This window comes from Coffea eugenioides, chromosome 11 (assembly GCF_003713205.1).
Source record: "Coffea eugenioides isolate CCC68of chromosome 11, Ceug_1.0, whole genome shotgun sequence".
NCBI lineage: Eukaryota > Viridiplantae > Streptophyta > Magnoliopsida > Gentianales > Rubiaceae > Coffea > Coffea eugenioides.
The window spans coordinates 4,639,878-4,699,268 of NC_040045.1; the positions used below are offsets into that span (position 1 = coordinate 4,639,878).

The 59,391-nt window shown below is 37.8% G+C and overlaps 3 protein-coding genes across 5 annotated transcripts; 2 read left to right on the forward strand and 1 right to left on the reverse strand.

The window, feature by feature from the left end:
* Nucleotides 1–4,020: 4,020 nt before the first annotated feature.
* LOC113754108 (homoserine kinase) lies at nucleotides 4,021–5,613 on the forward strand. Its single transcript, XM_027298449.1, has one exon. The coding sequence runs from the start codon at nucleotides 4,149–4,151 to the stop codon at nucleotides 5,304–5,306; it is 1,158 nt and encodes a 385-aa protein (XP_027154250.1). The 5' UTR covers nucleotides 4,021–4,148; the 3' UTR covers nucleotides 5,307–5,613.
* A 6,974-nt stretch (nucleotides 5,614–12,587) lies between these two features.
* On the forward strand, nucleotides 12,588–18,332 carry LOC113751134 (glutamate receptor 3.2-like). 3 transcript variants are annotated; one of them, XM_027295011.1, is made up of 7 exons: nucleotides 12,588–12,711; nucleotides 13,667–13,861; nucleotides 14,300–15,639; nucleotides 15,788–16,065; nucleotides 16,450–16,481; nucleotides 16,568–16,962; nucleotides 17,565–18,332. In XM_027295011.1, exons 2-7 carry the CDS (start codon nucleotides 13,750–13,752, stop codon nucleotides 17,973–17,975), a joined length of 2,568 nt encoding a protein of 855 aa, XP_027150812.1. In that variant the 5' UTR covers nucleotides 12,588–12,711; nucleotides 13,667–13,749; the 3' UTR covers nucleotides 17,976–18,332. The 3 variants fall into 3 exon arrangements, with proteins under 3 accessions (XP_027150812.1, XP_027150809.1, XP_027150810.1); XM_027295008.1 differs by having other exon boundaries at nucleotides 12,637–12,711; nucleotides 13,524–13,861; XM_027295009.1 differs by having other exon boundaries at nucleotides 12,637–12,711; nucleotides 13,558–13,861.
* A 16,772-nt stretch (nucleotides 18,333–35,104) lies between these two features.
* LOC113753949 (probable histone acetyltransferase HAC-like 1) lies at nucleotides 35,105–37,498 on the reverse strand. Its single transcript, XM_027298226.1, has 4 exons — nucleotides 37,193–37,498; nucleotides 36,243–36,371; nucleotides 35,309–35,509; nucleotides 35,105–35,213 (listed from the first exon to the last, which is right to left on the reverse strand). The coding sequence occupies exons 1-4, from the start codon at nucleotides 37,262–37,264 to the stop codon at nucleotides 35,136–35,138; spliced, it is 480 nt and encodes a 159-aa protein (XP_027154027.1). The 5' UTR covers nucleotides 37,265–37,498; the 3' UTR covers nucleotides 35,105–35,135.
* Nucleotides 37,499–59,391: the final 21,893 nt, after the last annotated feature.

The window sequence follows — 59,391 nt, forward strand, 5'->3', positions numbered from 1 at the left end:
AACCACTTAATTCTTGATTTATGGAAGATAGATTACACTCATGAGCTCTTGGATTCTCATGGGCAGCTTTAAATTGTTAGAAAATTGGTGAGTGGGCTCTATGAAATCCCACAATGACTTTGATGATCTGATTTGATAAGATTGGATGTTAATTGTGTTAATTAAGTGTTAATTTAGTAGAGTTAAGTGATAAAAGTGAAAAGGAAGTCAAATGAGGGGTTGCATGTGACGGTGCCGATTCTGCCCTGCCATTTTCGTGCATTTTAGTGTACTTTCTTGAAGTTCAATTGACTTGTTTCTGATGCAAATATGTAATATAGGTTGTGTATAAAGTTTCCTCAAGATTTTACGTGATTTGGGTGAGTGCATGTTGAGATTTAGAAAATTTGCCAAGACTGGAAAATGATTCCCGTCACTACCAGACAGTCATCTTGTTTCGGCTATAATTCATCGCTCTGATGTCCGAATCGAGTGCCGTTTGTGGCACTGGAAACTAGACATTCCCAGCTTTCATTTGGTATAAAATGCATGTTCTGGTTCCTCTCGAGTGAGCCAAACCATTCGTTTAAAATTTGCTGTCCTGTTTCGTTTGTCACTGGGAGGCAGATTATGAATTGCGATTTGATGCCCACGTATGAACTGGTTATGGACAGATTTTAAAAATGATTTCTTCTGAGAAAATATAGCCTTATGAGTCTATTTTCTAACACCACAAACCACGCTCAATTCCGAGTTGAATTGAGTGATTTATGATCGAAATTCAAAACTGACTTTGTGAACGAAAACAGTGTTTTGGACAGATTTGAAACTAACTATGGTTTGGGACTTGTTATCCGAAGCTTCTTAGTGTAAATCATCTATCGAATATACCTTGAACATATTTTGGACATTACCTATTGGAATGAACCATGTTTGAGATGTTCCTTGACCAAATGTTTGGAAATGGTAAAACGGAAGTTCAAAGGCAGCTTAGCCTTAGAATTTCTTGTGATTTCAACGATTTTGTTAACCCACTTTCTGTGCTTATTTTTCCATGAAATTTGGTAGAGGAACAACCCTTATATGGTGGTATTATACTGCTAATTTTGGTGTTATTCCGAGGCCGTTTCATGGTTCAACTAAATTTCCAAAGTTTATGACTTGATGTTGGAAAACCCTCGTTTAGCCAGGAAATTTGGGTAACTTTGAGTTACCATATCTTCGTGCTCGAAACTTCAATTCTCATTCTGCTTATTTTGTTTTAAACCTTGTTTGTAACTCTAATTGAGTTCCAAATTTCAAAAGCTTGTTTCACAATGGGTGAATTTTTCCGAATTTTCAAAGTTGGCCAAAAACCAACCCCGAAAACTGTCTTCATGTTCAAAACAGCAATTTTGAGCCAAATTTTGGATATCTTCCGTTTGGAATCATGAAAAATTGTCTTCTAAGAACTTTTAGTACTTTCTAAGAGGTTTCCAACGGTACCAAGTTTTCCAATTCTGGACTTATAGAGAATGAGATACGATTTTTCAAAGTATGGGTAACAAATCTGAAATTTCCGAACTTAAAGGAAATTGAGGGTTGCGAATTCTCTATTTTCCTTCGCTATTGCTAAACCGTTTTACACTTGATTTCAAAATCAAAATCAGATTTCACTTGTGTTTTAAAACCCCATTTTTGAGTCTCGATTTACGAGCAATTAAGGCTCATTTTCGTGAAATTTTTTTAGATTGTACAAGTGTGCAATTTTCCTCAATAATTAGGGGTTTTAAGCGATAGTGTGTAATAGACAATTACTATTTGCTTAGGTGCTCAAGGAGACCTTCAAGAGGATCTCGAGGGGAACACTTAAAGGCTCGTTTATGCACTTACTCCCTTGTTTCGATTGGTGAGTGTCAAGTGCATGAATTTATTGCTAAGTGATTAACTGTTTCTTATCCGTTATACGAATTTGAACTTTGTGAGACGAATGTGTACTTTACCGCACTCATTCTCCTTCAAATGAAATTATATTCGTATTTGGCTATGTGAATTCATATTCGACTTGTATTTAGTAATGTGGATGTGATTCGTATATGTGATTCGTATTTGTGATTCCTATTTGGAATCGTCGATTTGAGCGTTGCTCATCGACTTATATTCGTATTCGTATTCGTATTCGGGGGACGCCCAAACTCGTTGGCTAATTTTGCGAATCGAGCCAGCATGAGTTTGTCGATAAACTTAGCAAACCATGAGATATTCGTAGAGCATGATCTATTGGAGAGATCTTGCTCGGCATTAGTCGCGCAGTATTGCCATGATATACTCGAGTATTATCAAAAACTTTGATGAGCGGGCCTGGTAAGGGGGTGTAACGGTGACGGGATTCGAAGTAAAGTGGTGTATCTACGGATTTGATACTTATGTGGTTGACGGAGTGTCAACATGAGATGTGATCAAGATTTCGACTCGACTACGTGGAATTTAGCTCTTGAGAGCTACAGTATCCCTGAATTGTTTCTGTTTATTTTTTTTTTCTATTCGAAATGTGAATTATTCGAACTTATAGCTTTACTTACTATGTAATTTGTGGCTACTTGGATTACATGTTTGCATGTGTGTTTCATGGCCTCACTGAGTATTGGCTCATCCCATTAGTTTGTTTTCCTTAACAGGAACCCGATTGGAGGGAGTTAAAATGCCGACTTGAGGCACTTTTGTATTAATATTGTAATTGTAATCGACTAGACATTTTGGAGGTTGTATATTTTGGAGAAAGTGATTGTAAATTTGAAATTGTGATGTAAGACTGGATCTTTATGTATGGAAATGATTTCGTACCTTTATTCCGACTTTCATTGTTAGTATTAGACTAGATTTGAATTGGATTTATCTCGAGTCCTGGCGAGAGTTGGACAGGCGTCCCGCGGATACCCTTGGGAGAAGTGGGGGCGTCACAAACTCTCACTTACACTCCCTTCGTACTACCACCCAATCTATTCATCTCCCCAATTATTATGTTTACTTATTATTTATGACTTCCTTGTTTTTTGTTGGCTTTAATTAGTACTAGTGATTGAGGTACACTTGTTGTGTGTGCACTTTGCGAAACATACATGCTCTAAAAAACATGAACAACGTGTAAACATGAAAAGAGAAAAAAGCATAAAAGTTTGTAAAAGGAAAACAAATAAATAGGATTATTCAAGTAAAATAAAATCATGATTATTTATCAATGGTGAATGAAGAAGTGCTGTAACAGACTCATTGTAGTTTTATAATGTTTCAAATACCATTAGATAAATATGGGGTTTAGATAAATATGGAGAAATTAAATCAGAGCAACTTCTTTCTCATGAACGTGGTAAAAGGAACATGCGATTTTAAATTTTTAATTGTAACTATATCATATGACCATTTATTTTACCCTTAATAATAAGGATAAAATTGACAATTCAAAAAATGACATTTTTATTAACTCCAAATTCTACTCTGACTTTATATATAGAAAAATGGTTAGTAAACATCTGTATTATATCCATATAATACATGTTCATATGTATCATTTTAAACAAACTTTTATATTTTGTACATTTAAAAAATACTCATACTTTTCAATTAATTGTGTTTCAAACGTAATGAACTTTTAGCATATTATACTTCATGAATTATACTTTAATTTTTTAAAAATATTTTAAAATTTGAATAAGGATAATAATATACTTTTTAAGTTATATATAAAATAAAGACGATACATATCATAACAACTATAAATTTATACATATTTAAGTAATAATATGATAAAATTTTAATAAATTTAACGTCTCATATATAAGAGTGAGTTTAAAATTGATATAAATGTAGCATAATCTTTAAAAATTAAAGTAAATTTATTCATAGTTTTAGTTCGTAATTTTCAAATATGTTTCGAGCTATTGACTTACGAATTTAATTTATGTGCATAATTTTTCTGAATACATACCTTTTTTTTTTTTTTTGCCCACTTTTACGCGAACTTTTGATCGTATACATATAATAAATATGACCTGTTGTCAGCAAAGAAAATTCCCTGCTTTCCGTCCTCCCTCCTGAATCACCAACGGCGGCCGGCGGCGGCGGCGACTTTTTCTCCTCTCCGAACCAAGCTATCGTTGCTTCTTTTCTATATTTAAAGTTTAAACCCGCACATGGCTTCTTCTTCTTCCCTGTGTTGTCGTTTTCTTTGTCAGCCCAACACCAACTCCTCCTCTTCAAATCTCTCTCCTTCCTTCACTCCAAAGCCGCCTTCTGCATCTCTGTCTTTCAGCAGATGTTCGACCAGAGCTCTTCCGTCCTCTAACTCCGCTACCTCTCTCATCGTTGATGAGCCCGACCCTGTTTTCTCCTCCGTCAAATCATTCGCCCCCGCCACCGTCGCTAACCTCGGCCCCGGCTTCGACTTTCTCGGCTGTGCTGTCGACGGCGTTGGTGACTTCGTCACCCTCCGCGTAGACTCCGATGTCCGTCCCGGCCACGTTTCTATTTCCGACATCTCGGGCTCCCCAGGTGCCAGCAAGCTCACCAAAAATCCTCTCTTTAATTGCGCCGGCATCGCTGCCATTGCTGTCATGAAGATGCTCCGTGTTCGCTCTGTTGGACTCTCTCTCTCCCTCGACAAGGGCTTGCCTCTAGGTAGTGGCCTCGGCTCCAGCGCCGCCAGTGCTGCTGCAGCTGCAGTTGCCGTAAACGAGTTGTTCGGAGCCCCATTATCGGTTTCGGACCTCGTGTTGGCCGGGCTGGAATCTGAGTCCAAGGTATCTGGTTACCACGCGGATAATGTGGCCCCGGCGATCATGGGGGGCTTCGTCTTGATTCGCAGCTACGATCCCCTGGAACTCATCCAGCTCAAGTTCCCGGGAAATGCCGAATTGTTTTTTGTGCTGGTGAACCCGGAATTTGAAGCTCCCACGAAGAAGATGAGGGCGGCATTGCCACCGGAGATAACCATGTCTCACCACATCTGGAATTCCAGTCAGGCTGGCGCACTGGTAGCGTCAGTCTTGCAGGGAGACTTGAGGGGTTTAGGGAAGGCTTTGTCATCCGATAAAATAGTGGAGCCGAGGAGGGCACCCCTGATACCGGGAATGGAATCTGTCAAGGCCGCAGCACTTGAGGCAGGAGCATTTGGCTGCACCATCAGTGGAGCTGGTCCCACTGCTGTTGCGGTGACAGATAACGAGGAAAAAGGCAGAGAGATTGGAGAGAGAATGGTGGAAGCATTTATGAAGGCAGGTGATTTGAAGGCTGTGGCAATGGTAAAGAGGCTTGACCGTGTGGGCGCTAGGCTTGTTCACAGCACGCCATGACACCATTGACTTTGATGAATTCTTCTGGTCTGACCAAAAAATTGGCAGGCTGGTGGAAAGGAAAGTAATGTATCCGGAGGCTCCGGTGTTCTTCCTTTGAACTGCTAATAGCGTATTTTCAGCTATTTTCAGATATCATTTACTCTTGACTCTTAGTGTTGTTGTGCCCTAGAATAAGTATGAGAAAGAAATTAGTGTCTTTTTGGCTCTCCTTTAGTTGTTGCATGCTATTGAATGTCTTATTGATATGTTTCCAATAGTATTTCCTAGTGTTTGATCATGATTCATTGTAGTGCATTATATTTTTCATCTCCGTCTTTTAAATTTTTAGTTTGATCATGAATGGCTTATTTTAGTTTGTTCTACTTTGTTTGATTTCCCAGTTGGGAAAGGGAAGGTATAATAGTAGATAACCTGTCAAGAATTTGGATAGTGTTGTTGTGCATATCAGAAAGTTTGATTCTTTGCTAATCTGTTATCCTTCATGAACACAATGAAGCAAATTCCTCGATCCAAAAATGCTTCTTTGCTAAACTATCATGTTTATAGAGAAGTGTTTTCAATTGTCCTTGTAGAAATGAAGCAAAAATCCCACACTCTTTATGAATTGTGAAACAGCCACCACCCAGACAAAAATTTTCTTAATTAAAACTGAACAATGTGCTGGTTTTTAGATAATGGAGAAAATTTTAAATTTGTGATGGTCCATGTTATAGTTTTTCCCAGTGGTAAAACATCACAACTTCTATACTATTCCACCCATCGTTTTTGCTGTTAAAATCAAGAGTAGCAGCTGCTGTTGTTATTGCTTGTGATTTTCCTGACTACCTGGAAAGGACTATCAAAAATTTTCTGAAAGACATTGGGGTTCCTAGTATTTTCCTAGTGCTTCGTTTAGCTGAGATTTTCTGGCTTTCTTTGATGTTTGAACTTTTTGTAGTTGCCATTAGTAATTTTGTTTGTGTGTGTGTATTTTTTTTTGGTTGTCTTCAGTGTAAGAAAGAGGATTTTTTTGGGTGTTCCTGAAATGAGCAATTTGTTACTATTTTTTGTTATTGAATTTTAAGAATAGTCTTGAAATTAATTTTCTTTGGAACTGGTTTGCGTGATTACCTGCAATCTATTGCTTCACATGGATATGGTTATGTTTACACTATAAAGATCTCTGGATGCTGATTGAAACACAGCAAGATTGCAAATTAGGTAGGTTTGCTGTTTTCTTCTAACTAAATTTAATCGAGCTGACGTTGGATAAAAAATTTTACGAGCATAGTTTCAGCAGAGACATCGTACTTGATGGTCTAATTTTTGTTTTGAGTACTACTGCTGTCTTCTCTTGCTTTTATTGAGTGGCGGTTCCTATGAGATGGAAATTGCCCCAGATTTTGAAAACCATTATGAAGCTAGGGCCTAGCTTCTTGAAAGTGCTAAGTGTGTTCTTTTGAAGGAAGTCAAGATCATTTAACTCTTCATCTGCTTCAAACCACTTGATCAATTGTGCTGTAGTATCTCCGTTGAATTACAATGGACACAAGGGGTTTTTGCAAGATCCTTGTAATATTCTTACTTTCTTTCTTTCTTTTGCTGACCATTACAAAATCTGAATAATGTATTTATTTATAAACTGCATAATCGTAAAAATGGTAGTAACTATGTCAGCAATCTTCTGGTATATGCTGGTTTCTACCGAATGATTAACAAGATTTCACTTTAAAACTTCTGTTATTCTTCTATAGTAATAGTCCGGAAATAATTTTTTGATTTTGCTTGTCTTCTGGCTATACTCTTAGCCGATGCTGTCCTCCATCCAGACCTTTTCCCATTGGATGGGTGCTCACTAAATGTAGAGGAGATGAATGTCCTCCGAGGTGGCCAATGGCATGTCCTTATGGATGCCTTAGACTCGTAGATGGGATTCATTTAGACATAGATCAACATTGTTTGGTTGGCTTTCATTTTATCTTTAGATCGGTATACAAGTTTGTGGTGGCATCTTCTGTCATTTGCTTACCAAAGGTCACTTGTATCATTGGGATTGAGTGAGGAGAATAACAAACACCCAGTTTGATCAAGCACTGGAACAAAATATTTCGGTAAGCAGGCATGTATTTGTCTCAGCTGCTAGAATCCAGATAGCCAGGTAACAGTCAAGAAGCCAGAGCCATACATACCTAGCTGCATGTACTTTGGCTTTCATTTGAACATCTTATCCATTATCTCTTTTTCTTCACTCTCGAGCTTAGAATTCTTTTCTCTTAGGTATCCAGGTATACACTCCACCCTGGAGAAGCTACTATTCTTCCAAATTTTGTTCTCTCAAGTTTATAGATTGCATTTTTCCTCGTGCAGTTGTTTATAAAATGTTCATATCTCATAGCACGAGGATAAATCAGGACTTTACTAATTCCAAGAACTAGAGGATATCTAACTTTGTATGTTCATACGAAAGTGTGTGCAATTTTTCTTACAGAAACAAAGCAAAAGTCACACCCTCTATACCATAATGTTGGCAGTCTTCATGTTCGTGTGAGGTCTCTTTTAAGTGATTTGCAAGATCTATGGCATTTTACATTCAAGCGTTGACGATCCTGTATAATGGTAACCGGATATTTTGTAATTTTGCTCGTCTTCTGGATTTGCTCTCTGCAGATGCCCTCTTGCTGGCCACATTTTTCAAGGGTTTGGATAGAAGCTTGCTAAATGTGCTAGGGATGTACTGCCTCCAAAGTAGCCGAAGGCATATCCTTATGGAACCGTGCTTTCAACTCGCTCACATGATTCACTTAGATTGATATTATTCTGTCTATTCTGGTTTCATGTGTAGATCATGTAAAAGTTTGTGGTGCCATCTATTTAGCATCTTATCAACCAAACGGTCACTTATCAGTCTGATAAAGATTAAAGGAGAACAACAAAAGACTAGTTTGATCAACCAGTGGTGTCTAGAACCAATTATTTTGGTGAGCAATCTCTGGGATTGGGGTCGTGAGAGCTAGAAAGCCAGATGCACCTAGCTGCTTGTATATTGGCCTTCACAACATTCTTATCTATCATCTCTTTTACTTTACTCTCTGGCTTAGAATTCCTTTTTTTTTTTTTCTGTACTATCCAGATAGACTGGGCATGCTCTAGCCTGATGTTGATACTCCATACAAGTTAGAAGACAAAAAACATATCAGTGGTGAGATTGTGCCATCCGATGGTGGTGAAGTGCCACAGAAGAACAGTAGTAATTGGATGAGAATGTTAACGGAGTTGTTGCACTAACCATGATATTAAACAATGTAGCAGTATTCCTTCCCTCATTGGATGCATTGGTTTTTACTACTTTGTAGGCGATTAGAATGGCCAGATCAAATTGGGAGTATGGCGTTGGTTCAAAAAGGGGATAAAGATGAGGTCGTTGTGAAGACCAAATTCGCAGGGCGAGAATTTAGCTTGCAAACAAGAAGCAATAGAGGCTGAGCTTATCCTTAGTTTACCTTCGATGCTTAAGTTAGTAAGATAGTTAAGGAATAAAAGTGGTAGAGAGAGTGTTTGTGTGGGGGTATGGCTGTTACCTTAAACAAAAGGGAATTTCGGTTGTATTTTTCGTTTTGGAGAATCCATTTTAATTGTACTTGAAAAGTGGATTTGACATGATTACTTTGCGGCTATCTGTAATTATATGTCGCCTTTCTAACTTATTAAGTCAGGATGTTAATAAACAGGTCAAATTAGTCATACTGCGAGAATTGATCCGATTTTTGAACTCCTTGGAATCCGAGAGAGTGTATGTGTGGGGGTATGGCTGTTACCTTAAACAAAAGGGAATTTCAGTTGTATTTTTAGTTTTGGAGAATCTATTTTAATTGTACTTGAAAAGTGGATTTGACATGATTACTTTGCGGCTATCTGTAATTATATGTCGCCTTTCTAACTTATTAAGTCAGGATGTTAATAAACAGGTCAAATTAGTCATACTGCGAGAATTGATCCGATTTTTGAACTCCTTGGAATCCAAGAGAGTGTATGTGTGGGGGTATGGCTGTTACCTTAAACAAAAGGGAATTTCGGTTGTATTTTTAGTTTTGGAGAATCCATTTTAATTGTACTTGAAAAGTGGATTTGACATTATTACCTTGCAGTTATCTGCAATTCTATGTCATCTTTCCAACTTATTAAGTTAGGATGCTAATATACAGGTCAAATTAGTCATACTACGAGAATTGATCCGATTTTTGAACTCCTTGGAATCCGAGAGAGTGTATGTGTAGGGGTATTGTTGTTACCTCAAACAAAAGGGAATTGTGGTTATATTTTTAGTTTGGAGAATCCATTTTAATTGTACCTAAAAAACTGGATTTGACATGATTACCTTGCGGCTATCTGCAATTCTATGTCGCTTCTCTAACTTATTAAGTATGCTAATATACAGGTCAAATTAGTAATACTACGAGAATTGATCCGATTTTTGAACTCCCTGGAATTCCAAAGGGTGTATGTTTGGATGTATTGTTTTTACCTCAAACAAAAGGGAATTGCGGTTGTATTTTTAGTTTATAGAATCCATTTTAATTGTATCTGAAACAATGGATTTGACGTGATTACCTTGTGGCTATCTGTAATTTTATGTCGCTTTTCTAACTTATTAAGTCATGATGCTAATATATAGGTCAAATTAGTCATACTATGAGAATTGATCTGATTTTTGAACTCAGAATCCGAAAGAGTGTGTGTGTGGGGATATTGTTGTTACCTCAAACAAAAGGGAATTGCGATTGTATTTTTAGTTTGGAGAATCCATTTTAATTGTATTTGAAAAAATGGATTTGACATGACTATAATGAGGCTATCGGCAATTCTATGTCACCTTCCTAACGTATTAAGTCAGGATACTAATATACGAGCCAAATTAGTCATATTATAAGAATTGATTCGATTTTTGAACTCTTTGAAATCCAGCTCAAAATCGGTTGTTTTACTTTTTCTAATTAAAAGAAACTCAACAAAGTAACTCACAAAAGGTGATAATTATTACAAAATATTAAGGCGTTGCAAGCTTGACTAATTGACGAGATTTTTTTGCCTGTCATTGAGGTTGGTGAACTTGGTACTCAATGCATATAACAAGGAGTCTAATGGAATAGCAAAAGTGTTTATGTATGTCATGCATCCAACAATGATAATGTATGTATTATCAATATATATAAAATTTACTCATCTCTTAGTGCAATACTAAGGCATCTCTTAATGCAATAGTAACAGTTTACATATTCGTGCACTTGCGAGTGACCTCCACGAAGAGATATAAAAGATGTGAAATGTTGGTGGCTGTTAATTTGTTGCACATCAAACAATCAGCGTGTGAAGTGGGAAAGTGCTGAAATGTCTTTTCTCATCTGTGGGTAATGGGTTGATGCTAAAGACGATACAAAACTCCTGCTGTTGTCCAAATTTTCTACATATAATCAAAGTATTCACATTCTCTTCGATAATCATATAAAATTTGAAAAGTGTGGTTCGTGACATGTTGACAAGAATATTTATGATGTTAAAGTTTGTTTTTTTTGTAATATTTTGTTTATAAATTTATTGATTTTTTGTTATTGATCATGTTTGACAATGAATATGTAACTAAAAGGAGTAATTTGGATCTTGTATTAAGTGAAAAATATAAAAGGGATAATTTCAGAAACCTCCCTTGAGGTTTCTGACAATTTCACTCAGCTCTCCACTAGTTTATAAAATTACATTTACCTCCTTTACCATAATAAAATACCTATAATGCCCTCCACTTGGTAGACAATTTTAAATTTAAAACAATAACAAAACCCAAAAAAGAAATCTATTTTTCTATTTCTTGTCTATTTTCGCTCCTCTCTTTTCTAGTTATTATAATCTCTTTTTATTATCTTCAATTTTGTGGATATTAGTAAATTGAAATTACAAAATCAACAAAGAGAGCATATTATGTATCAAATTAGAAGGAAATGAAGAGACTCGCAATGATAGAGAAATAAATAATGAAATTGATGATTGAAATAGGAAGAAGAACTAAAGATGTGGAATTTATCATATTTTGTTGGTTTTCAAGAAAAACTTTCATAAAATGTCAATAATTGCATAAGGATTTCTTTCATTGAATTAGAAATTTTTTATTATAATTTTATTGTGAAGGCAGAATTTATTCTCTACTTTTGAGATATTAATATTTTTAAAACCATAGGAGGGTTGTAATGGCGGTTCTAGATTATATTAACTTGTATTGAAAAGGTATTTGAGCATTGCTATTTAATTTTTGGGGTATGAAATTGGTTGTTAATGTAGTTTTGTGTGTGTGTGCGTGTGTGTGTTTTTTTCTTTTTTATCGTGACAAGTATTGATACTGTATATGTAATTTGGGATCTTTTGGACAGTTACTTGGTTTTAGTACTTATGCTTGGATGGTTGTTAGGAATTAGACTTGTTGATTTGTGCAAAGTATGGAAAAAAAATGATTGAGTATACTATATATTTATTTCTTAGTTTTGTACAAAAGGACAATTTAGGACTTTTGTAAGAAAATCTATCTTATTGGACTTATATCGTTACTAAACAGTAAAAGTAGTGGAGGTATATGTAATTTTTAAAACTTGAGGAGAGTTCTTTGTCATTATTAAAAACCTCAGGGGAGGTTTGTGAAATTATCCCACCATACAATGATAGTATATTGTTTTTTTGATGATACATGTGATTTGATATCTAATGATAAGCAGCAAATTTTAGTATTTTTTTTTAATATACAGGTTGGTATTCAATTAATTAAATAATGTAGTATATGAGGGGCAATGATGAAATCATATTATTTTTTCTCTCTTAATATCACTTTTTTATTATTGATTAGATCTAAATATTACAAAATAATTAATCTTAAGGGAAGTTAGTGTAATTTTTGAAATCTAGAGGGAGCCAGTGAAATGGTTATAAACCTCAGGGGAGGTTTCTACAATTATCCCTTAATTCTTTTCATTACAATAGTAAGGAAGATTTCACTTTTTGCCTCGTGAGATTTCCAGCTTTTGCTTTTCTGCCCTTACCAAATGGATTTGTTTATTTTTTTTTTCAACCTCGGAAGGAACCAATTAATGTTTAACAATGTGAGTGGTTTAGGAATATATGCCATCTTTCTTGTTTCTTCATTTTTAATCAAAGAACAAAGAATATGACAATTCAAGAAAGAAAGGCCACCATTTACCGCTTGTAGTATTAGTACAAGTATGATCTGATAAAATCGTCCCTAAAACCAATGAATAACCAAAACTCGCAGCAGCCCTTACAAGAATCACACATCGTCACTTCAAGACGGACACAGTAATCCATGTCTCAGTTGGGTTTTTCAGTAAAGGGTTCAACACTAAGCTAGTCAAGTACTGGGAACTATCAGGTAAGCATTTCTGAAGCATATGATATGATCCTTTTCCTAATCTTCTCTATGCAGTCATTTAAACTAGCATTCTCCACCAATCAATCAGTTTGTGTTGTGTGTTGATGCATTTTCACGGCTCTTATTTATTCATACATGCATTGATTGCAATGGTAATGGTAATGGTATCAACTAATACTGACGAGAACATTCATGCTGGTTAAGGAGTAAGTAATCCAAGTATGAAACCAAATTATGTAATCTAATTAATTTACTACCGCTATGCATGCAGTCCATTTGTTGTGCAGTGATGTGCTTTGTCAAGAGAGAGCAAAAGAGAGGAGCAAATAGAGGATGAAGAAGAATAAAGAAAATGGAAGGGCTGCTCTGTGAGGGCATTTAGAGTGGCATAAGCTTGGAACGCTCTAACCCTTAAGCAATTATAGTTGAAGCCTAAACCTATATTTAGTTTTGAAATGGAGACAACTGCGAAGAATGGTTAATTGTGGGTTGGGAGTTCTTCCAGATTAGATATAAAGTGATTTCTTTTTCTCCCTTTTTTTTTCTTTTTAAAATTGTCTTCCTGTCTTGAACATATGATCTTGTGGCTTCACAACTTCTGTGATCCTAGGTTAAAAATATTTTTGTTCTTCCTTCTGTTGTATGTAGTACTACAAAAAAGATATATGATGACTCTTGCTTTTTTCTTGTTCTTTTTGTTTCCACTTATTATCTGATCTTTTTAATGGGGATTTTTGTTTACATTAGTACCTGGTCATGCTCTTAAAGTTTCGCATTTTCTTATTGTTTTGACGAGGATTTTGTGTGCTCAGTCATTTCCTGTCTATCTTACTGATGATTCGGCAGCAAGATGCCGAGCGCTGATGACCGATTTTAGCAAACCATAATCATCTGATCAGCATGAGTTTGACCTGGCTTTATCCTGTATCCATTCTCTTTCTTGCCGGATTTTCAGAGGAAATACAACAATCTGGTGTCATCAATATTGGTTCAATCCTTTCGTTTGCGACTATAAATGGGAGAGTAGCAAAAATTGCCATGACTGCTGCTGTTGAAGATGTAAATTCTGACTCTAGTGTTCTTGGAGGTAGAAAACTGGTTCTCTCCATGCATGATTCAAACTACAGTGGATTTCTTGACATCATGGGAGGTAATGCATGCTTGATACCTTAAGATTTACCTCCTTTATGCTTTAAGGGGATGGGCGTTTCCATTCTTGTACTCTGGATGATGAATTGCAGATTAATTCTGGATTTGGAGTTGGGATTTGATGATTATCTCAATCCAAATGTAAAACATGTTAATTGCCTGATGTTTTTCCCAGAAATTATACATATCTTGCTGGTTACCTACCTTTATAGAGGAGAACTTAAACAGAATTTTCTTTAGATAAAGGACTAGTTTACACGATTTGCTTTTCACATCCTTTTGACTTCCGGAAGGGAAATCTCTGTTTTACAATGTTCTGAGTTAAACCTCTTACTTCTTTCATAGTTCTTGTTGCATTTCTCATCCTAGGATTCTGAAATTATGTCCTTTGTCAACTAGTGATACGTTAATTTTTTTTGTCATAATTTCTTTGGCACAGCATTGCAGTACATGGAAACTGATACAGTAGCTATTATTGGTCCACAAACTTCTGTTATGGCTCACGTCATCGCACATTTCACTAATGAACTCCATGTTCCTCTCTTGTCATTCACGGCATTGGACCCCTCTATAACCCCTCTCCAGTATCCTTATTTTATCCAGACAGCACCTACCGATCTATACCAGATAGCTGCTATAGCGGATATGATTAGTTACTTTGGTTACAGAGAGGTAATTGCCATTTTTACTGATGATGATAAGAACCGAAATGGTATTACCATCTTAGGTGATATACTTGCCGAAAGGCGTGCTAAAATTTCTTATAAAGCCACAATTCCACCTGAGCCAGCACCAATTCGTGATCACGTTATGGAGGAATTGCTTAATATTAGAATGATGGAACCTCGTGTTATTGTTGTCAACACATATACAAAAACAGGTTTTGTGGTTTTTGATATAGCCCAGAATCTTGGTATGATGGACAAGGGTTACGTGTGGATCGCTACTAATTGGCTTTCAGCAGCAATGGATGCTACTCAAATTTTACCAGACACTGCCAACTCAATCCAAGGTGTGCTAACACTTCGTCTTCATATACCAGACTCCAAAAGGAAAAGAGCCTTTGCCTCTCGTTGGAACAAGTTGAGTAATGGCTCCATCGGTTTGAACACTTATGGTCTTTACGCTTATGATACAGTTTGGATGATTGCTAATGCAGTTAAATTATTCCTAGCTCATGGTAGCACCATATCATTCTCAAATTATTCAAGTTTGAATGTTCTTGGTGGAAGGGTTCTGAATCTTAGTGCATTAAGCATTTTTGATGGTGGGCAGATGTTGCTCAGCAACATAGTGCAGACCAATATGAGAGGTCTAACAGGCCCTATTGAGTTTAATCCAGACAGGTCTATGAAGCGTCCTGCCTATGATATCCTCAATGTAATTGGGAATGGATTTAGGCAGATAGGATACTGGTCAAACTATTCAGGACTTTCTGTTGATCCCCCTGAGACTCTTTACTCTAGACAAGCAAACAGATCAAGTTCAAACCAGAAGTTATATGGTGTATTATGGCCAGGAAAAACAGAAGTTAAGCCACGTGGCTGGGTTTTCCCGAACAATGGAAAACGATTAAGAATTGGAGTTCCAAACAGAGTTAGTTACAAAGATTTCGTTTCATTAGATAATCATACTGGACTGATACATGGATATTGTATAGATGTGTTTCTTGCAGCCATAAAGTTACTTCCATATGCAGTACCCCATGAGTTCATTTTGTTTGGAGATGGCCTTAAGAACCCAAGCTATACAGAGCTTGTGAGAATGATAACATCTAACGTGAGTATCAATTAGTTTTAATCCCAGTAGTGGATATGCAATATGAGATTCTGTTCGTCAGAGTTTTTTTTTTCTTTTTTTCATTGAGTGCTCATCGGATTTTTTTTTTTTTAATTTCATCTCTAGTTATACAATACTCTTCCTCTAGGTCTTTGATGCTGCTGTTGGGGACATTGCAATTGTGGCCAACCGCACAAAAATCGTTGACTTCACCCAGCCATACATAGAGTCAGGTTTAGTTGTGGTGGTTCCAGTGAGAAAATTGCATTCTAGTGCTTGGGCCTTTTTGAGGCCATTTACCCCGTCAATGTGGGGGGTCACTGCAGCTTTTTTCCTTCTTGTTGGAGTTGTGGTGTGGATACTGGAGCACAGGGTAAACAATGAATTCCGTGGTCCACTGAAGAAACAGCTGGTGACACTTCTTTGGTGAGTAAATGGATTATGGTCTCCAAATCATGTACAGATGTACTTCATTTTGGAGGTACAATTATCACTTTGACAGAACCTTGGTTTGCACCTCAGCATGACTGCCAAAATGATTTTAAGTTTTTGCTGGTCTTCGCAATGCCAAACTCTGCCTATGCTGATATCACAGTTCTATTTTGGATGGAGAAATCCTATGACACAAGGAATCAATAGGCACTTATTTATGGTGCCATGTTGAATTTTTTTCCCCTTTTTTTCCTTTTGATATGTTACTCTATCACATATTTAACTAATATCAAAGACTAGATAAGCTAATTATCTACATTTCAGTTAGTGGCAATTGAAAGGGAAAAAGATTCTCATCCACTTGCTTCTGTTTTGCAGGTTTAGCTTTTCAACTATGTTTTTTGCCCAGAGTAAGTATAGATGAAAATTATGAAACTTTTTAACTGTTGCTTGGCTACTCAAACTGCTCATATGGATTTCGTGATCTTACTTCCAGGGGAAAATACAATGAGCACACTTGGGCGGATTGTCCTAATTATTTGGCTTTTTGTGGTTTTGATAATCAATTCGAGCTATACCGCAAGCTTGACATCAATCCTCACAGTGCAGCAGCTAAGCTCATCCATCAATGGAATTGAATCCTTGATAACCAGCAATGATCCTATAGGGTTCCAGGTAGGATCTTTTGCTGAAAATTATTTACGTGAAGAACTTGATATTGCTAAATCTAGGCTTGTTCCTCTCGGCTCACCAGAAGCATATGCTGATGCTCTTGAAAGAAGAATAGTTGCTGCCATAGTTGATGAACAGCCATATATTGATCTGTTCCTTTCGAAGTACTGCAAGTTCCGAGTTGTTGGTCAACCATTCACAAGAAGTGGGTGGGGATTTGTGAGTGCCTTTAACTTTGGCTAAATCAAGTACTCAACATCTTGTGACTTGTGAAAGATGATAACAAGATTATATCAGTGTTTATGCTGTCATAATTTACTGGAAAAGAGACAACCAAATCCACATATATAAGCAGAAGGAGTTTCTGGTCACTCACTAAAGAACTTGTTTATTTCAGACAAGGAATTAGGTTTCAACTAGTATTAAGTACTTGGGCTATTTGTGAATTTGGTAGGATTAAAGCATAAAGCAGATGCAGCTCTTTTCATTTTGCATGTGGTGTTGAAGCAAGAAACTTGTCATTTGTTACTACTAGGCCTTTTTTTTTTTTTTCTGTATTTGGCATCCTTTTCATGGAAAGTGCAATTCAGATAAGGGCTAAGGGATCTCTAATTCTCATTTTTCCTTTCATTTGTAGTAAATGTCAGGTTAAGATTTGAAATTGCAAGATTACTCACACAAACTGCATCATATTTCAAGAAATTCTGGTCTCCCACATGCCAGTATTGCAACTTTGGTTGATCACATTTACTGTAATCCTTACATCTTGTTATTCAAGTGCAAATTCATTAGCCCTGTTTCTCTTCTTCTCAACTCGTCAGGCATTTCCCAGAGACTCTCCCTTAGCCATTGACATGTCAACTGCAATTCTTTCATTGTCGGAGAATGGTGAACTCCAAAAGATTGATGACAAGTGGCTGAATAAAAGTATGTGTGGTCCTCAGCCTCAGAGCTCTCAATCAGACCAACTTAACTTAGAGAGTTTTTGGGGTCTTTTCCTCGTGTGTGGAGTTGCATTTCTTATCGCTCTGCTTGTATACTTTTGGCTAATGTTCTGCAAGTTCAAGCAACATTGCCCTGAAACATCTGAATCCTCTAGATTTGGTAGTTCATATTCTGCACACTTCCAAAGATTTCTCTCCTTTGTTGATGAGAAGGAAGAGGTCACAAGCAATAGATTGAAAAGAAAGCGGACGGGAAACAGTACTGTTTGCCAAGGGAAAGAAACTTGACCAAAGTAATGAGGAGCTGAAAGGAGTTGCTTACAAGAGGAGTGCTGAAGTGCCGGCATGTGCATTTTCCGTAAGCTCACTCTCTTGTAATTAACTTTTGTTGAATGTCATCTCTATAAGGAAAACTAGATGTTTGGACACTATAGGTTGTGAAATGAAATTGAAACAGTGATAGCTGAAACTTTCTTTGCTTCTAATTTGTTAGAGAATAGCATATGGTAGTATGAGCTCGGTGATTGTGCGACATTTGGTTCAAATCTTCACGGCTTGAGGCCGTCTGAGTTGAAGTGTCATGTCTAGCTTTAGTATTACCAACATTCTTGACATTTCAGAATCCATTTGCAGAAATTGTGCCTCCTAAACAATACTTATCCAAAATACTTATATTTGATTGCTTCATTATGTGTAGAGTATGAATAGATCTGAATCCCACCAGTACCATTCACTGGTTTAAATGATTAATAGTTGGATGCACAACTTATCTAAGTCAGTCAAACCATATTAAGAGCAGGGGTTTGAATATCAAAAACTAATTTCTATAGCTTTAACTAAGAAAAACATCTGAAATGTGTAGTTTATATGTATCTCAATCAATCAGAGAGGAATTCAGGCAATTTAGAGCAAAATCAAGAAGCAAATTCGCATTTTTCTTTTTTTTTTTTTCTTCACAATCGAGACATCTGAAGAGCAATGCTTACAGCTCACCCACTTACTGGTGATGATCCTTGGGCCAATAAAACTAATTTCAACTGGTAATATAGCCACATTCAGTTGCATAAGCTAAGCTAGTAAACAAAATTTAACTACAAGGAGTATCCATGAGCCTTTGATGCATCATATCTTACATGGTAGTCGGCCTAAACAGCGAACATATTTTATGTTCCTAACGTGGTCACACCTGCGCATGCACGTTCAGTCATTTACTCCTTTGCAACTCTAAAGAAAAAATAAATTGCCTATGAAGAATTTACTTTACCTCCAATTCCAAAGGGTTGTAAACAGAAGCCACAGGCAACAGCCGTAGGCTTTAGCGTCTTCCAACCTTTATATTAAAGAAACACAAAAAGAAAGAAGCAACAAAGCCCATCTACAGACATTTAAAGATCAAAGTTCACCCAGAAAATAGGGTTAGGGAAGAGATGAAACAAAAGAGTGGAGAAAAAGATACTCCAATCTCCCAACACAATTTTCAGAGAGGTATGTATGAAAGAATTATATGCCCAGTCGACCTCCTATAAGTTCTTTCGCCTTGGGAGCTTTGTCCAGTTAATTTATCAACAACCCACAGAATAAGCTCTTTAAGATGCGTAATTAATCTACCTTGCTCTTAGAAGTATTTCTTCAAAGTATCCATCCATTATGTATAACTTGCTCATCCAGCATTACCAGCAACCTCTGCAGCACGCTGTCTCATCATTTCCATCACAGCAGCTCTGTGTCGGGAATCAGACTGCTGTTGTAGCCTTCTCAAGTGCTCCTTCAAATCTCTGCATCATTACCCAGGCATGTGTAAACATACAGCTAAACCACGGAGAGATTTTTCTCTTAATGGCAACCAGAATGAAATCCTTAACAATGGGGGAACATTTGAAAACAAACCTGCAACGGGGGGCGTGCAGTTGATGGAGATACCACATTCTCTTACAGAGAAGACAGCCTCCAGAGGTACGTGTTTTGCACTGTATTCCATGGCGGAAAAGACCCTTAACCTTGCGGCAATTCAGGTATTGACATTATGGAGAACAGCATTGAGAAGCATGCACCAGAAGGTCAAGCATTTTACGAAGCTGCAAAAACCAGTAGCCCAATCATATTAGACTCACCAAACAGCTTAAGATGATAATATTTTTTGTAATCAAGTGACCACCACCTATATACGACAAGCTCTTGTGGAACCAAGCATCCTTATTGTAGCTTAATAAATTAATAAAAAATTTGGACAAATAATTTACAAAGCACATGGGCGGTTGTAGTGATCAATGACTATATTCACCATTTTATTCATTCAGGCAACTCCCAGTAGGGCTGTAAACAAACCGAGCCCCTTAATGAACAGTTCAGACTCAATTCATTAAAGACTAATTTGATTTTGAACGAGTTTGAACTCGAATTCGAACAAGCTTTTGAATTGATTAAAGTATCAATTCGAATTCAAGCTTGCATATATTCAGCTTGTTAAGGTTCGATTAGGCTCGAATACTTTCTTACATTTTATATTTATTTATTAACATTTCCTATAAGATTATACATTTACTATTCTTTTCTATAGATATTATATACGTATTATTGATAAAATTAAAAATTAAAAAATTAAAATAAAGTTTTGAGCTCTCCAATCGAACTTGAGCCCATCGAATATTAAATCGAATCGAACTCAAGCTTGACTTTCAAGCTTGTAGAGAGTTTGAGAATTGAACTTCGATTCAATTCCTTTACAGCCCTAACTGCCAGTCCATCTAAACAAAAAGGTAAAAATAATGAAGGTGAGGAGGCAAGGATGCCTTTTGCATGACAGGTCTTCAAGTTGATGCGTGACATGGTCTTGAATCTCTTGATTGTTTAGTCAATAAAAAATACCTTTCCAGTGCATCTGTGAAATTGATGCACAGCTTTAGACAACATCTAGTTCCCTAAATAGGGAGAAAACAAAATAACATGGACAGCAGCCCTCAGGCCTTATAGGTTCCTCATTTATTAATGCAGCAGAATTTGTGGCATGTCACAAATGCAGGACAAATTTTAACAGAAAATAGGCACCATAGCATGTAAAATATACAGTACAAGTCTACCAGCCACAAATCCTATTAACTGATTGATAAGCATCAGCACATATTATGCATATCCTATGACAATCAAAAGATGCCTTTAAAAAGTTTTTCAAAGACACTTCCAATTAAGCAAAACATATGTCATGCTAAGCCATTCTAAATACTGAACAGAAAGAAATTCTTAAAGCATTTACAACTCATCATAAGCACACTGTCACATTCAAAAGAACCAAAGAAACAAGACCTTAAAATTCCCTAACCTATTTAAAAAAGCTTATTGAGCTAGAAGATGCTCTGACAAACTTAATCAGACTTGCATACTCGCAGCATGAAATGCTCGTGAGCTTATAATTTTGCTAAATGATAACACCTACAATTCAGAGACACAGTCACAGCACAGACAAATAAAGCAAAAGTATTAATACAAACAACACATGCATGGCAGTGACTCGTAACTTTTCTGAAATGGATATTTAACATTGTTCAATCACTTTGCATTGATTAACAAAAATCCTCTGCACTGATTTCTCAAAATCCAAGCTTTATGCTTGCCAGACTGTCAGGTGTGACATATTTCAATGCCCACCATACACCAGAAGAAAAAAAAACTCAAGACTGAAAGTAACCAAAAAAGAAGTCAATTTTCAAAGAACTATAAACATCCCTCAACCAGGAGGCTGAAAAATGAATCAAAAGAATGTAAATATCAAGTGCTGAAAATCTTGAATTAGGAAAAGGAACAAATACCTGTAAGACTCGCATTTGTCTTGCTCCTTTGTTTTGTGCGTCACATTCAGCCATGGAGGGATGATTGGTCAACTTATGAGGATGATCAATCCCACCATCTTTTTGGTAACATGAATTGCATACATCATATTCTGGGCAAGTTTCGCAGCGCCAGCCTTGACCAGCTTCAATATCCAGATAGCATATATTGCATGTCGTCACGAATGCTGGGGCAGTTGGATTGTTAAGATGGTAAAGAACCATCATGGATGAATATTTAGCATGGCGGAGGGTATCATACTGATAATGATTTCCTTGACAGAGACTCAGACATGCCTGCCTGGTGTCAAAGAACTCACTCTCAAGGATTTCATCTTTATCTTTGGTATCTACTGGTACATCATTGATTTCAACCTGAAAATTTTATCAATCTCTTCCATGTTAGGACTGCTAAAGGAAAAATGAAATAATAGTATGGCAACAGGATGTCCTTACTATGTAGCACCTCATTGAAGAACTTACTCGATAAAGAGCATGCTTGTCTTTCTGGTTGATAGGATGTCTCTCTCTGTCTTCAAGTTTTTGCTCAGCTTCATAACACCTGTATTATCAATGCTATGTTCAGTATAAACCAGTTCATAGACTAATTAAGACAAAAGATCACAATATACCTGCCATCAATTAGACATTGTTAAAATGACTTGTAACCCAAAAATAGCACTTTTATACAGGCTGATTCAGATTAATCTCCAGAGTAAAAACTTACCATGAAAGTTTGACTATAATCACAAACAGATATGTAGTTTTTCAATTTGATAGGATTTTCTGTCTCTCTTCTTCAACTATACCCCTAACTCATTGCAGAAATTGTTGCCCAGGGGAAAAAGGAAAGCTTTAATTACAACCACTGAACAAAAAGAAAAACTGAATTGTTCTGTCATATCTTTTGTTCTAGACTCTGTACAACATTTATAAAAATGGAATTTGACTTTTGTCAATTCCATGAAATCTGTAATTTCCTAAAAATTAAGAGCTAATTTATTCTATCCTAAAATACATTAGGAGTAAATTATTCTATCCTAAAATAGAGCAGAAATCATGGGATATACATAGAAAAAGATATTCTAGATTTTCAACACTCCCCCTCAAGATGGTGAATAGATATTTTCCATTCCCATCTTGCATGTAATGTCTTCAAAGTTGGAAGTTGGCAGTCCCTTAGTTAAGACATCTGCCAATTGATTATTTGATGCTACATATGGAGTGCAAATCATGCCACTGTCCAGCTTTTCTTTAATAAAATGTCTATCAACTTCGATGTGCTTTGTGCAATCATGTTGCACTGGATTGTGTGCAATGTTGATGGCAGACTTGTTGTCGCAATAGAGTTTCATAGGTCCTTCACTCTTGATTTTAAGATCATCAAGTATTATTTTGAGCCATAGCAATTCACAAACTCCATGAGCCATAGCTCTAAACTCTGCTTCAGCACTTGATCTTGCAACAACCGATTGCTTCTTACTCCTCCATGTCACTAGGTTCCCACCAAGAAATGTACAATATCCTGAAGTTGATCTACGATCTACAACAGAACCTGCATAATCAGCATCAGTATATGCCTCTATGAGCAATCCTTCATTTTTCTTGAACAAAATTCCTCTACCCAGTGTCCCTTTGAGGTAGGATAGAATTCTATTGACAGCCTGCAAGTGTTTCTCTCTTGGATCATGCATAAATTGGCTTACTACACTTACAGCAAATGCTATGTCCGGCCTTGTATGGGACAAGTATATCAGTTTCCCAACCAACCGCTGATATCTTCCCTTATCTACTGCATTATCATCCTTCTCATCATTCAATCTCAAGTTAGGCTCAGTGGGTGTGCTTGCTGCCTTGCATCCAAGATTGCCTGTTTCTTTAAGCAAGTCTAAGACATACTTTTGTTGGGAAACAAAGATGCCTTTACTTGAGTATGCCACCTCAATGCCTAAAAAATACTTCAGCCTCCCTAGTTCTTTAATTTCAAACTCCTTTGCTAAGCACTTTTTGAGTGTTTCTCTTTCAATTGGATCATTTCCGGTGATGATGATGTCATCTACATATACAAGTAGAGCTGTAACACCTCCTTTTGAATGTTTTATGAACAAAGTATGATCTCCTTGACTTTGTTTGTATTGCATTGCTAGCATCACTTTAGTAAATCTTCCGAACCAAGCCCTTGGCGATTGTTTTAATCCATATAAAGCTTTCTTTAACCTGCACACTTTCTTTTCAAAAAACATTTTATTGAAACCCGGTAGGGGTTCCATGTACACCTCTTCTTCTAAATCCCCATGTAAGAATGCATTCTTAACATCAAATTGCTGTAAACACCAACCAAAGTTAGCGGCTAAAGACAAAAGAACACGCACAGTATTCATTTTTGCAACGGGTGCAAAGGTCTCTTGGTAATCTATCCCATATGTCTGTGTATATCCTTTTGCGACCAACCGAGCTTTATGCCTTTCTAATGAACCATCAGCTCTATATTTCAAAGTAAACACCCATTTACACCCCACTGTTTTCTTTCCTTTGGGCAGGTTTACAATTTCCCAAGTCTTATTTCTCTCTAGGGCATTCATTTCCTCTTTCATAGCATGTAACCAGTTCTTATTTCTAAGTGCCTCTTGTAGTGTTTGTGGGATTGAAATGGAGTTGATGGTGGTAAGGAAAGTTTTATGTTGTGGAGAGAGTCTATGGAAAGACACGAAATTTGAGATTGGGTGCTTAGTGCATTCTCGTGTTCCTTTTCGAACAGCAATAGGCAGGTCTAAATCAATAAATTCACAAGGAGCAGAGTCAGATTGAACACACAAAGGAACAGAATTTTCAGTACCTGATTGTGGTTCAGATTCTTGGATTTGCACAGGTTCAGAAATATGAACTTTCTTCCTTGAGTAGACCTTGAGTGGTGTAGTTGGATTTAAACCAGATTTTCCCTCAGCTGCAAGATCAGGTTCAATTTCTTTACTGGCATGTTCAACTTCAAATTCAGGTTCAGGTTCACTGCTAGTATGTTCTCCTTTAGAATTTGGTGTATGGTCAGGCTTGAAAGACTTTAAGTTTAGTGTAGGACTTTGAAGATCAAGGAGAAATTCCTTATCTTCCCAAGAACTCTCCCCCTGGGGATGAGGATTGTTACTTTGAGAATAAGGTTCATTTTCAACAAATGTGACATCCATGGAGGTAAAAAATTTTTTTGAAGGAGGATGATAACACTTATATCCTTTCTTTGTGTTTGAGTATCCCACAAAAATACATTTTAAAGCTCTTGGATCAAGTTTCCCTCTTTGGTGTGCATGAACATGTACAAAAGCAATACAACCAAACACTTTTGGTGACAATGTGCAAGAGACATTAAAATCAGGGTAAAAAACAGAAAGAGCAGCAATGGGACTTTGATTATTTAGTACTTTTGAAGGTACTCTATTTATCAAATGTGCAGCAGTTAAAACAGCCTCCCCCCAAAAAGTTTTTGGAACTTTATGTTGAAACAAAATTGCTCGAGTCACATTGAGTAAATGTCTATTTTTTCGTTCAGCAATCCCATTTTGTTGGGGTGTATCTACACAAGATGACTCATGTATTATACCCTCTTTTTGGAAAAAAGATGAGAGAATTTGATTAAAATAGTCTCTTGCATTATCAGATCTTACTCTTTTAATCAAACTTCCAAATTGTGTACAAATCATTTTATGAAACATTGGAAAAATACTGCTTACTTCTGATTTTTCTTTCATAAGAAATAACCAAGTAGTTCTAGTACAATCATCAATGAATGTGACAAACCATTTTGCTCCAGAAATACTAGAAATTCTACAAGGCCCCCAAATATCAGTATGTATCAAAGAGAAAGGTCTAGTAGATCTTGTATTACTCAATGGAAATGATAGTCTATGATGCTTAGCAATTTCACATGTATCACAATGAAAACTACTAACATCTTCATTCTTGAAAAGTGAAGGAAACATGCTTTTAAGTAGAATAAAAGATGGATGACCAAGACGGAAATGATGAAGCCAAATTTCAGATTTATTATTTGAGGAGCAGGTGAGGGATAACTGATTTTTGTTCTCCTTGTTGCCACTCATCTCCTCAAGGTAATAAAGCCCATCATTCACCTTAGCAAGTCCAATCGTCCTCCCCGTAACCAAATCCTGAAAAACACAGTGAGTAGAATAGAAAATTACTCTACAGTTCAGATCTTTGGTAATTTGATGGATGGATATGAGATTGGAGGACAATTTTGGGACATGCAACACATTATTTAGGGACAAAGAATTTGATAGATTTACTGTCCCTTGGCCTGCAACAGTTATAGGAGATCCATCCGCAACAGTAATTTTTCTATTTCCAGGACATGGGTTGTATGTTCTAAATCTGATTGGGCTGTGAGTCATATGGTCAGTAGCTCCTGAGTCGATGACCCAAGAGCCTAGAGAAGACATGCTTGAGGCACTTAAAGCATAAGAGTTAAGGTACTTACCTGATTGAGCCAATGAACACGTACTAGAGGACTTTTCAAGGGAATTTAGGAGGTTTCTTAGCTTTTCGATTTCTTCTTTCTTGAATTCTCCCATACCAGCCTGGTTGGATTTTTCTTGTGTTTGGTCTTCTCCAGCAGTTAAGTGGGCTTTTCCCCCTTTGAATCCTCCTTTACGACTAAGGACTTGTTCCTTCCCATGGAGTTTGAAGCAATCATCTCGCGTATGGCGTGATTTTTTGCAGTACGTGCACCAAATTGTGTCTTTATTTGACTTTGTAGAAATCATTGCTGAGCCTTCTAATGTTTTAGGCTCTAACATGACTTCTCGCCTATTCTCTTCAGCTCGAATCAATGATATTGTCTCATTCAGAGATGATAATCTTTCCTTCCCCAATATCTGGACTCTGACCTGATCAAATTCCACATTCAGACCTGCAAGGAAGTCATAAACTCTATCCTTTTCGATAAAGTTTTTCAAGGTGGCTGCATCTTCACTACACAACATCTGAACACACCGATATTGGTCCAGTTCCTGCCATAGATTTTGCAGAAGATTGGCATATTGAGTAACAGAAAGGTTGCCCTGTTTAGTGGCTGAGATCTTTGTTTTGATCTCATAGATTAGGGCAGCATCTCCTGCCTTTGAATAGGTCTGTCGAATAGTAGTCCATATATCTTGAGCTGTTGGTAGGAACATGCAAGTATCGCTTATTTCAGGTAACATGGAGTTCCACAGCCATGACATGACCATAGAATCCTCTTCATCCCAAGCAGCGAATTTAGGATCTCCCTTTTTCGGTCCAGTTCCAAGCAAGTGGCTGATTTTGCCCTTTCCTTTGAGAAATGTTTGAACAAATTGTGACCACTTCAAATAGTTTTTTCCGTTGAGCCTGTAGGCTGCCTGGATACTCTGCAAATCCCCTGTTTGTGGAATATTTGAGGTGTTTTCTGATTTGGTATTGGAGTGGATTTCTGATGTTTCAGTTTCAGACATGTTGGAGGTTTCAAAGAAAAATTGGCAATGAAGGCCTAATGAAAAAAAAAATCAGCAATGAAGGCTGGAAATTGCACTTGGCAATAAAGACTTGAAAAGAGGAAAGCACTCAGCAATGAAGGCTGACAAGAAGAGGTCCCAAGAGCAAAAGCTCTGATACCATGAACAAAAAGAAAAACTGAATTGTTCTGTCATATCTTTTGTTCTAGACTCTGTACAACATTTATACAAATGGAATTTGACTTTTGTCAATTCCATGAAATCTGTAATTTCCTAAAAATTAGGAGCTAATTTATTCTATCCTAAAATATATTAGGAGTAAATTATTCTATCCTAAAATAGAGCAGAAATCATGGGATATAGAAGAAATCATGGGATATACATAGAAAAAGATATTCTAGATTTTCAACAACCACCACTCAATTTATGGTCAAGCCATACAGGATGCTTCTCTAAAGTGTACAGGAGGAGTTCCAATCACCATCCATCTCTGTATCCTCCTTTTCTAGCTGGTCCTTTTATACTCACCCAGAAGGAAAATGCTTAGAAAGAATCAGGATTCTCTACTATAACAAATGACGATGTAGGGCAGCATATGGAACCAAGTTCCATATGGTGCCTACAGAATTTCAGGTGCATTTGGTATTCCAGTGTTGAACTAGTGGCTGAAAGGCCTGGTAAAAGTTGTCGATTATTTGTGCATGAAATTAAAAACTTTGATGATCAAACCAAGGAAAAAGCACTTCTCTCAGACTGTTTTCTCCTTTGACTAACCTCCCAGAGAAGACTGCTTGGCCCCCAGAAATGTTTAAAATGCCTCACATAATTCTGTAACTCGACAAAAACACTCGAAACAAGAAGTTGGTAATTACAAATATCAAGGATCACACTTTTTTTTATCAAGGAAAGAGACTTGAAATTCAAAAAATGACTAATCTACTTAAAATACTTTCTTAAATACACAAGACATCCAATAAACTATAAATACAATTCAGGCTCACCACAGGTCTGTAATTATACTGAAAGCAACAAGTGCAATTTCCTAGACACAGCTATATGGGATATAACATTACTAAGGCCTTTGAAGTGGACAACCAGAAAGGTCAATTGAACTTTTGACATGCCTATTTCTGTTCTCTTATTGAGCCTGCAAATTGCTGCACAAGAGTATATAACAATTGGGAGTATGAACAAGAAGGGACTTATAATTTTTTAAACTTGAAACAGGAGTGTATAACAATTGGGAGTATGAACATGAAGGGACTTATAATTTGTTAAACTTGAAACAATCCCCAGAAACACATGTACAGGATGGAGGAACATGAGAAAGTAAAAGTTTAGCTGCTAATTGAATATTTGAGAGGATCCAAGGAATATATATCACCATGTCCAAATTAGATATTGCCAAAATCACACTTGGCATGCCCAAATCACACTTACTTTTAGGAAAAAGAAGACCCTGATCAAGACACCATTCTCAAAAGTGGGTGGTGCCCCGGGGGGGGGGGAGGCGGGTGGGGAAGGGATGCTTGCAATACCTACAGAAAATTAAAACATCTCATTCTGTTGCACCAGAAGGTATCCACAGATTTTATAATCAATACCATGATTAAAAATCAATGGCTATTGCATCAATAATAGGTTTCAGTAACTATACATGGCTCCATAATAGGGCACAAGAACCTCACGATGACATTATGTAACCATAATCAAACCTCAAAACGACAATGCAACAGCACTTACACGTCAACAAAAGCAATAGCAAATCAGTAGGCACAGGATCTTGTAATAAATTTGTTTAGGATTGCATATCAGAAGTCGGTATCTACAGGAATCAAGCAGGATATGCAGAATCCTATTGCCATTGGGTGGACAAAGGTAAAATATTATTGCAGTAAGGCATATTCACAATTTGAAAAGAAAGAATCCCATAAAGTTTCCATGAACAAGTTTTACTTGTGATGCAGCTTTAGAACTGTTACAGATTATATGCAGGCTGATTTGTAGGGATTAGATAGCTGTCACAGATTGATATAGGCTGATTTGTAGGGATTAGATAGCTAACAAATGTAGGCTAGTTTGTAGCCTAAATTATAGGAATTAGAGGACTGATTTATTGTAATAGGATATCTTCCTATTATAGGATGTCTATACCTATATATATACCCTTACGATTGATGAATAAAAATATGGGGAATTTATTCTCTTCCTCTGAAATTCACATGGTATCAGAGCAAGGTTTGTTCATAAATTTTTTTTTTTCTGGGTTGTTGGGTGTGAGGGAAGCTGCTGCCATATTCAAGGTACAGGCTTTAGAGGTTCCTTTATAGACACCGCCAACTCAGGGAGGTACGTAGTACCGATTGGTCAGAACCCAGCACCTCTCCTCTGTCTCTCGACGCTATTTGCATACCTGTTTGTGGGTCAACATCGATCTAGGTGTGGGACTTGGCTACAACAGGTTTTTCTTGTGGGTAATCTGTTATCTTGTTGAATTTTCTTAGCAATTATGTCTGACAAAAAGCCTGGAGTTGTTTCTGATATAGTTCCGCTGGTTTCAAAAATCACGGAACATAAGTTAACTGGAATTAATTTTCTTGATTGGAACAATACTATTGAATTATATCTGCTCAGTATTTCTATGGATGGCCATCTGACTGATGATCCACCTACGGATGACTCTAAATTGTCTTGGATGAGAGAGGATGCTCGCTTGTATATACAGATCCGTAATTCTATTGATAGTGAGATGGTCGGTCTGGTTACTCATTGTAAGACAGTAAAACAATTAATGAACTATTTACAGTTCTTATATTCTGGAACAGGAAATTTCTCTCGTATCTATGATGTTTGCAAGGATTTTTACAGGGCAGATAAAGGAGACAAGTCTCTCACCAGTTATTTTATGGACTTCAAGAAAACATATGAAGAGCTCAATATGCTGCTTCCCTTCAGTTGTGATGTGGAGGAACAACGAAATCAGCGAGAGAAGATGGCGGTTATGAGTTTTCTAGCCGGTCTTCCGTCTGAATTTGAGACTGCTAAATCTCAAATTCTTTCCGGTTCAGAAATTTCCAGTCTAGAAGATTCTTTTCGAAGGGTTCTCCGTACAGAGAATACGTTACCTGTTCTATCTACTCAGCCTAACAGTGTTCTTCTTAGCCGAACTACCACAGCTGATTCAGGAAGACAACACTACAAGAGTAATGGCAACAGTACGAGCATGGGGTCGGGGCCCAACCACTCTGATAAGAATACTAGCAATCATGGACAGGAGCAAGGAGAGATTGTATGTCACTACTGTCATAAACCAGGTCATATCAAGCGAGACTGTCGGAAGTTGCAGTATAAGAAGGCTCACTCTGCCCATATTGCATCTAGTTGTGCGACCTCTGACAAGCATGTTACAATATCTGCGGATGAGTATGCTAGATTGACTCAGTTTCAAGAAACAGTGAAACAGCCATCTGGTCATGTTACTGCTCCTGTCGAGACAGGTAAACCCAATGCATGTCTTGTTTCCTCTTCTCCAAAATGGGTCATTGATTCTGGTGCTACTGATCACATGACAGGTAATCCTAATTTACTTTCTAACTTTCAGCCACATAAATCTATCACTCCTGTTACTTTAGCCGATGGTTCAACATCCAGTGTTATTGGGTCTGGAACCACTCAGCCCACATCATCCTCCCCTATAATTTAGCCCAATCGTAAGGGTATATATACAGGTATAGACATCCTATAATAGGAAGATATCCTATTACAATAAATCAGTCCTCTAATTCCTATAATTTAGGCTACAAACTAGCCTACATTTGTTAGCTATCTAATCCCTACAAATCAGCCTATATCAATCTGTGACAGCTATCTAATCCCTACAAATCAGCCTGCATATAATCTGTAACACTCCCCCTCAAGTTGGAGCATAGATATTAATCATGCCCAGCTTGTTACATAGATAATCAATCCGGACCCCGTTAAGAGCTTTTGTGAATATATCACCTAATTGTTCTCCAGTCTTCACATAACCTGTAGTGATCAAACCTTGTTGGATCTTTTCACGAACGAAATGACAATCAATCTCAATGTGTTTCGTTCGTTCATGAAAGACTGGATTGGAAGCAATGTGAAGTGCAGCTTGATTATCACACCATAGCTTGAGCAGGGTATTCTTCATCAGACCTCTTGTGTTGACACCCATTCTCAAAATGGGGTTGCCGAGAGAAAGAATAGACACCTTCTTGAAACTGCTCGAGCTTTGTTATTTCAAATGAAGGTTCCTAAATGTTTCTGGGCTGATGCTCTATCTACTGCTTGTTTTCTAATCAATCGTATGCCTTCCTCTGTTTTGTCTGGTAATACTCCTTTCCACACTCTATTTCCAAATAAACAGTTGTTTCCTATAGAACCAAAGATATTCGGTTGTACTTGTTTTGTTCGGGATGTTCGTCCTCAAGTTACAAAACTTGATCCTAAGTCCTTAAAGTGTATGTTTCTGGGTTATTCTCGCATGCAAAAAGGGTATCGTTGTTATTGTCCTAGTCTTGGTAAGTATCTTGTGTCTGCTGATGTTATTTTTTTGGAACAAATACCTTTATCTTCATCTTCAGGCTCTTCAAGTTCTGTGAGTCCAGGGGAGGATGATGATTTGTTAATCTATAGTGTCATACCAAATTTGGGTCCGCCTCCTTCTACACCGGTTAAGCCTCCCATCAAATATACCTACTCACGTCGGGCACATCAGCCCAGTTCTGACTTGGTCCTTGAGTCTCCAGAATCATGTCCTGATGAACCAGTCTCTTTGTCATCAGATCCGGCTGCCAACGATGATCTTGATCTCCCTATTGCTCACAGAAAAGGTAAACGTGCATGTACTTATCCAATCTCTTCAGTTGTTTCCTACCATCATTTGTCTTCCTCTTCTTGTGCTTTTCTTACATCCCTAGACACTGTTTCTGTACCTAAGACTGTTCGAGAGGCATTAGCTCATCCCGGATGGCGGACTGCTATGATTGAGGAAATGAATGCTCTAGATGTCAATGGTACATGGACTTTGGTTACCTTACCTGTAGGTAAACAAGCCATTGGATGTAAATGGGTGTTTACTGTCAAAATGAATTCTGATGGCTCCATTTCTCGATTGAAAGCTCGACTTGTTGCTAAAGGATATGCTCAAATTTATGGGGTGGATTATCATGATACTTTTTCTCCTGTTGCTAAACTTGCTTCGGTCAGGTTGTTTATCTCCCTTGCTGCAGCTTATGACTGGCCTCTGCATCAGTTAGACATCAAGAATGCCTTTCTTCATGGTGATCTTCAGGAGGAGGTATATATGGAGCAACCACCTGATTTTGTTGCTCAAGGGGGGCATGGGAAAGGGAAAGTCCGTCGTCTGCAAAAATCTCTATATGGCTTGAAACAGAGTCCTCGGGCTTGGTTTTGGAAAATTTAGCCAAGCTATTGAGAAATTTGGGATGCAGAAAAGCAAGTCAGATCATTCTATTTTCTATAGACACTCTAATGGAGGTATTATTCTGTTAGTTGTATATGTGGATGATATTGTAATCACAGGTAGCGACTCTAGCGGAATTTCGTCTCTAAAGTCCTTTCTTCATACTCAGTTCTATACCAAAGACTTGGGGATGTTAAAGTATTTCTTGGGAGTTGAAGTTAGCAGGAGTAAGAAGGGAATCTTTCTATCACAGAGAAAGTATGTACTTGATTTACTGTCGGAGTCGGGAAAGTTGGGTGCTAAACCATGTAGTACCCCAATGGTTCCTAATTTACAATTAACCAAAGAAGGTGAATTGTGTGCAGATCCTGAGAGGTACAGAAGACTAATCGGAAAGTTGAATTATCTTACTGTGACACGTCCTGATATTGCTTATTCAGTGAGTGTGTTAAGCCAATATATGTCCTCACCAACTGTTGACCATTGGAAAGCAGTCGAACAAGTTTTGCACTATTTAAAATGTGCTCCTGGACGTGGAATCCTATATGGCAATCATGGTCATACTAGGATTGAATATTTTTCAGATTCAGATTGGGCAGGGTGTAAGGAAGATAGGAGATCTACTTCAGGATATTGTGTTTTTGTTGGGGGAAATTTGGTCTCATGGAAGAGTAAGAAACAGAATGTCGTCTCACGATCCAGTGCGGAAGCTGAATATAGAGCTATGGCCAAGTCTGTGTGTGAAGTCATATGGGTATATCAGCTCCTTAGTGAAGTAGGAATTAAGGTCTCAGTACCTGCCAAGCTATGGTGTGATAATCAAGCTGCACTTCACATTGCTTCCAATCCAGTCTTTCATGAACGAACGAAACACATTGAGATTGATTGTCATTTCGTTCGTGAAAAGATCCAACAAGGTTTGATCACTACAGGTTATGTGAAGACTGGAGAACAATTAGGTGATATATTCACAAAAGCTCTTAACGGGGTCCGGATTGATTATCTATGTAACAAGCTGGGCATGATTAATATCTATGCTCCAGCTTGAGGGGGAGTGTTACAGATTATATGCAGGCTGATTTGTAGGGATTAGATAGCTGTCACAGATTGATATAGGCTGATTTGTAGGGATTAGATAGCTGTCACAGATTGATATAGGCTGATTTGTAGGGATTAGATAGCTAACAAATGTAGGCTAGTTTGTAGCCTAAATTATAGGAATTAGAGGACTGATTTATTGTAATAGGATATCTTCCTATTATAGGATGTCTATACCTGTATATATACCCTTACGATTGATGAATAAAAATATGGGGAATTTATTCTCTTCCTCTGAAATTCACAAGAACCATGCATAAAATTCTAAAGTTCAAGCCCCAAGACCTGTATGGAAGGGCAACTCGATTGATGCAGTCCCATTAAGAATTAAGAAAAACAGAAATCTTCAGTTGAACAGGAAAAAAATGTTTTTGAATGAAGTTCGTTTATTCCTCTCTAATGCATTCCTTTCCTCTTGGAACAAATTCTCCTCTCTTATTCAAATTGCTTGACTAATTCTCAACTCTCTTAATCTGTCTTTCTGTTTAATTAAAAGAACAATTGGCAGCTCTTAAGAAACTTCAAAAAGGAAAGCGATATAGATACCTGTCACAGAGCTGAAAATTTTTGCACTGATTGCAGACCCATCGGTTTCCAGATACCATTAGAACGCAGCAGTGAGTGCAAGCGTGTTGTAAGTGAACCATGATAAAATCCTCCGTCATTGAACATATAGTTTCTCCAAGCTACAATGACAAGCAAAGCCCACAAGAACCAAAAGATCAGCACAAAAATTAAGTGGTAAAACAGTATTCAAGGAGAAAATCAGGTCATTGATCATAATTAGGCATGAAAAACATTTAGGCTGGTGAGAAGAAGTTCCAAAAACAATAAACTAATAACTGCATCTCTCCTACCCATTTTGTTGCCATTAGAGAGTCTGTTCAACTGGCTGTCCGGCAATTCAATTAGAAAAGTAAAGGAAAAGAATATAGAAAGAAACTTTATGGTGGGAAAGCAATGAATCTTTGCATCTAATCCAAACAAAACATAAGACGCTTGAAAAACTTAAATAAGTGCTGACAAAAAGAACAACATTCAGAGCAAAAGATTGGTATTGTTGTGGTAGGAGGATTAACAAAAGCCAAAAAGGTTCAGATGCAGTAAATTACTTTATGCATTAGTAGCAGATCCCTTGATGGATTGCCAGAAAGATCAGTCTGACCGGATGATTTTAGAGCTCTCTTTGTTGTGGTCTTTTTTATAGTTCCCTTCTTATAGTATTTTCTGCCATCCTCCTCTTGTTGCAATTGGTATATCATATCCTCCACAGCCCCAGGCCAATAATCTCCATCAAAATACGGTAGCCGAGCAACTGTTACCTTAGCTTTACACTCACCCGTAGATACAAAGAAATGGTCATAAAAATTAGTAAGATCTACAACAATATTTTCCTTTGAAGCTTTTCTTAACATTGATAAGTACCTGAAACAAGAAAGCAAAACCATATCAAACATCTATGTTGTGGAGAACTAAAATATTTTAGGTGCTAGACGTGAAAGTATTGTAAACTGTTAGTCTTTTAGCTCACCATTCCCTAAGTTTATCAGATTTTGGCATCTTCTGGATTTCTGGATGGCAATATAAGATAGAATCTTCATCCTTTAGTGGAGGACAAGCCCATACATAACAACTTGTAAAGCCCCGCTTTTTTGCAATATTCCAGGTATCCGATCTGGGGCAAATGGTCATTATGTAAAAGTTGTTAGTATGGTGATTAACCCGAAAAAAAAAGGCAGAATAAAACATTAAAGAAATGAAAAAGTTTACCAAAATTTCATGGTACACAAATGTACGGAGAGCTTCTCCAGTCACAGTTGTCACCTCTGGTCTGAAATATTTAACCGTATCCAGATATGAAAGATAAACACGCCGATGATTTGGTTGCTGGCATTCTGATCCGAATTCTTGAACATACATGCCAAATAAACATACTTCTACCCCTTCAATCTTTTGGAACAAGAGTAATACCTGGAAGCACAGATTTTAGCGTTGAGTACCAAAAGTAAGAACAATACAAGATGGAAATCTGACGAAAATCGAGGGTTCCGAGACAATTAGTTTTTGCAAAGAGAATCTGAGTAAGAAGCAATACAAGATGGAAATCTGACGAAAATCAAGGGTTCCGAGACAGTTAGTTTTTGCAAAGAGAATCTGATATTTGGATCACAACAAAAACAAATTTATTCAGCAATCCAGCAAAACATTTATTTCAAGTGCAGGCACACCCTGAAAATTTGAGGAATAACAACTGAGCTACTCCTACTGATATAGACCTATTCACAATACCTCTCCAACTTCTTGAGTCTCTGCTTATAAATCATAATTCTTGATTACTGACAACATTCTTCTCTGTGTCTAGACACCCCTTAGCACCAAAAAGAGGCAAACAAAAAATTGGGATCCACACTGTCAGAAGAGGTGTACGTGTGAATCCCCAACCAAAAAAACAACCAACTTGATCCACCTGTTTGGGATTTTGAGTCAACTCTACACATAAGAGCTCTAAAATCTCTTGATAGAATGGAAAAAGAATGAGACGTTTCCCTAGGCCAGGCACAAAAGATAACTGCAATTTATAACAACAGTGAACTTGCATTGCACAGAAATTTTGAAATTTAGAATCTAAGGATATAACTTTCAAAAATTACACCTCCAACCACCTTCACAACATAACCTTCACATAACTTGTACGGCGGCGTACCTTGGACTTGTATGGAAATTCCAATGGATAGTTTTCCTCTTGGAAAATCTCAAGAAACTGTGGCTTTACATCCAACTTTTTGTCCACAGATGAAACTACTCCTACAACAAGTCCTTCTGCTCGAGGAACCTAGTGAAATAGATGTATAAAGATATCAGTAGTAATATATCAAAGACAAAAGAAGGAAATATTCAGTTTGTTTAAGCAATCATAGAAGAATAAGTACTACAACAAAATCCTTTTTTGTAAATAAAAAAAGGTATGAAGATAAACTTGATACGATTCCCATGTGGAATAAATACGATATAGAAACTTCACTAATAGCACCATATGGAGTAACAGAAGATAACAATCAGCATTCAGACAGGAGAGATCTGAGAAGAGAAGCAACAAGCCACTAATCCAAAAACCATACTCAGCTGCATAATATCAGCAGATTATGGCTTCATTTAAACTAAAAGCTGTTTTCAGATGTTGCCAGCAGCTTTCTTCATTTGTTATATTATGCCTTTTCAGGCAGTGTCGAAGAAAGTCACTACAAAATCCGTGCTTTTAATATTGCAATCAGCATTTTTGTCAACCACTCTTCTTTCAGTAGCTCTACAAAAGCTGAAACAGATAAGACAAGGCCCCTTCACAGATGTTACTAAGATCTAAACTTGTAAACAGCTTATAATGAGTATGCTTAATAATCCAGAACCAGTAAATCCTAGTCCTCTAATTGCATATGAACTTGAAACTTTGTTAGCTGGTTAATCCAGGAAAAGAGAATAAAACAGTCAAAAGACTGGTTACTTCTCATCAAGATTCCAAGAAATGAATAGAATTGCATAGATGGGCTATAGGCTATAACAAAACTTTTGAGCACTTATAATTAGAAGAAAAATAACTCTAAAACATCGATCAACATTTGAGAGAAAAAAAATCAAGAAATGGGTCTAAAGTATCACCTCATCAATACTCTTTCCTTGAACACTTGCTCTCTCTTGTCTTTCGTGTTTTAGTCGCCTTGCTAACCGCATCTCAATGTGATCACTCAAACTGGTTCTTGGTAGATCTTTTGCTCCAAGGACAGCACTTTGTGGTAATGGCTTGCGCTCCCCTCTTTCAACTTCTGCTACATAGCAATTTAGGCAAGTATACTCGGCTTGTCCACCATCATTTCTTCTACCATTAAACAATGCACAAATTTGGTGTTGCCAAGCTTCACATTTGTCACATTGAACCCACTATAAAAAAAAGTGAAATAACATCCAACATCATTGAACCATCTGATAAACAAAAAAAAATAGAAAATCACAAAAATGCAGAAAAAGCTAAACGTTATGTATCCATTCTTCAGTCTCCTCATCATATTTCTTCTTCTCATGCCTTGCTTTGGCGATAGCTGTTCCATCGGCTATGATGGTGTCTCCACGAGCCTCGTTGTAGCAAGGAATACAGATGTAATGCCGAGTATCACCAGTTCCAATTGTGCAGTACATTGCATTTCTTTTAATGCGAGCGCCACATGGGGTGCAATATATAGGTGGTGGTTCAAAAGTGAGCTTCTCAACTGCACATAACTGACAAGAATTTTCACTCATTGATTGTTCCATCGCTTGATTTTTTACTGCTTTTGCTTTGCTCTGCACAAGAAAAGGTAAAATACAGATAAAAAAGGGTGCATTCATAATATCTACAAGTTTCTATTCCCAGAAAAATCCTAGAAAGCACAATGTTCTCGTTATCAACCAAATGGCAACCAAACTTGGATTCCTGTACACTAGTCAAACGAATGCTACAAGGTTTGACCTATTGGAAATACAAGATTATATGTCAATTTCAATGCATCATAAGTATAAGATAAGTTATGCAGCCCAGCCTTCACTCCACATGTACATTTGCAAAAAGGATATGATTTTCCCCAAGCAGGTGACTAATAACTTCATTTTGGTTTAATTTATCACAGCACAGAACTTGTAGTTATTCATGACATTCTTTAACTCAATTGAGTAGTGGTAAATTCATAACCTGGTAGAAGCTCAAACAGGCTTATGGAATCTCACATTATTCCACTAAAACATGAACTTTGAAAAGAATTGTTCCTCAGTAGCAGGATTCGACAAGGTTCAATCATTTCACATTCTATTCGCAAGGTATTCCCTCAATCCCATGCTTGTTTTCTTTTTCAATTTCCTTTCCAGGTCCCCCAATATATCCATACTAACATTTTCCCTGTAGAAAAATATTTCAGAATAAAAGCTTAATATCACAGAAAATCGACATGAATTTATTCAATTCAGCCCAGCCTCTGTCAAAGTTTTTATTGCGTATGCCAAAGTCAACTTATACAAACACTACATTTAACTGGTTTCAGTTCTTGAAACTATAGATGTCCATCTACAGGAAAGCTCGTTTAACATTACCTACTCGATGAAATACTTGAGTAAACTCATAATATATTAAACTCACAACATAATGAACTAACATTTGTGGCATCATTTTTAGATCATAAAGCAACCACAAACAAGATCAGCATTGAAACAGAATGCAAAGACAAGAATAATAACATTCATGGAAATCCTGAAATTGATAAAATTTGTAGATTTTCTACTGTTTCTGTTATAATTTGATGTATTTTAACTTTATTCTAAATGTACTTGCAGTAGACCTATATCCTGTCAGGGCTTAAAAGTGTGTGGGAGAAAATTTCAGCGATTGACTATAGGTTTGTACAGCTAAGACTTTCAGTCATTTTAGGGCTCCAACATAGCATCAGAAAGTACAGACTTTCCCTAGGAGACGTACCGTTAATTATGAAAAGTCAAAATTGTAGCTGCCTGTTAAAGTAGTCAAATTCACCTTAACTTCCTATCCTCACTCTCAAATGATACGTTTTCTTAGCAATTAAGTTGGCCCCATCTTCAAGAATTCACAGCTTTTAAGTCTTGATCCGTAGATAAATAAGTATCAAGACTCTTCAAGTTAACCATGGTTGCATGGAGGACGTTTTGATGCTCTCAATGCTCTTCAAACAACCTAACTATCTACGATCAAAGACGTCAAGTATCAAATCAAAATGAAGGCATAGATAGTGAAGAGAATGCAGTATAGTGCTAATCAATGTTACGTCCATGCCCAATCCTCTTATTCAATTGCTTCCGTTCAACTGCAAACTGAGATGCCAAAGAACAGCTTGTTTATATGGGAGTTGACTGGATAATTATGCTAAAATGGCAATCCATAAATGAAATAAAAACATGGTTTGTGGCGTTACATGGCCAACCCACTGCCTGAGACCTATTATATGCTGCCGAACTTGCTCAGGTGTGAACAATTCAGTCAGTGATACTCCTTTAATTTTTGGCTTCCCAGAACCTGCATTATCATCGGCAGGTAATGAGTTGGATTCCTCTTTAGCCGGATCCACTTCTTTTTCAATCTTAACACCGGCCTCAGATTTCATGGGCATACTCGGATTAACAATTTGTTCAGTTTGCTGTGTGGTATGAAACACTTGAGATTCGCTAGCAGTGGGAGCTTGTACTGCCGGATTTTGGATTTCATGAACAGATTGCGAGGGCGGCTCAATCTTCATGCGCTCAAGAGATGGTTGTAAATCTGGGGGGCGTTTCAGCCATTGTTTTTATTTTTTATTTTTATAATACTATTGTCTTCAAATTTGACCTTAAGAATCAGAAGCGAAAAAGCCCATTAGTTTTAGGGTTAATCACATTTTATCCCCTTAAAGAATATCCCATTTATCAGTTTATCCCATAACCTTTAATTTTGCTCACTTTACCCCCTTTAGGACAAAATTACTCTTGCATTATTTTGACTTTTCATTGACCTTGTTTTCCTTTCTTTTATTTCTTTTTCTCTTTCTTCTTTATTTAACTCCTCCTTTTTCTCTCAAAAATCTTCACCTTAATGATTGAAATTAAAAAATAGGAATTGCAGAGATCTATCTTTTCCTTAAATGATTAAAAAAATATTCAAATCACTTTTCTAAAATACAACTTTTTTAGCCTTTCAATTCTTTTAATTTTGGATTTTCCTCTTTCCTTTCTAATTTCTCATTTTATTCTCAAGAAAATATCATAAGATGAAATTATTTTTCTTTCTTTTATTTATTTTTCTCTTTCTTCTCTCTTTCATCCTTCTCAATAGAAATTTCATTTCAACGAAAATTTTTGTTTTGAGTTTGTAATTGCATATTTCTGAGTGAAGGTTTAAAAGGCATCAAAAACAAATTTTGATTTTTTGTATGATGTCACGTGTCACAAATTTCAATTGATGATTATTAATCAGGTCACAAATTCATCTTAAGATATTTTCTTGGGAATAAAATGAGAAACTAAAAAGGAAAGAGGAAAATCCAAAATTGAAAGAATTGAAAGGCTAAATTTTAGGAAAGTGATTTGAATATTTTTTTAATCATTTAAGGAGAAGATATATCTCTGCAATTCCTCTTTTTTAATTTCAATCATTAAGGTGAAGATTTTTGTGGGAAAGAGGAAGAATTAAATAAAGAAGAAAGAGAAAAAGAAATAAAAGAAAAGAAAACAAGGTAAATGAAAAGTCAAAATAATGTAAGGGCAATTTTGTCCTAAAGGGGGTAAAGTGAGCAAAATTAAAGGTTATGGGGTAAATTGAGAAATGAGATATTCTTTAAGGGGATAAAATGTGATTAACCCTTAATTTTAAAGGATGGGTTGGATTCATTTTTTTTTTGTTGTCAAAAGTCATATTTGCATTCATTAGCTTGATATTACAAGATTTGATACATCAGATTTACTTCTTTTGGAATCATTTTGTGCACTCTCATGGAGCCACATGGGAAAGCACTCTTCCCATTCAACACTCCTAGTTAGTTTGACAGCAAACTTTGCTAAACTATGTGCACACTTGTTTCCTATTTTATGGACAAAAGAGAAAGTACATTTGTCAAACAAGCATCTCATGTTTGCAATGTCCTCTAGGATTATGTCAACTCTAACTTCTTTCCCATTTTCCTTATTTATCATGTCCACCACTTCCTTGCAATCAGACTCGAGCTCCACATCTCTCCATTTGGCCTCTCGAGCCATTTGCATTCCTATTCGAATTGCAGCCGCTTCCTCCACCAGGGGTTCGTTTGTTTTTATCTCGGCACTGTCCCATGCTTTCATCAGTTTTCCTTCTGCGTTCCTAACCACAGCTCCTATTCCACTTTTGTTCATATTCTTTGAGAAGGCAGCATCAGAGTTGATCTTTATCGTTCCTCCTTTTGGTGGATTCCATTGCTTCATTCTACTTGAGTTGGTTGTTTGTTTAATGAACTCTCCACTTGTGTTGTTCTGGGCTTCTATATACTTATCCCACTCTAGTAGTGCTTTCTGCACTGTTTTCCTTGGATCTGCACTTTTTTCATCGAAGACTTTTCTATTTCTTGCTTTCCAGATTTGCCACAAAATATTTACAGTTAGTGTGATGTGATCCTGTCCTTGCTCTCTCCTCCTAGCTGCTAATATTCCTTCCCACCATCTTACAAAGTTGCTCCTCATGTCCTTTAGTCCGTCCCATTGCAGAGGTGTTAATTTCCAGGTGGTTTCCGCATTGTTGCAGAAGAATAGCATATGTTCAATTGTCTCCACTGCTTCCCCACAGCATTCACACATTGGGCTGTTTCTTCCTATTCTCTTGTTTATTTGCTCATTTACTGGCAAACTATGATGTAGGCACCTCCAGATGAAATGTTTGAACTTGTGTTTCATCTGTAAGGACCACACTTCTTTCCAGATGTTTGAATTCCTGTGATCATAGCTCGTGCTTCCTTCATCCTCTTCCCTCCTTCCCACCTGTTGTTTCTGGCATTCTTCCATTGCTGCGGCATAGGCAGACTTCACAGTAAATAGACCTGATTTTGTGTACCTCCAATACATTCTATCTGTGCAGCCTGTTATGCTTATGGGGATAGCTATGATATTTTGGATGTCTCCTACTATAAACCATCTATTGAGCAACTCCTGGTTCCATTCTCCCTCTTTTATCATTTCAGCTGCTTTCCTGATTATGCAATCTGGACTCTTTCTAGTTTTGATCCTTCCATCTTCACTACCTGGAACCTATTTGTCTTTCCAGATATCAATGGTTTTCCCATCTCCTACTCTCTTCCCTGGCCCTTTGTTCAGTAGTTTCCTGGTCCCCATTATACTCTTCCATATCCAAGAAGCTGCTTTCGAGGGGTCCTTGTCCCAGCTTTGTGCTCTTCCTAGGTACTTTGACATCATCACCCTACTCACCAGTAGGTTTAGTTGTGTGAGCAACCTCCAAAGCTATTTTGCCAAGAGGGCATCATTGAATTTCTCCAGATCTCTAAAACCCAAACCACCTCTACTTTTCACCTGAGATATCTTTTTCCAGCTAGTCCAGTGTGTTTTCCTTTCACTTTCTCCATTTCCACACCAGAATTTGGCTATCATTTTGCTTATATCTTTGCACAAGACTTTTGGAAGTTTGAAGCAAGACATAGTGTAGGTAGGGAGTGTCATTGCCATAGATTTTATAAGTACCTCCTTCCCTGCTGGATTTAATAGATTTCTTTTCCATCATTGCAGCTTTTCTTTCACCTTTTCTTTGATGTAGCCAATGACTTGTTGCTTGGATCTCCCTAGCAGCATGGGTAGTCCCAAGTACTTTCCACTTTTAGCTTCCTTCATATTCCCCAACTCAGCACATATTTCCTTTCTCAGATTCCTGCATGTGTTTGCACTAAAGAAAACAACAGATTTGTCATAGTTGATTACCTGTCTAGAAGCCCTTTCATAGATATCAAACATGTTTTTCATTTGTTTAGCTTCCTAGGTACTAGCTTTACAACAGAACAAAGAATCATCAGCAAAAAGCATGTGGGATAAGACTAGACATCCTCTTCCCACCTTGACTCCTATTATGACTTTGTTGTTGATTCTTTGATTCATCAGATTTGAAATCCCTTCAGCACAAATAAGGAACAGGTAAGGAGAGAGGAGGTCCCCTTGTCTAATACCTCTGGAAGGTTTTACATATTCTACTTTCTATCCATTTACATTGAGGGAGTAGGAAGCAGTAGTTACACAGTTCAAGATCCATTTTACCCAAATAGGACAGAAATCCATTTTCATCATCATTCTTCCCAGAAACTGCCATTCTACCCTATCATAGGCCTTGGATAGATCAAGTTTTAGGGTCATAAAACCATTTCTGCCTGTTCTCTTATTTTTCAAGAAGTGAACCATTTCCTGGGCAAGAATGACATTGTCAAGAATATGTCTTCCAGGAACAAAAGCTGATTAGGCATAACTAATACATTTAGGGATAACCTTTTTCAACCTGTTTGCCAGTACTTTTGCAATGACTCTGTAAAGGACATTACAAAGAGATATAGGCCTATATTGGGATAGGTTGATAGGAACTTCTACCTTTGGAATCAGGGTCACAATTGTTTCATTAAGGGCTCTAAGAAGATGACCACTATTGAGGAAACTTTGAACAGCCATTACAATGTCAGTTTTACAAACATTCCAATATCTTTGGAAAAAGAGAGAGGACATACAATCAGGGCCTGGAGTTTTATCTGGATGCATAGAGAATAGAGCTGCCTTCACTTCCCTTTCTTCCACTGGTTTAATCAGCATTGCATTCATTTCCACTGTGACTGTACAAGGGACACCTTCAGTAACTGCTTCAATGTCAGATGGTTGGGATGAAGTGTAAACTTTGTTGTAGGAACTACATATTTCCTCTTCAATTTCCTATTCTGTCTCATACCATTTACCTGCTTCATTGTGTAGGCATGTTAATCTATTCCTTGTCCTTCTGGTCATCACCCTTGCATGAAAAAAAGGAAGTGTTTTTGTCTCCCTCTCTGAGCCATCTGCATCTTGCTTTTTGCTCCCAATATAGCTCCTCTTGTTTGTAAGCCTGGCTTAACTTTAACTTCAATTCAGCAATTAGCCCCTTGTTCTTTTCATACTCACCATTCTTTGCTTCCAGAATCTGCTACTTTAAGGTCTTGATCTCTTTCCCAGAATTGTTCTTATTCTCCTTATTCCAATCTATCAAAGTTTGTTTACATCTCTTGACCTTCCTTGTCAATCTGACATTTTTTATCCTTGTTGGGGTTCATCCCAGGCTCTACTAATCAGTTCCTGAATTTGCTGGTTTTGAACCCATCTTTTATCAAAATAGAACCTTCCTCCTACCTTCCTTGTCCTTGGCTTTATGTCTAACATAATCATACTATGGTCAGATGCCTCTTTTTCTATATGCATGCACTTTGCTGTTTCAAACTTTTGGCACCATTCCTGATTTGCTAACATTCTATCTAGTCATAGTCTTATCTCCTGACCATCCCAGTGTGAACTCCAAGTCCAAGGCTTTCCTTCATATCCTATATCTACTAGATTATTTGTGAGAGCCCGAAATTTTCTAAGTTTCTAGGGTTATTTTATTGTTCGCCCGCCTTTTCGACATTTTCTTTATTAGAAAATTTTTCAGATAATTTTATTGAGTAAATATAGTTTTTAGATGATTTTTCTAGTATCAAATAGGTTTTGAGAAATTAAGAGTGTATACCGGACGTGGGACCACTAGTGCGAAAAGTTCGGAAAAATTCGGCCAACTAGGTTAAGTTTTGGATACTGGAATTAATTTACCGGGTGTTAAGAGATAAGTAGAGGATGCTAAGTGGATTGGTATAAGAGAGACAAGTTAGGTAAGCATTTAATAAAAGGTGACAAGTGTCACCATGGGATTGCTTCTTATAATAAGACCACTATTCACCTTTTTTATTTGACCAAATAAAGCACAAAATTAACCAAAATTTCTCCATTTTCTCTCCTCTAGTGGCCGGCCCTCTCTCTCAAAAAGAAAGAAAGAAACTCTTTAAGTTTTGCTTCCATTTTAGCTCAAAATCATCCAACCAACCATTGAAACTTGAAATTTCTCCATACAACCTCTTCAATTAGTGTTAGTGAGTTGATTTGTGGAGTTATTTGGAAAGCTAAGAGGACCTATTGCTCCCTCTCTCTTGTTTCTAAGGTGAGTTGTGAAGAACCACTCTCCTCCCTTTAATGATGCTTAAATCATGCTTAGTGGTAGTATGAGATACAATATTATGGATTATTTCTTGATTTGTGGTTGAATTGATGAAGTTTTATAATTTTTGGGGATTTTTCTGTTTTAATATGAACATGATTGTGTGGCTATATATGATGATTGGAAATGATGTTTAAGGACTCTATGAGGTGGAAAAAGTGGGTAATTACAACCAATTTCTGTTTGGAAGAAAAATTGACAAGTTAGGGTTTTTATGAATAACATTCTGCCCGGTTTTATAGCTCCTAGTTAGAGGCCGAATTGGCCTTGGATTAAAACATGAAAGTTTTAGGGAATGAGATTTTAAAGGTACCTGCAAAATTTCAGGTCAATCGGAGTGGCGTAACTTGATAAAAGTCGAAATTACCCTTGCTGTTCTGGTTTTACCCGAATTTGGGAATTGCTTCTGTAATTGGTTATTTTGGCTAGGAATGCTTCCGAATTGGTTGTTGAAGTCTTCTGATGAAATGTAACCCTGTTTCTTAGCTTTCATATGGTTTTGGAATTTCTGGATTTGGACTTAGGTAGCCTGATTTATGATGTTTGCACTAGAATACGTTCTGTGAATCTATTTTTGCGGTTCTGGTGTAGTATCTTGCATTTTTGACCTGGTTACACTCGAAACTGGGTTAAGTGACCTTCTGTAATATTGTAGCCCTATCTCTTAGATTCGAAACGGTGGGTCTTTCACCTTCATACGATAATCGTAGTGCCTTTGGTACTATTACCGCAAAATGACGTCAAAAACTGTTTTTTTAAGGATTAAAGCTAGTTCCATTTCCGGATTTTTCTGGTTTCCTCTAATGCTTATGTATGCTTATGGAACCCTATTTCGGTAGTATTTGGCATTGGTTTATGACTTGTAATTGAGTCTTATTGTGCTTATTTGAATATTTTAGGGCTTGACTTTCATTTCCGGACTTTTCCCTAACTTGAATTGTACTTGTACTACTTGGGGCTTATTGAATGGCTATTGAATGAACTTATTATGTGTGTGCCTTTGGGAGTGATTGAGGAAAACAAATGAAGCCTTGATGGCTGGAAAAGTAAAGAAAGACAAGGGGAAGTGCTGTCCAAATGTTTGTAGGAGCTTACGTGCAGTCTCGGGAGATTTGCTATATCTTGATGTAGAAATGTCGCAATTTTGTTCCGTTTGTTGCGTTCTAAACTAGATTCATAGGGCTATAAACCGTGTGAATTTCAGATCCTGTTTCTATTTTTCCAATTTATGTTGATTTTTCAAAGATGACTGAAATCTTGTACCTGTTCTGTCCTCCATTGGACAAGGCAGCAACTTGCGACTTGAATTCGACTGACTTACGTTCTGAATCTTACAATAGTGTTTTCTAGAAAGTTATAGCCCTTTGAATGTATTTTTCAATGGTATAAATTTTATTAATTTTGGACTTACAAAACTTGAGATATGATTTTTCATATAAGGTCGCGCGGAACTGGAAAAATTCTGTTTTCCTAGTATTGATCTTGCTTTTATTATCTATTTCAAATTTGGATTTGGTCAGTCATTGTAGGAAGGGCTTTGAGGTTGTTCACGCTTTTCAAAACTTGAGATATGATTTTTCATATAAGGTCGCGCGGAACTGGAAAAATTCTGTTTTCCTAGTATTGATCTTGCTTTCATTATCTACTTCAAATTTGGATTTGGTCAGTCATTGTAGGAAGGGCTTTGAGGTTGTTCACGCTTTTAAGACTAATTGTTACCTTTTCACTCCGAGGTCAACTCTTTGCTTTGCATTAATGGTTCTTTTGACTAGGCATATGGCTCGTAACCGAGTCTCACTTGCGAATTCCATACTCGGTCTTGGAGTCGAGTTTTAAGTGTTTGCCTTGATTGTTCTAGGAGGTAACGACGAGTAAAGTCACACTTGGGAAGGAAACTTTCGAAATTATCCTTGTTTGATCCGGTGAGTGTACTTCCCTGAGTTATTGTTAAACTGGTTTTCTGTACTTGCAACTTGCTACTTGAATATCTTTCCCGACTGTTTACCTTGTATGAGACGAGGGTGTACTTTATCACACTCGTTCTCTTGCCTGTACTTGTTATGTTCTTGAACTTGTTACTTGCACTTGTTATGCGATCGTTTGGAAGTGTGTCCACGATCGTTCTGTTAAACTTGATCGTCCTGTTAACCCTGAGCTCAACCTCATGGGGAGTTAATTAAATCGAGCCATGCAAGGACTTGGTCGAGAAAATTGACAATCCGTGGGTGCCTGTTTTTATGGAATCTTTGAGTATTGAGACTCTTGATTCCGGTATACTCGAGTATTATCATTCCTGTTTCTATTTGGCGTTCGGGCCCGGTAAGGGGTATGAATGGTGAACGGGATTCGGCGTTAAAGCGGTGTTCTACTGGACTGGTTTTCTTTAGTTGGAAGTTGACGAAGGGTCAACGTAGTCGGATCAAGTACTGCAACGGGAAATTGGCCCCTGAGGGCCATCTGTATCCTTTCTATCTAAAGTTGTTTACATATCTCCTTATTTGGTACACCTATGTGATTAATTGAGCATGAAGTTCCTTGGTCCTTGATTGTTATTATTATTTTTGGTACCTCATTGAGCTTATAGCTCACCCCGTTTTGTTATCCTTGTTTTCCTTACAGGAAAATCTTTTGGGAACAATGATGTTTGGAAGCATGAGTTGAGCTAGATATATATTCTTTTGTATAACTCCTCAATAGATAGAAACCTTGAATATATTTCGATCAAACAACTCCCTTTTGATTTGTAAATTGGCAATCATGTATTTATATATATATATAAGAGTGTTTAATCCTGTACATGGGTTACCCCGCTCTAACGTGTTCATTCTTTATGGCTACATGGAGTTTAATGAAATTTCTGAGATTTCGGACAAGTATAGTATCCACGTGTGAACAGAAAAAAAAAGAGTCTGGCAGGAATTTCGACAATACTATCACGCGTGCTATAGAGTTGGGAGTGATTTGGAGGTTTCCCAATCGTTCGTTTTCTTTGGTTTCTATCACGCGTGCTATAGAGTTGGGAGTGATTTGACCCCGTAGTCCCGGCGAGAGCTGGGCAGGCGGTCCGCCGAACCCTTTGGTTCGCCTTAGGGGGAGGTGGGGCTGTCACATTATTTCCATTAACTAGCTTCTAAAAATCTTCAAAACTTCTCTTAGGTCTTTGTCTTCCCCCCTCCCATTTCTCCCCATTTGATAGGATATCATTAAAGTTTCCTGCTATGATCCATTTCTCACCCCAATTGTTCATTTTGCTCTCTAGCTCTCTCCACTGCAATTTTCTTTCCCATCATCTGTACTAGCATATATTCCAATAAAATTCCACTCACAGTTTGCTTCCACATCCAAAATATGAGCAGCAATGTAAAAACTAGAAGCCTCAATCCCTAATATCCTAATCCAGCTCTTCCAAAACAAAGCTAAACCTCCAGATTTTCCTACTGAGTCTACTACAAAGCTTTCTTCAAAATTTAACTTCTTTTTTACATTTTCCATAAACTTTTTTTGGTTTTTTGTTTACACAGAAATAAAGCTCTAGAGGAATGAAGATGTATTACCTCCTTGAGTTGGGGAACTGTCAAGAGGCTCCCTGCACCTCGACAGTTCCACACCCCTACCTTTATTGGCATTGTGAAGGCCTTTCAGGGATTGCCTTCGTCACTCTTTGTTGTGTTTCAAGCTGTTGCTCCTTCTTTAAGAGCTTAGTCTCCCTCTGCTCCAGAGTGTCTGAGTCCACTACCATGTCATCTGGTTCATCCCTTAGTTTAAATTTCCTCTGTTCTCTCTGACTCGGTTTCCTCGGTTGCACATTTATCTCTGTTAGAGGTGCTCTCCTCCCTCTTGTGTTTCCCTTAATTATTCTGGCTTTTCTTTCTGTTCCAGCATTTTCATTTTGTACTATCTCCTGTTCTACTTCTTGTCCTATCCCTTTTTTCATTCTATCATTTTCCTTATTGCCCCCTTGTGTACTCTCCGACACTTGTCTTTTCTCCCCTTCATTGTTATCTATCCATATTTTCTCTCCTTTGTCACCTTCCATAGCCTCCATTTTTTCCTTTGTGCACATGTTAGCAGGGATTTGCATCTGGTTTTCCTTTTCCTGTCGATCCTAGTTCCCATTTTCCTAGTCTCCCATATTTCCATTCTGCACTACTTTCCTTTCCTTCTCCATTAGCTCCCTTTTATCTCCTTCCTTCTTTTTTCCTTGTTATCCTTTTTCCTGCATGCTTCTATGTTGAAGGTTCTGCTGTTCTTTACTAGCTTCCTCTTATTGGCTCTCTCCTTGTTTGGCGCTCAGAGGTACCAGCTCTTGTGCTTTATTTTTTACCAAAGTTCTCTGAGCTGGTATCTTTTCTTCTACCCGAACTCTCATGGGTGATGCCATTATGTTACCTGCTTTCAGTTATGCCCCATATTGGCCCTCCCTTAGTGAGATTCCAGTCTTTTCCTCAAAGGTACATACTTTATCACTATGTCCAATCGCACCACATATGTAGCAAAAATTTGGGCACTTCTTATATTTAAATTCTGCCCATACTTCCACCCCATTATGCTTGACTGGAATCCCTCTTATGAGCGGTTGGGATATGTCTATCTCTGCCAAGATTTTCATGTGCTTTCCTTCTTTCGCTTCACCTGGAGGTATAATAACCTCCTTAACAGAGTTAAACACTTCCCCTATTTTAAAGCCTGCTGCTCGACATAACCAATGAATGGGGAGGTGCCATTCCTGGATCCACATATATGATGTGTTAAACATTTCTGGTTCTTTTTCTATTCCTTCACTCCATGGTTTTAAGACAAGGAGCTGGTTGTCTAGGACCCATGGTCTACCTTTAGAGCCCTCTCTTTATCTTGTTTCTCCTCAAAGTTAAACTGAAAAACATTTGGACCTAACTCTGTTACTCTCAGATTCCTAGGGTATCCCCATACATGATTTGTGAAGTTTTTTACTCCTATGTAGTTTGCAAACTTCTCTCCTATTATTCTGCCCACTAAGCTGAGTCTACATTCCTCTATTCCCACTTTGACATCTCCCCAGCTCAGATCTATTGCTTCTGTTTCCCTTTTCCCCAGGTCAAATTTTTGGAACGCTCATTCCAGAGAGTCCGCCATGGAGCTACTTTGTAGATGTTCCTAATACAGTCACCGATGGATATCAATGCAATGCTATACTTATACCTGCAGAGACAGGGAGGGATAACCTTCTTCTTCTCAAAGCATCAGATATTAGTTTCAACAGGAAAGAAACAAAGGCAAAATATTGCACCAGATAAGACCCGAAACCAAAGCACTTGAAAACTAGGAATAAAGCTACCGAAGAAACTTTTTTTTTTGTTTTCCCAGAATTTAAGAGATAAAACAAACAGGTTTCATACTGGTTCAAACCGAAATAAAGAGATCAGGCAAAAAAAGTTTACTTTCCCCAACTTGCGGTATTCTCCTTTTTATTGAATGCTCCCTCAATTTTCGACAGAGTTAATGCTTCCTACGACTTGTCAAGGCCCACCTCCGATAAATTTCTTGTTGTTTGCTTTTCCATGAAAACTATTGGCCTAAAAGTTTCATGGAGTTCAGGGTTTGGAGATTTGAGTAAGCTCAGAAAGTTTAAGATTCAGCTTTGCTTTGGACGTTTGAACTTTTCAAAAGTTTTAACTCCTACAGTGAGGAGGGAAAGTCTCCACTAGAGAGAGAAGCTCTCATCTTTAGAGAGAGAGAGTCTCCACTACAGTTTTAACAATTGGCCCATTAAGCTCGATGGGTTGGATTCATTTGGGTTATAGGTTTTGTTGGATTTGGTAAGAAAATCCAATTTATTCATTGGACTGATTGGATTTTTTATTTGAACACCCAATATCCAACTTATTTAAAAATAATTCAAAATAATAAATATAAAATCCATTACACATATGTCCAATCACTTGCATTTGAACATGTGTTAATAATTCATTGACCAATTTGTATTCAAAATTCTCGTATATATGTTTTCAATCAATTTTTTAAATTTTTATTTAAAAGGAAAAAGAAACTTGAAATAAAAACTCATGCTCATTTTACTTTTACAATAATAGTTAAATTTACTCAATTTCTATAATAATTTATTATGCCTTTTAAGAGTATGTTGTTTTCCTCCCTTTTTTTTTGGTTGTTCTCAAGTTGCTACTTGTTTCTGTTTGTTAATATTTAGTGTATATAGAATATAGTTTTAAATTTGTTCTAATTGCATTATTTTACTTTTCTCTAACTCGTTTTATTTCATTGTTAATAATTCCTCATCAATATTAAAATACAACAAATTATATATCTCTTACTTACATTTTCAAGCATAATATAATCTAGCATTCAATAATTTAAATACATAGAATATTAAATACATATAATATTACAACTTATAATAAAGCAGATATGAATCGTAAAAGTGTTAATAAGTTGTGACAAAAATAAGTTTCAATCAATTAGTAGTATTAAAAACTATAAAGTAAATAATTTTTTAGTTAATCTATTTAAATGTACAATTTATTATATAAAATTCACAATACAAGCAATATAGAATATTATTCTATTTATGATGTGTTTCTAAGAAACTTAAGAAGTCAGTGTGTTTGTGTGTATGAAAGTGTGTTAGTACGTGAAAATATATTTATGTATGTGAAAATGTGTTTATGTGTGTGAAAAAAATCTTTTTGTGTGTTAAAATATAGTGAGAAAGTTTATGTATCAAAATATATTAATTAAGTCATGGGTTTGAGATGATCCAATATGACCCAACCCAAAATCAATCCAATCTAAAGTTGGACAGGTTGGGTATAACCCATTTAAGTGAAAATTCAATATTAACTCGCCCAATTGCCAGGTATATTAAGAACCCAAGCTATACAGAGCTTGTGACAATGATAACATCTAACGTGAGTATCAATTAGTTTTAATCCTGGTAGTGGATATGCAATATGAGATTCTATTCATCAGAATTTCTTTTCTTCATTGAGTGCTCATCGAATTTTTTTTTTAATTTCATCTCTGGTTATACGATACTCTTCCTCTAGGCCTTCGATGCTGTTGTTGGGTACATTACAATTGTGACCAACCATACGAAAATCGTGGACTTCACCCAGCCACACATAGAATTAGGTGTAGTTGTTATGGTTCTAGTGAGAAAATTGCATTCTGGTGCTTGGGCCTTTTTGAGACCATTTAACCCGTTAATGTGGGGGGTCACTGTGGTCTTTTTCCTTCTTGTTAGAGCTATGGTGTGGATACTGGAGCACAGGGTAAACAATGAATTTCGTGGTCCACCGAAGAAATAGCTAGTGACACTTCTTTGGTGATTGACGAAGCGAGTTCTTGGTGACAGAGCTGAGGTGATCAAAAAATGAGTTCACCAGCAAAATATCAAGTGGTTGTGGTTTTATCCCCCTGTGAGGACTCGCAAATTTCTTGTATTTTTTCTCAAAAATACCCTTTTATTTGAAAATTATTATTTATCAAAGCCCACTACCCAATTATTTCACACTAAGTGTAAATAAACCTAGAAAATAGGGTTTTACGCTTCGGTCTCAAGTTTGGAGCAAAATTAGGGTTTTCGCGATTCTTCGCCGGATGAATTTTCGGTACAGAGTGAGGATTAAATTTGGAGATTAAAAGTGACTTTTAAGTGAGAAATAATATGTGACTAGTGGCAATGATAGAAGGTTAGTGAATGGGAAGTAAAAACCCTTGTACGTGAGTTTTTAAGAAAGGCACTACCGATTGAACGCACCACGTGACCACAATTTTTCTTACCAAACAAGCTTATTGAACTTGAGCAAAATATCTTCTTCATTCTCAGCAAGGTTGACCGAAATTGAGGCTAGAAAATAGCAAGAAAGAAAGAGAAAAAAAGAAAGGTGGTGGTGGCGACAAGACACTTGTCGCCACCTTAAGGCTTCTTGACCAAGACTTAGTCTTTCCATTTAACACCAAAATTCAGCATTTTCCTCTTCATTTGCTGCTGCTGGCCGAGAGGAGCAAGAGAGAAAAACACCAAGGGAAAACACTCCATTTCTTCTTGAATCCAACTATTAAGTGAGAAATCAAACAAAACAAACCGATTAAACTTGCCTTTGAGTGATTAGTTAGTGATTTGTGGTGAGATTTTGGAAAGAGAAAGCTTGGGCTACACATAGTGAACTCTAGTCAAGGTAAGAAAGATGATCTCTCTAAATTTTACTTTCAATCTTGTTAAATTAAGCTTAGTAACTTGATTTTGTGGTGGAATCATGGATGTTATCATGTTTTGGAAGTTTTTCCCTTTTTATATGATGAACTAGGGCTTGAGGAATTTCTGCCCAATTTGATGTATGATGTATATATGTTGAAATTAAGTTTATACAAGAGGTTTTGGTAGTGATTGGAGTGAGAAATTAAGGAAGATTGCATTAAATACCAAAAAAATTCCAGAATCTGGAAATTTTACCCATCATTCTGTCCGAATTTGTAACCCTATCCTAGAGGCCGAATTGGCCTTAGGTCAAAGAATGAAAGTTGTATAGAATGGTATTTTATAGGTGCCTACAAAATTTCAGATCAATCCGAGTAACGTAGGTCGTGAAAAGTCTAAAATACCCTTACTATTTTAAGTTTTTCCCCAGCAGTCCGTGTGATCAGTTTGTCCAGTTTATCACATTTTGTGACTAGGATCCGTACTGATTTAGCTTTTTTCCAAAACATGAAAGTTGTAGTATTCTGACTTAGCTTTCAAATTCCTCTAAGAACACCTGAATTGGACTTTTGTAGCCCGAGATATGTCCATTACAGTGTAATGCGGTTAAGTAGCTGACAAATTGGATTTTGGTTCTGTAATTTGAGGATTTGACTAAGTTACATTAGGAACTGGACTAAGTGACCTTCATGAACATTGTAGCCCTGTGTCTAAGCTTCGAAACGGCATAGGTTACGCCTCAATCCGATAAGTGTAGCTTCGGATATGTTATTTCCGCATCCATACGTCGAATCTGTCTTTTGCTGAATTGAATTTCTGCACTTGTTATGATTGTGATTCTTGTTCTTATGATATTGTGAGCCTATGGAACGGCTTTTGACTTGAATTGCTGATATGTGTGACGTTGGGTTTTGGTTGAGGAAAAATAATGAAGCCTAAATGGTTGGAAAATTAGGTAAACACAAAGGGCATGCTGCCCGAATTTTTATTCGAGGGCTAGAAAACTATATTAGCGACTTGAGTAAAGGTTAAGTGATTATCACTTGAACTAGCGAGGACCTTTGCTACCTATTTGTCGAGGGTTATACGTTAGGACTTGGCCGAACTTGTACCCTTGAGGAAAAGACATAATGGCCAATGTAAACTTGAATTTCCTTGTACTTTCAACTCAAGTGTTATTTCCAAGCATCTATGTTACAAAACCTTATGATTTGAAAAGCGAGCAAGTGTTTCACGAGTGCCTTTCAAATGAATTTCAATTGGTCGATTCTTAATGAACGGAACGTTTAAGTTTCAAATCCTACTCGTGTTTCAAAGTTCTCAAACTGAAATTTTATCGCAGATTTGGACTCCAAACCCGGAGTACCACCTCGACGCGAGCACTAGAAGCACTATTTTGGTGAGTGCTTCCAAATATTCGATTGTACTTGATACATGTGTTCGTTACTTGACTTGTATGATTACATGGAAATGAATGATAGGGCAAGGGTGTACTTTACCGCACTTGCCTTAAAATGACTTGTTCTTGCTATTGATTATACTTGACTTGCTTTACATGTACTTGAAATATGTCTTGTCTGGAATTCCAGAAACCCTGTGGCTAGTTAATCGAGTCGAGCCGGCAAGGGCCTGGTCGATTAGGTAACGAACCCTGGGTCACTAGTTAAGTCGAGTGGAGTGTTATCTCCTCGGCGATCCGGTATACTCGAGTATTACCACCCGTGTTTCGTGTGGCGTGCGGGCCCGGAATAGGGGGTTGATCGGTGGACGGGGATTGGCGTGTAGTGGAGTTTATTTTGGACTTGTTATTACTTGAAAGTTGACGGAGTGTCAACTACCCATTTATCGAGCAGGAATGGAGCCGAGATATGATTACCGTATCCTTATATATGAATGCAAACTTGATATTACTTGGCTAGTTGAAGTACTATTTCTCTGATTTGACTTGTTTGCTCGCTATTTCACTATTACTATGTTATTCTTTGCTTTGTTGGCCAATTTGATATTTGGAACTTCACTGGGTTTCGACTCACCCTATTAGTTTTGTTTTCCTTACAGGGGTACGAGCGAAGCGTGAGAAGTGTAAAGGCTAGCGTAGTCTAGTTACTTTAGAATTTGTTTTAAATTTTGGTTTTGTACTCGCGCTATTTCTCGAATGGAACATTTTGTACTTGGACTGTATACGTTTTGAACTAGTTTAAGTATATCGAGACTTTGTACCTTGTTTCCTATCAATGTAAATTATAAGGTTGAATTGCGGATGTTATTTATGGTTCTTGGTTGTGTGTACGTGATTCGAGTGAGTGAGTCCTGGCGAGAGCTGGGCAGGCGGTCCGCCGAACCCTCTGGTACGCCTTAGGGGGAGGTAAGGTCGTCACAGGTGGTATCAGAGCCTAGGTTATGAATTGATCTAGGTAGATTGAGTGCTTGATATGATAGGCTAGGGTTTTATCCTTGAGCTTCTCCTTTAGCCTTGTTTTCTTCGTGATGCGTATTTACTTTTGCAATGTTATTTGCAAACTTAGGTGATGGCGGATGCTGACGCTTCCGGGGGTGCGGGGCCGTCTCAGCCCGTACCTACTGAGATACCTTCGGACGCTCCTGCTGGCGAGCCCTATCTGGAGGGGCCCGTCTCTCGCGTGATTACATACCAGGATGTTCCCGGTGGGCCGGTACAGCGGTGGTCCCCAGCGCGCAAGATCCGACGCTGCGATTGCTGGAAGACCTACTCCTATCCTGACCGAGTGGTGCTCGCAGTGGATGACGAGCGGAGACGATTGGGTAGCACCAATCGTAGGTGCTATACAGAGATAGAGCGTCTTCGCGCTACACTCCGAGATCAGGGAGCCCGGATCCGAGAGTTGGAGGCCTCGGTTCTGGAGGAGCAGCAGCGGACCGATGCTTTCCGCGAGCAGGCTCAGACGGCGACTGGACGTCTGATGCGAGTAGTTGGAGATATACGAGATCGGACTGGCCATATTCTGACCGAGTGCTAGGCGTTAGTGGACGATGTGCTCCAGGACTTGGCCGGAGAGGGCCAAGCGCCTGTAGCTCCTGGCGTTCCCGGTGCTCCTGAGGAGGATCCAGAGGAGGATCCTGAGGAGGACCCGGAGGAGGAGCTGAGTGCGTCCTCGGAGTCAGTTGGGTCGGCGTCTAGCCAGACCACTTGTTAGGATCAGGGTTTGAGGAGTTTTTGTGGGATAGTTAGGAACATAGTGGGTCAACACGTCTCCTTTTGTTTTTGCTTTTGACGTGTCACGGTGGATGTAAATACTTTTGTTCTATGTTCCTTGGCTGTGATAGCCTCTGACTATGTGACTTGTTGGCCTGTATATATGACTTGTTTGTTATGTAAATAAAGTGCTTGTTTCTTACGTGTTTATTTGCCTCTAGTTATCTTGTTGCAACGCGATATATGAGTCATACCTTACCTTGTTTATATGTTTCTAGTTGGTTAACTCTCAACATGGAAGATAAGAGAAGTCGGACCAAGAAAGCTAACCGAGAACGCGGTTCTAGGCGAGGCCGTGAGGGTGAACAAGTACAGGAACCGGTGCCCGAACCGAGAGAGGAGAGGGAGGCAGCGGTTGAGCAGCAACCTGAACCCCAGACTGCCGGGGGAGATCAGGTGGCCACTGCCATCCAACATATGACTAATATTTTAGCCCGGTTGGTTGGTGGAACAACAGGGTCAAGGCCCTGTAAATCAACCTAGGGACCCCGATTTGGGGCAGGATAGAGCTTTGGAGAGATTCCAGAAATTCTCCCCACCCAAATTCTTAGGAGGGCCAGACCCGGATGGGGCTGAGAAATGGCTGGAGGCCATGATAAATATTTTTGCTGCCCTGAACTATACAGAGGAGAGGCAGGTTCAATTTGCTGTATTCCAGTTCGAGGGGCCAGCTAGGGCCTGGTGCGAACGTAAGTGAGGTGCCAATTGGGACGAGAGAGGGAACTGCATGACTTGGCTAAATTTGCTACGATATTTTAACGAGAAATATCTTTCCTCCTATCGCTCCAAGAGAAGCCGAAGAGGACGATTTCATTAAACATTCTCAAGGAATCTATGAAGTTGTAACTGATAATGAGACCCAGTTACCAAATTGTCAAAATTTTGCCCCTGACGCTGATTTGCTACGGAACCACAGGGAAAGTACCGAGATTTGTGGCAAAGGGGGTTAAATGTGGAATTACAAGAAGCCTTAGCGGCAGCTCAGATCAATACGTTTACGGAGGTCTTGGAAAAGGCCCAAAGGATAGAAACTGCTAGGACACACGTGAGGAATTTCCACGCCAAACGAAAAGGGGGATCTAGTGGAACCCAAGGGTCTGTGCGGAGTGATCAAAACGCACCACCTGCCAAGTCTGGTCGTGGGGCTGGAGGTGGACGGTTTTCGAGTGCATCTAGGGGAGGCGCTCCGCGAGGAGGTACTCAGAGGGGAGGTGCCCAGAGGGGAGGTCAAGGTGGTAGAGGACAAGGTAGAGGAATTCCGCAGGGTGGTCAGACCTCTACTCCCCGAGTAACATGCGGATACTGTGGAAAACCGAACCATACTGAGGACGAATGTTGGCGAAAGGCTCGGAAGTGCCTAAGGTGCGGAAGTACGGAGCACCAGATAGTCAACTGCCCGTTGATTAGTGATACCCAGTCGACTGCCAGGTCAAACCCAAAGCCGACCAATGCTAGAGGGGCTAGGTCGAGGGTTCCGGCCAGAGTATATTCACTGGACCAACAATCCGTGCCTGAACCAACGGAAGTGGTAGAAGGTACGATCCCTGTTTTTCACCGGTTAGCCAGAATTTTGATAGACCCCGGTGCTACTCACTCTTTTGTTAATCCTGCATTTATGCTTGGAATTGATTTGAAAGTTGAAAAGTTACCTTATGACTTAGAGGTAAGAACACCTACGGGTAATCAAATCTTGCTGGCGAATGAGGTGTATAGGAATTGTGATATTTTGGTTGGTGAACGGAAATTGGTAGTGGACCTCATTAGTCTAGCCATTAAAGGGTACGATGTTATCCTAGGTATGGATTGGCTAGCCCATTATAATGCTCGGGTAGATTGTAAGATGAAAGTGGTCGAATTTTGTATACCGGGAGAGGCAACTCTAAAGCTTGATGTGAGGGGTATGATAGTCTCTTTCGCACTTATTTCGGGTATAAGGGCTAGGAAATTGCTTAGTCGTGGGGCACGTGGTTACCTAGCTTTTCTAATTAACACTCCGGGAGAAAAGATTAAGTTGGAAGACATGCCAGTAATTAATGCATTCCCGGACGTATTTCCGGAAGAGTTGGAGTCCCTGCCGCCCGAAAGGGAGATTGAATTTAAGGTTGATTTAGTACCCGGAACTACTCCCATCACTAAAACTCCTTATCGTATGGCACCTGCTGAGCTTAAGGAATTGAAGGTGCAATTGCAGGACTTGCTAGAACGAGGATTTATTCATGAGAGCGAGTCCCCGTGGGGAGCTCCAGTGCTATTTGTTAAGAAGAAGGACGGGAGTTTAAGGTTGTGCATTGACTATCGAGGATTGAATGCAGTAACCATTAAGAATAAATATCCTTTGCCCCACATCGATGAGTTGTTTGATCAGTTACAAGGGGCTGTAGTGTTTTCTAAGTTGGATCTGCGACAAGGGTACTATCAGTTGAAAATTAGAAAGGAGGATGTGCCAAAAACGGCATTCAACACTCGATATGGGCATTTTGAGTTCGCAGTGATGTCTTTTGGTTTAACCAATGCCCCAGCGGCATTCATGGATCTGATGCATCGAGTGTTCAAACCTTACTTGGATAGGTTTGTAGTGGTGTTCATTGATGATATCTTAGTGTATTCGAGGTCAAGGGAGG

What these genes read in the sequence shown, in the direction of transcription:
- LOC113754108 (XM_027298449.1), top strand. Translation starts at nt 4,149, where the DNA reads ATGGCTTCTTCTTCTTCCCTGTGTTGTCGTTTTCTTTGTCAGCCCAAC.
- LOC113751134 (XM_027295008.1), top strand. Translation starts at nt 13,612, where the DNA reads ATGAGTTTGACCTGGCTTTATCCTGTATCCATTCTCTTTCTTGCCGGA. An exon ending in ATTTCTTGACATCATGGGAG is followed by an intron (nt 13,862 to 14,299) that starts GTAATGCATGCT and finishes TCTTTGGCACAG; the next exon opens with CATTGCAGTACATGGAAACT. An exon ending in CAAGAAGTGGGTGGGGATTT is followed by an intron (nt 16,963 to 17,564) that starts GTGAGTGCCTTT and finishes TCAACTCGTCAG; the next exon opens with GCATTTCCCAGAGACTCTCC.
- LOC113753949 (XM_027298226.1), bottom strand. Translation starts at nt 37,264, where the DNA reads ATGCGGTTAGCAAGGCGACTAAAACACGAAAGACAAGAGAGAGCAAGT. An exon ending in AAGGAAAGAGTATTGATGAG is followed by an intron (nt 36,372 to 37,192) that starts GTGATACTTTAG and finishes CTATTTCACTAG; the next exon opens with GTTCCTCGAGCAGAAGGACT. An exon ending in TTGTGTACCATGAAATTTTG is followed by an intron (nt 35,214 to 35,308) that starts GTAAACTTTTTC and finishes CATTTGCCCCAG; the next exon opens with ATCGGATACCTGGAATATTG.